This window comes from Rhinichthys klamathensis, unplaced genomic scaffold (genome assembly GCF_029890125.1).
Source record: "Rhinichthys klamathensis goyatoka isolate OS25496 unplaced genomic scaffold, OSU_Roscu_1.1 h1tg000053l_1, whole genome shotgun sequence".
Lineage (NCBI taxonomy): Eukaryota > Metazoa > Chordata > Actinopteri > Cypriniformes > Leuciscidae > Rhinichthys > Rhinichthys klamathensis.
Window position 1 is genome coordinate 1,428,702 of NW_026606598.1, and position 57,722 is coordinate 1,486,423.

Consider the following 57,722-nt stretch of genomic DNA (forward strand, 5'->3'; position numbering starts at 1 on the left):
TGGAATGTACTTTTTAACTGGTCACGAATTAAATTCAATTGTAGTACCTTCTCAGTCACAGTACGTGATTTCGGATGCAGCGTATTCGTTTATCATGAGTGGTGCCTCGTCAAGTGCCTGTTCAAAAGATTAGTTTGTGCTCATGACATCAATTACACAACACAACTGTTTAACTATAAGGAAATGAGCAAACCTTTTGTATTTAGGTGTTAACGTTTTTTTTTTGTGACATCTGATAAAAGAGTCAAGAGAATGAAGAAATGGAAAAGGATTCAATTGTTAATGCAAAGCACATAACCTTTACTTTGAAAGAAGGTAATATACATCCTGGAATTACAGATAATAAAGATACATTATGAGCAAAATAAATTCACAATGGATATCCTCTCTTCTTTCACTGATCCAAAGAGTGGGGCAAACTAGAAAATGTCTACAGCATCAATGAGGGAAAAGGTGGAAGCAAACTTAAAAAGCATGTATGTCCAGGCATTCACTGAATACACTGTAAAAAAAGAAAAGGAAAAACAGCAAGCAGTAGTCCACATTGCTAAGAACCTCAAAAAACAACTGAAAGAAAAGAAAGGAGCTTGATTTTCATGGTGTTCCTCTCACTACATAGTTCAACTGCAACGCATATATCATAAATAGATGGAGGGGAGAAACAAGCAAGATGCCACAATTCCAGCATAGCTGAAACAATAAATGACCACTCCTCCAAATTCCAAACTTGGAGCATGACCAAAAGTAATCCTTTACAAACCTTTAAGATAGTCAGTCTGCAGGCGCCTCTGCAATCACTTCTCATGCCAAACACCTCTAACCAAAGCGTGTTAAAACAGTTTGGGCCCTTAAAATGTCCGTGTGGATTAAGTTGTGGTTTTTTTTTTGTTCATTCATGACGTGACGCGTGAGAACGAAAGGTTAAAGCAAAGAATGGTATGTCTCTTATCTAAGCCTTAGAACCTCTTCAGCTAGGTAAGTCTCGATTAGTCCTTTAAACTCTGTCAAATCACTAAAAATGATATCAGTAACATCTAGCTTAACTGCTATAGTTTTTCTCTCAGGTCTAAACAAGCAGACGTCCCCTAATCCACACGATAATGGTGCCGATCATTTCAGGCTGGAGAGCACTACATTTACATTATTTGATTTTTCTTAAAAAGGAAGGGCACTACAGTAGTTGACTCAAACTCAAAAGTATTAATGTGATGCAAATTTGAAATTTTATAAACCTACAATGAGTTGAAATTAGTTTTCTTCAAACTGAGTACATGTTCTTTGTTGTAGAGCCACTTTTGCTAGAGGTGTCGTCATGTGACTGGTATCCGATGAGGGTTTTGCTTGGGATACTCAAACGCTCTTTGTATTGTTGCCTAAAGGGGAAGAACAACAGATATCAAAATGAATAAATGAGTCACAGAGAAATCTGTTAGATATCAGCATATTTACATCACACATCAGCTAAACACATTCCGGTGGAATTAACATGAACTTCCAGTCAAAAATTGAGGGTTATTTATTTTATTCAGCAAGGACGCATTTCATTGATCGAACATGACAATAAAGACATTTAAACGTTACAACATACAATTCTATTCTAAACTTTTATTTCTATTATCTTGTATCATGAAAAAAATATATCATGGTTTCCACAAAAATATTAAGCAGCACACCCGTTTTCAACATTGAAGAAATGTTTGTTGAAACGCAAAAAAATCTGCATATTTCGAATGATTTCTGATGGATCACGTGACACTGAAGACTGGAGTAATGATGCTGAAAATTCAGCTTCACCATCACAAGAATAAAAAACATTTGAACAAATATTAAAATAAAAAAAGTTCTTTTAAATTATAATATTTAACAATACTACTGTTTCACTGTATTTTTGATCAAATTAATGCATCTTTGGAAAATGTGTTCAAAGGGCTGTGGAATGTGACTAAACGGTTGCATTTTGTATAAAACGTCACAACCTTTTTTCTAGCCTATATATCAGCTCGGCTCAAAAGACAGCGCAGGCAAATGCGTGTACGTGCTGACGTCTGGATCACGCGAGTGACGCAGGCACTTAACTGTGCAGTGAGATCCAGCGAGATCCACTCGAGTTTATATCTGATGCTAAACGAGAGTTCAACAACAAAGCAGGAGAAACATTGTGCCACAACGATCTAGTTAAAATACTTTTAAATGCACATCAGTCCCCAACATTTAGCATGGATTTGTAATGGAATTATGAGTATTAAATGTATAAAAGGAGTAATGGAATATACTTACCCTACAGTATTTTTGTTAAGCTACAGCAGTTGTGCATTTGTATTTATACTACCGTAAAACTTCAAATAATAGCCGAGTCCCAAATAGGCGCCTGTCTCTTTTACACGCCTGGTGTGCCGGCAGGTTTGGGTAAATAAAGGCCGGTCTCAAATAGAGGTCGGGTCTATTTTTTAGTTTCGGGTTGTATTTAATCTTCTAAAACGCGTCAGATCGTCCGCTTTTTGGCGGTCGCCAAAGCCTTTTTTGATCGGTGAGTGATGTAGAATAGAATGACTGCTGCGCTTGACAGGGCCAAAGCTCGTTTACGGAAAGCCTGGCCACTCCCTATTAAGTCCTATACATAGTTCCCACAGGCCAATTAATGTCACGTGACCTCCCCGGAGGCGCCATCTTTGAGGGCATTAGCTGCTGTGTTTACAAAGTTTTACAAGCAAATTTTGAATATTTCTTTCTTTTTATAATGTTACGAAAATCATGAAGAGACAAAGTGACAGAGATTATAAAAAGTTTCTATTAACACAAGACAGAGAGAGGTACAATACGAAAATTTCAGTCATAAATGGTGTGGATCCGTATGCACTAACGAAGGAAGCACTGATTATGCAGCTTTGCCTCAAACAGTATTATCACCATGTAACGTTACCATTATCTGGTATTTTTTACACATGTGAGCAATTCCGAGCCTGGAAATCACTGGAGGCGTACAATCAGTTTGTCGAGGGTTAGGTTGGTGACGTTTGCTCAAGTGCAATCAATGGAAAAGTAACGTTAGTCATCATTGCGAATGTATGTAGCATGATGCTAGACTATCTGTCTATTAAAAAGCCATAGCCTGCACAACTTAATTCCTGTTCCCCTTAAAACAGTCATCGGTGCTTTCTGTAATATGCATCAGGGTTCCAGACTGCGACCAAATTGGTCGCATATGCGACCATTTTTTGAGAATGTGCGAGTTAAAATGTTATGTGGTCGCATTTGTGCGAGTGGACGCTTGAGCAACAGAACGCCGTTGTATCAGCTGCTGCAGTCCGTAACTTATGTTCAAAATGAACGAGTAGGCTACATCATGAATCCATTTTCCAAACCGTGTTTTTGACTTATTCTGAATCACTATGGTACGCCTATAATAAGTGTTTATATTCGGACTATTTTATCCCGGGGTCGTCTCGGCTGCGGAGTAGCCCAGTGCCTGCGTGACTCGCCATAGACATTAACGGAGAGAAGTTCCGTCTACAATATTCTTCCGCAAGACACGTGCAGTTTATTTATTGACGAACGTAGACGTCACGCGCATTGCACACTGATGGAGAAACGCGCCAATTACGAATTCACGAATTAAGGCATATACAAATGATAAAAATGGTCTCACGAAACACAGAGCCCCTTCCTCCTACGTCTTTTCAGCGGTTATATTTTCCTCTGTCGAGCGATTACTCTCATGATCGCTCGACAGAGGAAAAGGAAATTATTATAAAATGCAGAAAGGAGTGTGAGATTTCTGCTTTTTGTTACAACTATAAACTTTGATAACGAAAATCTGTATCAGCGTATTATAAGACTCTAATCTTTTAAAATGTAATGCATACATTTGAATGTTTAATGATTTTTAAAAGAAAGATGATAATAGACAGATAGATAGAATATGATTCAAATGTAAATAGATAGATTGTATATAATTCAAATGTAAAATGCTTAAAATTACAGATTAAAATTACTGTCCAAAATCCATGAAAATCCTGAAATTTGGCAATGATAATTAATATATTACAGGTATTTCTGCTGCAACCCAGAAAGCCTTTGCTAGCCTTGGTCCATTAAAACCACTATTCATCAGCATGCATTGATTAATCCCATGCCATGTAGCAAAAAAAAAGAAAAAAAAGGTGCGACCAAATCATATGCTGGTGCGACCAACTGAGAAAGTTGGTAGCACCAGTGCAACCAGTGGAAAAGTTAGTCTGGAGCCCTGTGCATGTACTTATTTGTACAGTGTAGAATAGGGTTGGAACGGTACATGTATTGTACGGTTCGGTATAAAAATAAATAAAACTCGCGTGCAAATTAATTGATGTAATGCGGAACTACTTTATACGCGGGTTCTTTAGGGACATAATCTGAGATTGCAATGCTGGAATGTGTGTGTGTGTGTGAGTGAGTGAGAGAGAGAGAGGCGCGGGCGCGACGAACAGTGGAAACAATGTGGTTTTTAATACCTCGTCATTATTTTCATACAGGACATCATTCAAACTGCAAAGTGTTAACTTGTTTATCCTCGCCAGCCATAACCTCCATCGTTGTTCTGACAAAAGCTTAGTCTTCTCACATTCATGAAGTCTAAAGACGGGTATACTGTGAAATCCAAATTTAACTGAACCTCCGGCTCGATTTGAACATCCAGCAGGAGATGACCATTTTCACTTTTTATCACGAAATTAACTCGTTTCAGCTTCTTCTTCTAATATTCTGCCCACAGAAATGGCGCCGGGTAGGGAAATGCCCGTATGTTGTGACGTCATGTGGGACCTATGTATTGTACCGAATTTTTGTTGTAGTTCCACCAGAGATCCAATGGTGGCGATCGTCCATATGCAAAATGAATGGGAGTCTATGGAGCTAGACGGCTAAATTTGTCTCTTTCACCCGATCGCCGTTGAAAAATCTCAGATTTGAATGTAGGTTTTGCAAGTTCAACATGGGTTATAGGTCGAAAGTTGAATGAACGAGTACTTATGTCCTTTCGATTTCTTACAGGTTGAGTTGTTGTTGCCCATAACACGCTAGCATTCTGCTAATGGACGCTGATTGGTCAGTGAAGGACTGATTACGACCAGAGACACCGCTTGATGGCATCGTTGCATCCGAAGCGGGACCAGAATGTTAAGGCGGACTTAACTCTTCTAGCACCTGTGTCACATTTACCTGTGTCAGCTGTGTTGTCGATGCCTCGAGAGAAAGGCAAGTGCAGAGCGCAAAAGCACCAAAGTGACTGAAGGATTGCCGTAAAGCAGTATCTCTGGTCGTACGATGTGTAAGACGTCATTGACATTTTAAAAGACTTTTTAAAGCAAATTAGTGACTCTAAAAAATCTAACACCCAGTAATCTGTAATTTCTTTGCATCTCCTTTCGAAAACAACATTCAAATTACTAGACAAAAAATTATATCCTGAGAAAAGTGGATTTTGAGGGGTATATCTCCATAGACCTCCATTCATTCTGCACTTGTCCTGTGAGCGCCCTCATATGGAACCAGAGTGGAACTGCAACCAGTTCAGAACCCGGAAGTTTACTGAGAGTGGGAGTTCTCCCCATATTAGACATTCTCTGACAGGGTGCATAACGAGCAGAGAGAGCGCCCCGGCCGCGCGCGCGCACTCACGTCTTCAAACAACACGAGCGCTGTCTTGCTCTCTCGGTCGGAAGACCGCAGTTTCACGTGGAGCATTTGGAGATTTTTAGAGATTAGAGACTCTAGTCTAGGCCTACACTCAATACTAAATTATAAAGGCCTGTCTCATATAGACGCCTGTCTCAAATACAAGCCGGTGCAGTTCGACGATTTGGGAAAATGAAAGCCTATTATTTGAAGTTTTACGGTAAATGTATTTAGGCTACATGTTTTTCAAACAAAAACCGTAGAAATAAGTTTTTTTTTACCATGTTAGTGAGGTGCTATTCTTTTTTTATCTGTGGTTATCATGATCTACAAATGTATGATGCTATCGAAAAGCAATGGTTAATTTGAATAAGAGACTTAAAGGAGTAGTTCACTTTTAAAAAAACTTTTGCTGATAATTTACTCACCCCCATGTCATCCAAGTTGTCCATGTCTTTCTTTCTTCAGTCGAAAAGAAATTAAGGTTTTTGATGAAAACATTCCAGCATTTTTCTCCATATAATGCACTTTACTGGGCACCAAACGGTCCAAGGTCCAAAAGACAGTTTCAGTGCAACCTGCAAACTGTTCAAAGGGCTTTAAACGATTCCAGACGATGAATCCAGACGTCTTATCAAGCGAAACGATCGCTCATTTAAAAAATAAATAACAACGTTTAAGTTTTATAAGCTCACATGCCCGCCTTGCTCTGTTCTGTGTGACTCTCCTGTTCGAACTCGTTCATCAAAATGAAAAAATCTTTTTTCGAGTCATTTGATTCATTTAACGACCGAAATGAACGAATTGACTCGGAAAAAGATTTGTTCATTTTGATGAACGAGTTCGAACAGGAGAGTCACACAGAACAGAGAAAGGCGAGCATGTGAGCTTATAAAACTTAAACGTTGTTTTTTTTTTTTTTATGAGCGATCGTTTCGCTTGATAAGACCCTTATTCATCGTCTGGTGTCATTTAAAACCGTTTGAACAGTTTGCACTGAAACTGTCTTTTGGACCTTGAACCGTTTGGCTACCATTGAAGTCCATTATATGGAGAAAAATCCTGGAATGTTTTCATCAAAAACCTTAATTTCTTTTCGACTGAAGAAAGAAAGACATGGACATCTTGGATGACATGGGGGTGAGTAAATTATCAGCAAAAGTTTTTTTAAAAGTGAACTAATCCTTTAACTTAGTCAGAATATTTAAAATTCTCCCTAAAAAAAATTAGGTTGTTAAAAGTTTACACAGATTTTACTGTTTTTGTTAACGAAAATAAATGTACATCCGCATCCCAACTCAAGCTACTGCTACCGTCAAACGTGCATTTCCAAGAGACTAAACATGTAGTAATATTAATAGTTGTTAATTAGCAACGCACCCTATCGTCATGATAGCGTCCCTGTTTTGGCAGTTGCCCGTCCAGATGGCTATTTTATCCCCCTTTGGCCTGACATTGACCACAGCTCCACACACATCTTCACTGGCTTCATCAAAGGACTCTCCGATTAAACATAACAGCTGCAAAACACATGCACAGTATGAAGTTATGCAAAGCACACTGACCCATCCACAAAACCATGAAAAAAAGAAAAACTCTTACTGTCTCCATCCAGTAGCGGTCAAGGTCATTGTGTCGTTGCTGTTTGCTGAGGGTCATTAACCACCTTCCTCCGAGTTTATTCCTGTCATCCTCCCACATGGGTTTAATACCATCCTGAGACATACACAATCTGGACATCAGTGTTTTCTCATTTTTGCCAAGCGCTAACATTCATCCCAGATAATTAAATCTGCAGTCACATGGTCAGAGTGATGCCCACAGAAACTCAGAAATGCACCTGCTTTGCAATGAAATGTTTAGTTAATAATCAGCCACACATTTCAGTTCGGCCATATACACACTTCCTCATCTTACCTTAAATAAGCAGTAGTCACAGCCAAAACCAAGCTTACTGGGCTGCTGTATGTGATTGTATAATCTGAGGAGTGAACAGAAGTCAAATCCATCATGATTTGCCACTAACATTTCCGTTAAGAAAAAAGGGCAGTGGTGTCACAATACACGATAAAGGAAAAATACTTACGCCCAGAAATCTTCCACTGTGTCAAACTTGGAGATGAGACGCAGATTTTCTGTCCAACTTTTGCTCTTGTCATTTTTGAAATACCAGAGAGCCCATCTGCAGGGAGGCAAATAAAGACAGTGAGCACGAGAGTCTCCGTGTGTCACTCATTTAATATTCATGTAGAAGCTCTCAAAGAGCTGCTTCAGCCAAGAGACCACTCTAACTGTCCCGTTAACCAATGGAAAACCATGGCTACTAGGCAAAAATTAATTCAATTAAAATTTAATTGAATTAAAAATATTACAGGTTATAGTATCATTATTAAATATAAATTGATCATGTTACTCTGAACAGATGGCCAGATGTCCTTCTGCTGCTGAAGCTCAAGAAGATCTTTAGATCATCTCAAATCATGCTGGAGAACATGATCATCAGATATCACACAAACAGCTAGAGTGTTGCTTTCATTAAAGCCAATTCTTAGACATTCTTAAATTCATGTTACTTTTCAATCAAATTGTTCAACTAATAACTACTGATAATATTTCATTCGTAATAGAAAAAAAGTATTTAAAATTTTTTTTTTTTTAAAATTGATGCGTTTGTGAAAACATTTTCACAGTGGACTCAAAGACTTTTGAACCCCATTGTATACACTACCGTTCAAAGGTTTAGGTCATTATATTTTTTTAAATACATGAAGAATTTTACTCAGCAGGGACACATTAAATTGATCAAAAGTGACCATACATTTTTTTTATGTTACAAAAAATTTATATTTCAAATAAATGCGGTTCTTGTGATCCTTCTACCGTAATTCCTCAAATAAAGGCCGGGGCCTTTATTTACCTGAACTGCAGATGGTAGCCGGCTTTTATTTGAAGCAGGCTTTTATTAGAGGCAGGCCTTTATTTCTAATTCGCGATCCCCGCCCGCCCGCCAGCCAAGTTTCCATGGTGACGCGTCATGCTTGGCACGTGTTCACCACAGCCAAAATAGCGCTGTATGACAGATGTAGCGCTTTTATTTCTAAATATTAACAAACTTGCTTACCATGTCATCAACTATCTTCTATTCTGACTCTCAAATCCGTGTAAGTGAGTTTGTTTTGTCGTTTAAAACCCTTTATAAATGATCTTGATCTGTAACGTGAGATGGGCACCGCAGTTCGGAGATTCCTGTCTGTTGTATTTGTTAAGTTACAGCGCGTGAATTCTTCAGTTTCTCCCGAAATACATGAAAGTAAGTAGCCGGTGAACTGGGAGAAGAATAGAGTAAACTTTATAGTTACTTACACACTGTGTATCTGATATGAATAAAACACGTCGCCAAATATATTTGAATGGATTGTTATTGCTGCTTCCATAGACACCATTGTGTATTTTACAAACTATACATTTATTGTTTTGCTATAAATCATATCTATTTAAATGTCTGAAACCTAAAATAAACATGTGGTTAAAAACACTGAATAGTTGTGATATATGACAAGCGCTGAGCGCGTCCGTCTTTGAGTGTACACTCATTTAAAGTGTACCTATTCACACTATTTTTTCCCCGGCCTTAATTTGAGACCGGCCTTTATTTGTCCGCGTTGACCACGCCCCCGGCCACTATCAGAGGCCCGGCGTTTATTTGAATACCGGTCTTTATTTGAGGAATTACGGTATTTATCAAAGAATCCTGAAAAATGAATCACGCTTTCCACAAAAATACTAAGCAGCACAACTTTTCAACATAATGATAATAAGTAATGTTTCTTGAGCACCAAATCGTTATATTAGAATGATTTCTGAAGCATCATGTGACACTGAAGACTGGAGAAATTGTGCTGAAAACTCAGTTTTGCTTTCACAAGTATAAATGACATTTTATAAGATTAAAATAGAAAATACTTTAAATCATAATATTTCACAATTTTACTGCAGCCATGGTGAGTTTTAAAAAATAGTCTATGAAAACAAAAGTGAATTTTCACCTTTGACATTGTTTCATTCTAACCAGCTGCATAAAAGCAAAAGGACAGAGCTCTACTAAACACAAAGAGCTATATTAATTAACAGTCACAATAAAGGCTGCTATCATTCTAGAAAGAGCTAAGTATGAGACAGATGCACCCTGTCACTGATGCTACAGAGTTATCTTTTGCAGCCCTGACCTGCGGTGAACTTTAGGCTATCTATAACAGACTAGGGAAAAAAAAGAGCAGAATGAATTCTAAAAATGACTGTCATTGAACAAAGATTTAAACATTACATCTTGCAATTGCAACACAAACTGAAATGTGAACGTTGTACTTGAGTGAGAGCTAAACATCCCAGGAATAAGCCACGGGCAGTGAAAGGGTAGAAAGGGCTGGAATGAGACAGCTCAACATGTAAGCTCAGCACTTCCTGCAGCATGCTGGCGGACTGCCACCTCATCGCTCATATGACTTTTGAGCTCAGAGTGACACCAAACACTACTGCCACAGACAATGTCAAGCAAGACAAGTTTTGAAACTTGTCACATTTTCAAAATATGTCAATGTTAGGCAACTAGTACTTTATGCTCTTATGCTCAAAACAGTAATACCGTGAAATATTGTTACAATTTAAAATAACTGTTTTCTATTGTATTATATTTTAAATGTAATTTATTCTTGTGAAGACAAAGCTGAGTTTTCAGCATCACTCAAGTCTTCAGTCACATGATCTTTCAGAAATCATTCTAATATACTGAATTTGGTGCTCACTGCTCAAGAAACATTTCTATTTATTATCAATGTTGAAAACAGTTGTGCCGTTTAATATTTGCATGGAAACTCTGATCATTTTTTTCAGGATTCTTTGATACATAGAAAGTTCAAAAGAACAACATTTATAATATTACAAAAGATTTATATTTTAAACAGCCACTTTTCATAAATTTAACGCATACAAATGTACGGTCACACTTTAGATTAGAGTCTAATTCTCACTATAAACTTTTGCCTCAAACTCCTAACTACTGCTTATTAATAGTTAGTAAGGTAGTTAAGTTTAGGTATTGGGTGGAGTAAGGGATGTAGAATATGGTCATGCAGAATAAGGCATTAATATGTGCTTTATAAGTACTAATAAACAGCCACTATCCTAGTGATATGCATGCTAATAAGCAGCTATAATAGTGAGAATTGGGCCCTGCACTAAAGTGTTACCAAATATAAATGTCTTTGCAAAAAAAATATATATTTTACTGCCAAAAAAATGTAAACGGTAGTTTGTGGCTAGTTTTAGATTATCAACATTGGCTAAAAAATGCACACTAGTTTCAGAGATTTTGAATAAATGTTGAATAAATGTTGTCTAAAAAAGAATTCAGTTCATTTCAGCAATTATGTGCTCATTTCACTTTAATCCCAATTGCACTAGGAGAGATTTATGTTATCAGCTTGGTGTGGCATATGCTACACAGGTGATGTATATAGAATGTCAGATATAAACACACAAAGAAATGTATGACATTTACCTGTTTTGCAAAGGGTGTTTGATGTACTGTTCAGGACTTGTCACAGGACTTGTCACAGGAGCCGTAGGACTTTCAGCACGGACTTCTTCATTTTCAGTTCCTCGCTACATAAATGCAAAATGACTTAATGAAAATGGGTTAATGAATTTCCCTGACCTTTTTTCATTCACAGGAATTTTTATTCTACAAGAATTCAGTGATTTCTATCTGATTAAATGTTTTAGAGCAGAGAAAATTCCATGACTATTCCCATTTTAAAATTCCTAGATATCCCCAGGTTTTTCCATGACGGTGGGGAAACTGATTACAGAAAGGTTCAGGGTCATTCCACGCATACATAGAGAAATACTGACAATCCCCTCATTGCACAAGTCATGATCCTCAACCTGAAACTGACCTACAGCACATTCTGTGCACCTGTCAGCCTGTCTTCACTGCTAAAGAGGCTCATGGACAATCTGAGATCTTTCTTTGGCTAAATTAGCAAAAAATACTGAATGAAAACAGATGTTTCAATTGCAGTCTATTGGCTCAATACTTCAAAACCCCAAGATAACATTACCTGGGGCCGGTTGCATATACTGCTAAGACTAGTCTTACAAGTTAGTCATCAACAATTTCTCTTTTAACTTTTAAGTCAGTTACCTAAAAACATAGATTGGTCTAATTCGATACCAAAAAATAAGATTGATAGGTCATGCTAGATCTTAAGAAATTGTCTTAACATGATAAGTTACATATGTTTGTGCAACTGACCCATGTGATCAAACTTACCAGATATTCGGGCTTGTTACCAAGACAACTAACGTTAGCTAGATTACAGCATGTACTTAATGTAGTGTAGTGCAGATCACACACTATTGAGTCAGTAAGTGTAAATTTCCAGTTCAATTTGGAGTCATACACCCTCTACTGTCCGCTAAGGTACACGCTTCTCTAAACACATGCTAACTTATTTCAGCGATCAATGACTTTGGTGCTATTTACGTAATCAGACTACACGTAAATTCTTTAGTGCACATTGAAACGTCACATTTTGTTGATATAGTGAATTATAAAACGTATTAAGCAGCCACGACTGAACACGCTAGCCGAACACAGTTAGCCACGAACACACGTGTCCAGATGTCTGGAGATATGATCTCTTCACGTGGAGACGAGAGAAAACCCGACACCATCCGCCCTCAAAGCGTTATGGTATCATTACGCCGCTCTGAAATGACCCGGTAACGGGTGTGACTGAGGACTGGTGAATTGTCGTTGCCCGGACCCTCCCTGTCTCTAAAGTCACCAGCAGCATTGCCGCCCCGAAACCATACTGAACCCCAAAACGACACCTCCAGCTTTTAACACTACTGCTCACTGTTTAAACATGCCCCGCAGACAACACAATAGACGCCGGTTTACCATTGTTGGTCGCGGAGAAGCCCTAAATGAAAAAAGCCCGCTCCCTCTTACCGGCTCCGAAGTCGCCATCTTGTCTGTAAAAATTCTTCTGACCGTTGGACGCTGCTGCGTCACGCACGCGCTCGAGAATCTACGGAAACTGGTAGGGCTCACGCGCGCTGAACGCACTGCATGCGGGAGACTGAAAGCTATTTTTATTTTTATTTATTTATTTTTTCTTCATTTTAACATGTTTTTTTTTATTATGCATTCAAACAAAACAAAAAATAGAAATCATAAAATATAAAAATTTAGTGTGAAAATGATTTTTTATACACATTTTATTAAGACATTGGTTTAAGGTTACATTGAAACAATGATTTTGATAACATACAAGTAAAGATTAGGCCTACTTCAAAAGTAAAATATTAACATATTAAATTACATATTCTAAAAAGAAAGAAAAGGAAAGAAAGATGACGCACCTCTGAAATCATTTAAACTTGTAAAAACATACCCTCCCAAAAAGTAGGCTATAGTATGAAGGTAATATGATACCATAAAAGAATCGCATGCGCAGGGTAAGATTTTTGAAAGTGTAGCTACATAAGTTTGCAAGCGTATATTAAATTCGCATGCGCAAGATAAGGTTGGTAAAGGTAAATCGCCTTTCAAGTGTAAGAAAAAAAAAGATTCTGCAGAATTTGACTGTTATTCGTGAGTGTAATTCATGTATTGTGAAACTGGAGCTTCATGCTAACGCAAAATAAATAGGATCTGTATTCCTCAGACTTTCATTTTTCCGGGCTTACACTTTTGGCACGTTTTTTGCGCACAAATACGTCCAAAAGCACTGCAAGCCTGTGAACAGCAATTTGCAAGCGAAAACAACAGTCAGGAACTGCAAATCAGATTGATCGCATAAAACCAACCTTTTCGTTAAAAAAATAAACTGTTGCAAATGTTTGAATGACTTGTTGTGTGCATGGGGCAAAAAAGTTCCCAAAATAACCCGATTTGTAGCCTAGAGTTGCTTCTTTCTTTTAGCTGTGCAGCTTACAGTTGTGGCACGATTCTCTCACTCTTTGATGTTTGCAAGCGCGAAGATGAGGGCGGGTCTACCTTCATCATGTAGCCAATCAAATGAGCTTCTCGCTGACTCTCGTTTTACTCTTATCTGATTGGTTCAATAAACACGCAAGTCGCCAGAACACATCTTTATCTTCGTTTGGCTCAGAAACGTTCTCGTTGCCGAAATGGTACTTTTAAATTTTAATGCACACATACATGTTAAATAAATAAATAAATAATGATTGCTTAATAAGCTGTGCACCATTACATCTTGTTTTAGTGTTTCTTTAGTATTGCAACATGAACTTCAGATAATAGCCTACTGTTAGTTTATTAGCTATATACTTCTAGCTGAATTTTCAGTTGATGAAAGTATACACTCCTTTTTTTCCCAGTGCATACTCAGTGTAAAAATAAAATAGTAAACTATGTATGATTTTCATTTCACTTATACAAGTTCAAGAAAACTGTTAGTTCACTGAGAGTAAAAAATGTATTGCAAGTTTAATGCCTATAAGTTTACTTGTAGTAGTTGCTATAGGCCTACTAACAAAACATTAAACTAAACGCTAAGAAGTATAAGCACTCAAAGTATACTGTTACACTTAAAAGTATACTTTTATTATCTAAAAAGTAGGTCAGTTTATACCTCCAATAAGTATTGAAATACACATAGCCTACAAGTATTGATATGAGTATACTTAGGACATAAAGTATAGTTGGAAAATATACACTTAACTTTGCTTAAGTTTACTTAATAAACTGTACTTAGTCAGTAAAGCAATTTCACCCCAAAAACGGACTTGTTATAAACCTAAACATAAAAGTTTATAAGATATATGCTGGAGTCATACATCAAAGAAGGCAATATGTATGATAAAAGTATTTAATATGGCTACTCTATCAAAAAACGATATACTTCCTAGTTCAACCTTAAGTATATTTTGATCAAAAGATTAAGTATAGGCCACAAATACTTAATCTGAATAGTTAGGCTACATAATATAACAACAATATTATATACTAGAATGTAACTTTTACCATATTTTCCTGAGGTAGAAATAGCGGGATTATGTTTTTTTAATTCAGCTTTTTTGTATACGCATTGTCAGTATAAGCCAAGCATACTTAAGTATACTTTTATTAAGTATATCACTGATTTGTACAAAAAAATTAGACTGAACGTATATGCTTTTAGTTTAAAAGAAGTATACTAACAGCCCAATTGAAAGCTACTTTTTGTAAGGGTATTCATCCAATATTCACTAAATTGGGTGAGTATTGGAAGTTTGATTCTTGAGTTTGTTTTGCAGATACATGTCAATGGAATTTTTGGACATTAACCTGCATAACATAAAAACTTCCCAAAACTTCATCTGAGGATGCACACCAAAGTCAATCAAATTCTGCCCATAGAGGGCACTAAAACAGTGTGTTGTTGATGTTATTCTTGCACTGGTGGAGCACAAGCATACTTGTGACATACTGCAAGAGCTGTGCAAGTACAACTGAATACGTGAAACAATTAGGTCAAACAATTTTCCTGTCAGGAAAAAGTAACTTTTTTTAAAAACTCATCTGAGCTATGGCAATTTCATTTAAATTTCCAGTGTATCATAACTCTTCATTATAAAATATTAGGGAATTTTTATTTGTCAGATTAAAGCCCATGCAAGACAAATAATTTTTGGCTCTAATCTGACAAATAAAAATTCCCTAATATTTTAAATAGATTTTCTATTTAAAAAATCTGATATTCAAGATATTTTATATTTGGTACAAGTGAAAATGCACAATATATATAAAATTATTTTATAGAAAAGCAAAATAAATGCTCATATGCTTGATGAACTATTGCTAATTTCTCTTTATTTCTCATACACTGGAAAAAAATAGTTGCTGCCTTAAATTTTTAAGTACAATCAACTTGGATGTTTAAGTCATTTCAACTTAAATTACATTAAACTGACTTAAAATATGTGCTGAATCTTGTAAAACTTATTTTGATGAGTTAAAGCAATGTAAAAACATATGTTGTCGTAACTTATATATATATTTTTCATAGTGTACTTTATGTCTTGTAGGATAGATTTTAATGTGTTTGGGTTGTGCAAAACTGCTTTTTAAAAAATAGTTTTTAGTACTTCTTATAGACTTATGCATTAATTATAAGGATTTAAAAATCTTTTAAAAATGTACAAATGGAAAAGCCTCACGCTTCACATGTACTGTACAACTACTGTGCATTTTATTTTCTAAAAGAAAAATCTCAAAAGCTGGTGTTTTCTTTCCTTGACAAACCATTTCAAGTCACATGAACAAGTCTTCAAGTCATAATTTGTTCGTTTGTTTTGAAGGTATAAGAGGTTTAAAATGTCCACATTGTACAACAGTCCATATGAAGGCTTACATTCATACTTGAAGTTGAAGTGTGTAATTTTTTCGATGCTAAAATAAGTTTAATGTGCAACAAATAAGTAAATAAGCAAATGGTAGGCTGAATTGTCCAAAAATGAAACATCCGAATCTTTGTGCTTTATGAACACATTACTCTGCTGTTTGAGCACCTCAACCAGTCAAACACAACAACTTTGGATCAACCAAACTATCTGGGAGATTGTTTGGAAACCTGTTTGAAAACAGTGATTATTTATGCATTTCAGTTTGGTGACACTAATGGTGCAGAAATTACACACTTCAGCAACATACACAGAAGAGAATTGTCAAACTGATAATATACATTTTAAGGGAAACCACTTTTCCATTTCACAAAATATAAACAAATATTTTGGAGAATTTAATTGGAAGACAATGCGAGAGTACTAGAAGCGTATGTCCAAAGATACACAAAGACCTGAGAAAAGGGAAAAAATACAACAAAGGAGAACAAAAACATGCAAAAGACATCTAATGTGAATATATTAACTTGAAAAGGAATGTAACAAAATGAACTGACTAAAGTTTTACTATAGACTGTTGCTATGAGGGCCATGTTCAATCATCTGAACTCAAGAAAGATCCCATGAGTCAAACCTAAAAAATGTCAGATAAATCTAACGTGGAAAAATGCAGGTTTTGAACAGCACCATGAAAACCAACCCATCATTGATGTAAATCAAAAGCTTGGGAAACAAAAGCTTAGAAATATGCATAAAATCAGTGAGCTTTGAATCGAATTGCATTGGTAATTCCCTTAGGCCATTTGATGTTCATAGTACTGACATTTCAAAGTCAGTCAATTACCATCAGGGGACTGTGAGGTCATAGTATTATTTGTGCCACATAAAGTCAAGAAGAAAAACAAACACTCAATAACATAGCATGATCTAATGATGTTCAAGCAGAGTAAAACATTCAGCATCCCCAAAAATGAAAGATCTAACTAGTGCAGCACCTACATGTGATTTGTCAATGCCAGGGGACTCTGGTAATATAAATAAGCACCACTGAACGAGCACTAAAAGCCTTTCCCTGAGCTACAAACCCAGGCTTTTTTTCTTACACATGAGGGTTTTACACAAAAACAACAGTTTAATTGTTCAGCAAAAATATATTTAATTGAAGAGACAGTAGCGTGAACGTACAAATGCCACTCTGTGACTTCAAGTTCCCCAAAACATTGGGATATTGTTGAGCTTTTATATCTTTGTTGCAGCTAGAGTACTAGTTAAAACAGGTTTTCAGAGATAATGTGTACAATTTCTCACAACCTATATGAAAAGATGTTGTTCCAATTGCTGAAGTGAGAACAGCATTTTGGGTGTACAATGGTTTTGAACACTGACATACACTCTTTAGCACCTTGAAAAAGAAATTAAAATGCATTTTTTTTAGCCGTATGTTCACTTTAAAACTTGTGTAAGAGTAATGTAAACCTTTTGATTGAGCCAGTATCTTGACTAGGCCTCTGGATACATATGCAATTACGAAGTCATTCCTTTTAAAGTTGATCTTCTCATTCAAAGCAGCTAAATAAAACTGAACAAACTTTTATGTGTACAAAAATGCACAGACACTGATCCACCCCACCCTCCGCACCAACAAAGTGATTGATTTAAAAATAAAAATGCACCATGTAGCAATAAAAATATATGAAATGACATCTCAGGAGGTGTCATGGGATCACTTTAAAAGCACCAGTGAAAACATACAGTAAATTTGTTTGAATATAATTTAACACGCTTGAATTGTATAAAATGATTAAGTTGTTTTCAAGTCATGTTTCAACCTCTTTGGGAGTTACAAAAAAAGAAAAGACAAAAAATTGGGACCAAATAATATAAACTTTCACACAAGTGCCAGAAATGAACCAGTTGGACACGTGGCCAAAATGCAGCATAAAACCTTCCATGATTATTGCTTAAATATGCAAAGTTTTATAATCATGACTGAGTCGACACCAAACACATGCTGACTGTAGATACTAGAATGATGGATAAACCAAATGTGCATATTGGAAACTTCAAATGTCAAGTTGGTCTGAAGATACAAAGTGCTTTTTTAAAGGATGCCACATACTATGTCTCACAATGCCGAAACAATGTACATGTACCTTCAAAACCAACACGAATACCCCAAAAAATCTAACGGAAAGTTCCTGTAATAACCCATGTGGGTTTCACATTGGTCATTTAACCTTACTGTTACAATGGCACCATAAAATAGCAACTAGCAAGTGTCGGCCAAAAGAGCACCCAAGGCTGAGACATGAAAATAGAATTCACATTTCACTATGTCAATTCGGAGTGTTTACTACACACGTCATTCAAAGGATGACAAACTCCTATTGCAGTAAACAGGCTTGGACCAGAAATTAAATTACAAAATAGTTTTTGAAAATGATCAGAATAAATAATCACATTTACTATGCACTAATTTCATCTATATGTATAAAACCAGTTTTATAACATCTGTTCTGAGCACCATCTCTTTACAATAAAAAAAATCAACACAGACATACACACCAAAACTCACAGTTAAAAACCCACAAACGGTAGTCGTAAAAGCTGAGATGAAGAGCACAAATTAAAAAAAGGGCATACGTAAAAACGGGTGTGAAAAGATGAGAACTAGCTGAGGTAAGGCATTAGCTAGACAAGCGGAAAATGTCACGTCCAGCGGTTGTAAGGCCCGGTGACGTGCGTGAGGGAGTAGGGTGATGACATGACGACGCCGTCACGAGTAACTGTTAGCGATTGACGGGTAGGGACCTGAAGCTTGTGTCTCTCTTCCGCGCAAGTCTCGTTTTCGCTCTCCGTATCCGAATCCATCGCCTTCGAACTATCGTTGAGTCCCAGACGCTCGGCCTCCTCTTTCTCCCTGGCTTTCTCGGCCATTTTAGCCTCCCACTGTTGCAGGCCGTGGCCCGGGGCGTTCAGGCTCTTGTGCTGGTAGAAGACCAGGGAGATGCGGGTGGGATGAGTGCGGTCGGGACGCAGGATGGGAGTGGTAGCGTGCAGCTCCCGTCGAGCGCATTCGATCAGGATGGAGCCGTGGGAAGGAGCCACCGCGACCCCGCCGATATTCCTGTCGAGGAAATTGTGTTCGCTGTCCGACCACACCTCCTCTGCTTTAACCACCTCTGGGGTCAGGGGTTGTGCCGAAACGGGCGTGCAGGTCAAGCGGCTGTGGAGACCCTCAGCCATCGGCGGGGAGAGCGGGGTGGGAGCTGCCCCGCCCTGGAAGCACCGCATTTCCTCAGGCTCGGATTTGAACGAGGGTGAGCATTTCGGATTCATTCTTACAGGGTCGTTCGGATACGAGTTTCTGCACTGTTCGGTCATCTGCCCGATGGCCTCGTGTCCGTGACTAAGAGGAGGAGGACCATTGCTGTGGTCCGTTCTTCCAGAGGGATCATGCTGAGGGAACTTTGGGTGCGTGGACATGCCGTGGGTGTACGGGACTGTAGAGTGGAAGTCCGGGAATTGGCTTCCTATGTCTGGAACCCCAGACAATCGCATGGTGGAACATAAATTACGAGTATTCTTTTCTGAGCATGCTGAATGCTCAACAGAGGTGTGTTTGAATGCTGTGGACAGAAAAAAATAACAATAATAAGAATTTAACATAGAAACAAGAAGTAATAATAAGAGCTCCTCTACTTTAGAATCCTAAAACCACCAAAAGTTTTATCGAATAAATTAGCAGATTATCAGCCTCTTCTTTATGATCAACTCTCAGGAGAAATGTATACTATTTTACAAAAAAAAAAAAAAAAAAACCTATCAAAAGAAGCAAGTATTTAATTAACAATATGGATTCTGCAGTTAAATTAATCTCTATGTATATTCATATAAATCACATTAAAGTTTCCATTGTATGCAATCTCAGTGGTCATCCGGCTAGTTTTAACTGCTTTTAGGAATAAAAAGAAACCCATTTCATTTTTAGTTATATTTGTTTAGAAATTGAATAAAGATTACATTTACTAGTGTTGTTAAATAATTAATTTAATAATTAAATACAAATTCATTTTATTAAAGAATTATTAGTGTTTTTAAAGATTAACTTTAAGTGAGTGTTAGACAGTGTTATTTTAGTATCACTCAGATACTATTATAGTTGTTTATTAATATTTTGAATTCGGTTTTATTTTTTCCATTTTCAGTTTAGTAATTTTATTGTTGTTTTTATCTATATATTATTTTTATTCATTTTCATTCAAGTTTTAGTTATATGGTAGTGATCATTCCTAAAACAATACTACACAACTAACTGATTTTTCAAGGAACAGACTGATTCACACTTTGCTCTAAAAAAAAAGGTAAATGGACTGCATTTATATAGCGCTTTCACAGACCCAATGGCCACCAAAGCACTTTACATTTTGCCTCACATTCACCCACTCATTCATACACCGACGGCGGTGTCAGCCATACAAGGCGCCATCCAGCTCGTCGGGAGCAGCTGGGGTTAGGTGTCTTGCTCATGGACACCTCGACACTTGGCCAGGTGGAACCGGGGATTGAACCACCAACCTTCCGATTTGTAGACAACCTACATGACAACCTCTAGTGCAGTGGTTCCCCACCCTGGCCCTGGTCTGGAGCACCCCATCACTGCACATTTTTGATGTCTCTCTTATTTTACACACCCATTTAACTTCTTAGAGCCATTACTAATGTGTTTGATTAGGGAGACATCTAAAATATGCAGTGCTAGAAGGCATAGGTGGAGGGTGAACCAATTCCAGGGTAAAGCTAAAAAGTTGTAACCTGGCCCTAGCCAGATGAATTTCGCTCCGCCTAGCTTCACTCACATCCATCTGGAACCTCTTCCATTGAGAGTGATTTCTCCAACCAACTTTATGGTTTAGCCAATCAGGACGCAGGGCGGGAGTTTTATAGATGTGACGTAGTGGAGAAGCGACCGTGAGACTGTTTTGATTCAGACAACAATGGCGGCTCGCATCGAGGAAACAAGCGTTAACATTGATGCTGCTATTTCATCCGTGTTGTCCAATCTACCTAATATTGTTTCATTAAAAGAACATCAGAGAACGGCTCTTAAGGCTTTTGTTGGTGGAAACGATGTTATATAGATCAGTGCCTTCTCCCGACCGGATTCTTCAGCGTCACGGGTTGGCTTCGGTGTGAGTGGTTGAAATAGCACGTCGATAAAGATGACAGACAAGTGGCTTATCCAATCATATGCAAGGATTTTTGATAAGGCCCAGCCTTCTGAAACGCAATTTCAATGGATCGGTTCCAGATGGATGAGTGAAGCTAGGCGAAGCGAAATTCATCTGGCTAGGGCCAGGTCAAAAAAGTTGCGCTTCCCCTTTAAAAACATACATTTCCTTATAATAGCTTCAATTTATGTGCTGTTGTATAACCTACACACCCCAGCATAAATGCTCCTGGTAAATTATTTGTTATTAAAGCATCTACAAACCACTGTTAATTTTAACATAAAAGCTTGCATACTGTATGCGGGATTTGGCAAAATTTTATTTTATTTTAACGCAAAAACCTGCAAAAAGCGTTCCCTTTATAATCACTAAAAAGCTGTCATCTTCATCGCGACCTCACAAAGTTCTGTTATAGTAATAAATGAAGCTGTCTGCACAATGAATCTCTTTACATAATGTCTACACTTTGTTTGTGATTATGAGAAGATTTGCTAGCGTGCAGAACTCAGAATCCACTCACTACTCAAAAGGCTGGAGTTTTGTTCAGTGCTAACTTAAACACCTCTGATTGGTCATTGCGTTCAAGAAATCAACAGATGTTTGTGATTGGCTACATTGCTCAACGCTGCAAAAACACGTCGTAAATAGAAACCTTTGACGTTCTCCAGTGCTGCGTTCCAGTCCACTTTTAGAAACGCACTTGCGAACTTCCCTAAGCACTTGCCCTCGGGGGAATCCCTTCCGCCATTTTGAAGTGCGTTCCACTTCGTGAAGTGGACGAGGGAAGATTATATGGACAGACCCTCACTCCCTCTGTCTACTTCACATGTACACTTCAGGCAGCTCCATATACCACAATGCAACACGATTGTGACGTCACCGCAGATCTCGTCTAATCACCACCATAAACAACTCTATGATATATTAATTATGATTTTTTAAATTTAAAACAACCCAAACACATCTATATACATTTGGATGCGGCATTAAACAAATTCTTAAAGGGAATTAAAAAAAAATAATAAATCAACTCCATAGCTGATTCCAAGTGATCAAGGGCTAAGGTCAGGACGTTCCAATTCAGCCCATTGCAGTTTCCGCCAGTAGTGGGCACTCATGCAACATAAGCAATGACGTACATCCGAGTGAACGAGACGGAGGGAAGTTAGCGAGTGAAGGGCATGACAATTTTGGACTGGAACGCAGCACAGAGCGCAAACATAGATACGCACTTGATCGTTTGCCAAACCTGTTTCACCAATAGGCTATAAATTACGGAAAAAAACTGATCCTAGACCATCACTTATGGGCAGCTTTATTCCTCTAAAAGCAATCAGAAGCAGCAGCAGGAAGTGGTTTGAGTGAGAAAATTCCACGCTAGTCTCAAGCCCATGGCCAGGGCCAGGGAAAGGCAAAGCCTTGCTTAGATTACACAGGCATTACACTACGGCTGGGGGAACTCCAGGACCAGGGGGAACCACTGCTCTAGAGGACATTGTGGGCGCTTCTCAAACATAAGGCTACATCCTAATGAGGCTGCGTCCTTCCTAGACCAGTTCTTCTGAGACTTCTAGGGTAGACTCCTCCTCAGCATTGAACGCTAGAATGAGATGCTCTAATAAGGCCTCATGGCTACGTCACACATGTTCCCACGCCCCACGGTCAAGCCATGAAAATACTAAGCTGAATGAAGGATGCAAAACGAAAGCTGTCTTCCAAGGATCCTTCAAATTGAGTAGGCCTTCGGTGGTGCTTGATGTCGTGGCAGCCTAAATATGCAGCTTTACTTGGACGCAGCTTTCCATTTGAGAAGCACCCATAGAAACAGATCCTGGAGCCTCCCAGCACTGCACATTTTGAATGTTTCCTTTATTGGACACACCCAGCTCATGTCATGGAGTACTCAACAAATCAGCTGATGATTTATTTCACCTGGGTTCATTTAAGGATCCAAAACATGCATGCAGTGCTGGAGAGGCTTCAAGAATGGATTAAAACCCCCTGTATGCATTAAGAACATGGCAAGGTGGCAGTAATGCGCGAAATCGATGCGAATCGCCCAACAAAAAAAAAGGAAGAAGAAGAACATGATGGCAAGGCTCCAAAGAAAGAAGACTGAACTGGAAATACCTTTAAGAGGCTCGTTCTTAACTTTCACAGGGGTGACCTGCTTACTATCCAGGCCACTCAGTTTCTCAGCATGGGCTCTTTTAGCCTCCAGCCTCCTCTTGCGCGCTGACTTGACGGGCTCAGCCAACAGCCGCACTTCTCTTGGGAAAGCAGAGAGGACCTGCAGTGCCCCGGTCTTCATCTTGGCCCACTGGCCCTCAACATGGCCAAACTCATCCGTATCAGAGATCTTATAGAGCGGCAGGACATGCAGCTGCTCGTCCTCTGGAATGTTCCTAACTGCACGGTTATCCTCCTTGGTTAAAGTGCATACCTGCAGTTCACAGGAAGCAAATGCATATGAGAGTTTTTACCATACATTTAAATCTGAATGGTGTCTTAAAAAGAAAATGGAAAAAGAAAGTATTAAATTGACATTGTGACAGTAGAGGTGAGCCTCACCACAGTGCTTCCATTGGTCATGTTATGTGTGTCTCTGTGGGCATGAGCACAGAAGTCCACACAAGCAGTCACACCAGAGAATGGTCGACCTTCCCTCCTCCCCAGCCGACAGTTGTTCCCCTGCTGATCCTGCTCCACCTGATGGATTACAGATCATTCTAATTCTTTTCTTACAAATGTACACAGAGCTCAGTTTGCTTTTTCTAGGATGCTATCCATCTTATTTTAAACATAAGAGCAGGTGCAGCCATTTGTAACTTTCTGGTGTCATTCGCTTCCAGTTATTTTTGCTGTACAAAAAACGTTTTGCTGTACTGCGTAACCGTCCGTTACAATGCTTTATATTGCAAACTTATGATCGTTTTCATATTATTTGAATTTATTATTGTAATCGTAAACACTGATTTGTGGCACAAATAGTTTTACAGCACTTTGTTATTCTTCTAGTTATTTACTGATAGTGGCTAATGAATCAGAAGTCTCACACATTCACGTAAAATAGCTTAATTCTGCATTGCAAAATAAGGAAATCGCAACATTATCAAAAGTGACATAATCAACTTACATAATTAACATGTTTTGCTGTTGAGCCCTGCTTACAAGCAGCTTTAACTTTGTTGTGACAGAGTTCATACCTGGTTGAGAAAGGCCTGAGGAGCAAGTCTCTTGTAGACAGGTGCCAAATCTGATGCCAGATTGTGCAAGTTTTTCTCCAACTTCTCCTCCTAACCACGAAATCAAACAATGTTTTAAAGGCTGATTTAAATTACCATAAAGCTGAATAATACACAACTGTTCAAAATGTCTCTTACGTTCACCAAGGCTGCATTTATTTGATCCGAAAATAAAGTAAAAACAGTAATATTGTGACAATTTACAATCACTGTTTACTATTTTAATATATCTTAAAATGTAATTTATTCCTGTGATGCCAATGCTGAATTTTCAGCCTCATACTAGTCTTCAGTGTCAAATGATCCTTCTGTCAGGGTTATTTGGTCATGTTTATTCTTAGTTTTCATCACATTGACTCTTGTTTGTATTTCTCACCTTCCTGCCTCAGTTAGTTTGTTAGTATGGATGTTAATTAGTTTCTTTACTCAGTTCAGGTGTGTCATTGTGTACAGGTGTTTGTGTCGTTATCCTCACTCTATTTTAGTTTAGTTCGTGTTCATTGTCTGGTTTAATTTATGTTGGCGTCAGATGTACGTCTGCATGTGAGTTCTGTTGCTACCACTGTTGGACTTTGCCCTGTGTATTATTAAAGATTGTAACTCTTCATTTTCTTCGTCGATCGTTTGTCTCACCACACAACTCGGTTACAGAAGACCCGACCCACAGTGAAAGTAAGCGGATTACAGCTTGTTTATTTCATCTTCTTCAGTCTGTGTTTTGTTACGGTTTTGTTTGTTTTTTCTCATGGAATTCCCTGCCATCAAGCTGCTCTGCCTTGATCAGGGAGTTCGCTCACTCGAGGAACATCTGGAAGAATTCCTGGATCTGGAACCTCAGACAACCTTCCCGGATGACTGCCTCTGCATGTTTCTATGTGTGGGACTTAACAACGCCACTCAAGCGCAGTTGTCCAGGGAATCTCCTCGAGGGAGCTTCACCGATCATGTGGAGTGGGTGCTGGCTTCCTGTGGATCGACCTTCACTGCTGAGGATGTCTCCAGCCCCACTCCAGACCCAGTGCCCAGCCAGAACCCTACGGTTGGAATTAAGCAGTTTGAGCCCACCGCAGACTTCAAGCCCTTCGCCGCAAGCCCACGCCATGGAGGACGTGTGTGCCCAACATCGCCGCAGAGCCTGAGATGCGCGAGTCTGACCTGGTGTGCGTGCTGGCTGCGTCATCCATTGCCGAGGGAGCTTTTGGGAATCGAAAGGGCAAGGAGGAGAGCCCTGCCACAGAGCGTAACACTGGCAGCACCACTTTCAGCAATTCTATCCAATGATTCTTCGTCTTCAGTCCTTTCAGTACCAACCAGCCTCCCTCTCCCTCTCCCTCCACCTCTTCCTACCACAATTTTTAGCTACGCCCTCAGCCATTCCTGCTACCCACTGTGTATCATTAAAGATTGTACTCTTCTTCGTCTATGGTTTTTCTCACCACATAACCTGGTTACAGCTTCAGATACGCTGATTTGCTGCTTAAGAAACATTTCTTATTATCATCAATGTTGAAAACCGTTGTGCTGATTAATAACTGTGTAGAAATGATGAAACATTTTTTACATGATACTTTTTTTTTCTTTTCTTTTTTTATAAATGGAAAGTTCAAAAGAGAATTTATTTGAAATGAACACTTTTAACATTATAAAGGTCTTGTACTTTTTTGGTCAATTTAATGCATCCTTGGTGAATACAAGTAAAAAAAAATCTAAGTGTTTTACAGGTTATTTCACTAAGAATGGATTTTACATTACATACAATTTCATGCAGAAAATGCTCTATGCATTTGTTGTTTGTTTGATTTTCAATCTTGCAAGATGTTTCTAAAACCTTGGTTGCAAAAGTACAGCGTGTCACTTCACCACGGAAAATCAGGCACCTGTTTAATATTCAATGGCATAGCACTATTATAATGCACATTTCGCATCTGGTAAAACTTTATTGTGAGTTTTTGTATAAAAAACACAAAAGTCATGCAACTGTTCTATGGATTTGCCCCTTGTTTTAAGTGCGAGTCTGAGTGATTTACTATTAACTTAAGCTTTTTTACTTGGTGCCACTAGATTGCAACTGCTTTAGGTAAACTGCTTTAGGTAAAGAGTTGCACATCTCATTTAAAGTTACTATGGCTTGTTGGCAGGATTTTGAAAACAAGCATAATGATCCAGAACAAAGCCTTTCTTTGCACATATCCAGTGTGCTAGTGTTGAAAATCAATGAACTGAGAACATATCCCCAATGCGCTTTATCTAATGCTCACCTCTTCAGGATAGTCCCCCTGCAGTCTGAACTTCCGGGGCGTTTTGCTGCGTGCAAACTTGCAGCCATTGAAGTACATACTCCAGGAGCAACCAAACGAGAAAGACGCACCGCAGGTCTCTGGGTCCAGACCCTGACACGCACAGGTACGACTAACAGGAGAGATAAAGAACATGAGGTAAGTTATAGTGCAATAATATACTATATTATAGAAATTGCTGGTGATGCTATTATTCAACAGAAAATGACACATTATTTCAAGATATTAAATTAGGATTATTACAAAGTCTTGATTTTGTTTTTGGGGTCTACTTGGGGTTTTCATGCTTGAATGTTCAAAAAAAAGATTATTTTTCACATTTTACATTGTTGCATCACCTCTCTTCCCAGTCTGTCAGTAACACTCTGTTTAGTTTCTGTCTATGAAGCCCCTCCTTCCAAAAAGTGCAATGTGCTCTGATTGGTCGACTGAACCAGTATGTTGTGATTGGTCAACCACTTTGAGTGTTTTGGAAATGTCACGCCCCTTACCATAATCACAACTAACTCAACCAGGCCTCAACCGTTTTTTTTTTTTTTTTTGCGTATGCCTTGGGTGGGAATTATTTAAATGTGGGATACTGTGAAGTGTACGTTCCCAGAAGAAAACTCAAGATTACAATTGAGGCGTTTCAGGGAGTTCAGAAACAGTGCTTAGTGATATAGAATAACTTCTTATGGAGTGGGCTTTGTAACTTGGATTCTCAAACAGCATGAAAAACATAATAAAGAATGTTGAAAATGTAAAAAAGCTAAATTCCTTAGCTTTTATGACATACACCTATACTAGCCAGTTCTTTTTAGCAGGGAATGTGCAGTTACAAAATGATGATGTAAAGGCTTCAAGAAAAATACTCATGCTCCACAAACACTTCATCGAGAGCCACCTCCAAATGTTCTTTTGTATTTGTGTGAGGGAGTGTGTACGTGAATCATTCCCACACACTCTGTCCGTATGTTACTTGTGACTCACTCCTCATTGAGGGCACAGCGGCGGCTAGTGGGCGAGCCATATTTGCAGAGAGTCTGTGTGAGCTCCTGGTACAGGCTGTCAGCCACACTGCGTTGGATCCCCTCCCAGGCCAGGATGAGAATGACTACCACTGCATTCTGACAGCAGTGACCAGCACGCTGCCGCACAAGACACAACAACTTCTCTTCCTCACTTCCTCTGCGTATGATCTGCAGAATTTAACACATGTACAGACAGTATATGAAGGAACAGACATTTCCAACAAGTTTTTCTTCGTATTTCATATAGGTCACTCACCCACTTAGCGATTGGGCAACCCTGTGAGCTCCTCCCCTCTTTACCGGTATACACCACAACCTCCACGCGGACTGCATTGCCTTTCTCGCCATATCTGTGATGAGAACAGTGCATTGAGTTCTGTGTATGTTAAGCACTATAACACAGGGGTTTTCAAACTTTTTATTGCAACCCCCAAATATGATGAAATGCAAAAAGGAAGAGCAATCAGAATTCAGTACGCAGATAGTAAGATGGGTTATATTATTTATAATATTTAGGGTTAGGGGTCTGAAACAAACTCTAACAAGAAAGTTGGAGAAATATCAATATAGTGTCATACTTTTGGATGCACGGGTGATGGGAAATAGTATTGCCACAACATCAGACTGCAATAATTATAGCAGTTTAGTAGTAACCTCTCAACCTCTGTGGTGAGAAAGAATCACTCTATGGGCCCCTTGAACCCAGTTATAGGCTTCCTGTTTCAACTTTTAGAGAGCATGAAAGTGTGTTTCCACTAAAACGCATCTGTGGTTGCAGTCTAGCTACATGTATACTTGTATATCTGTCAATGTCAAACAGATTACTCAACAGGTTTACACAGTCAGTATGATTTGGTTGCCCTGTACTAGAGTTATAGTTTTTAATGATGCAAACACATTACCTAATAATCAGTACTTAACTTTACTAATAGATCAACAAGAAAAGTCTGGTTATAACATATATATATAACTATGTTTTATAAAACGTAACTTATCTGTAAAAACTACACTAATACTTAATAATAATTCATATTAAATAATAATAATAATTATGACTTTTCAAATATTAAAAAAATAATTTAAAAATAAATATTAAGCAATAAATGTTTCTCCACATATTACAAATTACACACATTTCTCAAAACTTCAAAATACAGTTTGTCAAAATAGACTATGTAGAAAAAAAATCATAAGAAAGATGGGATATTTGACACATTTGACACACCCAAGATAAAAGGTAAACATGTTAAAATTATAGGCTACATTTAAAAAAAAAAAAAATAAACGTATGTAAATATAAAATAATGCATTTAAATTAATGAAAAGTTTTATATTTTTTGTGTTGGAGCCAGTGAAAACATTATTGCATGTAAACATAGCAGTTGAGATCCACTTTACCTGTCCTCCATCATTTCTCTCACTGCTGCTACATCCGGGCCAGATCCAAGGTGAGTGTAGTATGGACCCTCCTCTTTCTCAATTATATGTTCTGTAGAGGAAAATTGTGGTCGTAGATGAATTGAAAGGACTTCTAGCAAACTTGTATTTCAAGTTATGATATACACAGTCACAGACTTACCCACACAGTCACAGGAGGGCAGCTCTGTGGATTGTTTAGAGGGGGTGTTGAGGAGATTCTTGGTTGGTGTGTCCAAAAACCTCATTGGAGACTCCAAAAAGTTGTTGAGCGTGTGCTTGGTGGGAGTCTGTTCTCCAGCGTACGCCTCGTCACCATTCTCCAAATGTACACTGGGTGCGGACAACACCGTAACACCTCCAGACTTCTCCACTTTGTAAAATCCATTTTGATTCGTGTGCAAGTGCTGATGATCATTTAAGCCGTTTGCTTTACGGTACATGATCCCTGGGCTTTGCGACAAGTCTTGACAGGGTTCACTGGCCATGGTTTGCTGAGGTTGTTGTTTAGCACCATGATTTAGCACATCGTAGTTTTTCGATACCTGAGAAATAATTTGTTGTTCACATTCATGCCTCGGCCACTGGCTAGCACCAAGATGGTCGTTTGTATGACTGTGGAAGAGTCCGTTTGGTGGCAGTAAAGAATGACTTTGAGCTCCATGCTCGTATTTAAAGTTAAAGCCATTCTGCTTACCAGAACCTACAAGGTCCAAATGCTCTTTTTTCAGAGAATTGTTGTAGTATAAGAGTTGCCTGTTCTCGTGATGAGCCTCCGTAATGTATTTTTTCAGGTCAATCTGAGCTTGTGGAAGAAACGGACTTCTCTTGTGCTGTAACCTCATCTTTTGTTGGGAAATGGCTTTCTGAATCGCAGCCTTGAGTGGGGTTTTCCTGTTGGGTGTCCTCTTGGCCAGTGGAATCCTACAATGATTGCCCTCAATCTCTGCAGCTTTCTTCTTCGACATCCTGGGTTTTGCTGGTGTCATTTTAGGTTTCTTTTGCTTTTTCAAGTGCTGCCCCAAATAATTATGATTGTATTTCATCGTCTGAGTAGGCATACCTTTCGGGGGACTGTTTTCCGAGACTTGCATCTGCCTCGATTCAATCATGAACGCAAGCTGCACCAATTGAGCCGCAACTTCCTCTTCGTCCCTCTTTCTCGAGATGGGAGTCGCTTCTCCATGCTTATACTTCTTAAAAGTGCCTTCTAACCTGTCAGCTTTACAAAGTGCTTGGCCGTTTCTTCGGTTTTCCGCGGTATATGATAGCTTTTCACATTCTGAGCTGGCCACCAGAAGATCCTTCAAGGAAAGTTTTCTGGGGGTAGAGGCACAGCGCTGACTTTGACTTTGGGTGAAGTTGTCCGGCAAGTTCAGAGGGCTGCGGATGACAGAAGTCTGGTGCAATGATGAACTGATTACCGAGACCTTGTTAGAGAAAACATCTGAAACTGGTTTAGCCTCTCGAAGAGGTACGTGGTTGCTTGAAGCAGAGTATGTAGATGTTTCTCGCTGAGCGTGCTGACTCAAGTTTTCTGTTTCAAAGGGCACTGTTTGTGGGGTAGCTGCCAGTTGGGTCAAGGCCTCAATAGCTATAGCCTGATCAACGCTTATATTCCTATGCTGGACCAGAGACTGGACACTGGGTAAAGATAGTGCAATGTTATCATTCTGAGGAGGTTCTTCAGGACTTAGTCCTTGATTTAACTGACACTGATATGGTTCTTCTTTCAGCTCAGTTTTTAAACACATGGCTGAGGCCTGAGGTCCGAAAAGCCTCTTCTCTAGACTTTTCCTATCTGTACTGGAGAAGCAGACCACAGCTGCTAGTGTAGATAAAGCATCCTCGTAGCACTCGCTAGAGTCTAAGTGCTTTGAGTGCTGGTCATCAATCTCAACCCATTGCTCCTCCAGTTTGATCTTCTTCAGAGGAACAGTCTGTTCTTGAACTGCCTCTGGTTCGTGACTTTTGTTATATGTAGATCTATGGAATATGGCATGTGGCTCGGTAGGATCCACATGTCTCTCAGTGTTTGGTTTCATGTGTTCAGCACCATTATGAGAGGTTAGAGAGATGGTGTGAGGGAGAAGTACATCAGTGGTCCTGGGATCCTTTCGAGGAGGTTCTTGTAACAAGCCATGCCCGAGAGGCGTGGCAACATCAGGTGGAACATTGTGTGTTAAGGATATGTAATGCGCCTCTTCCTCTGGTGTCGGACAGGTCTCTTCCATCTGCTCTGAGCTTGTGCCATTTACTGAGTTTGCCTCTGACTCAACCTGCAGTGGAAAAATATAGAGATGCTTCAGCATGTTTTGGCTGTGGTGTGAAGCAATACATACAGCAATTGGTCATTGCAACTTATGACAGCTGGTGCCACAGTGGATCATCGCTCAGAACTTGGGGTGATTAAGCAATACATAAAAAAATTCAAAAACAAAAGTTATTCATTATATTACAATAAAAGAAACGCAAAATGTCCACTGAAACACTGAAAGTTCACAAAAGTCATTACTGTCTTAAACTTAATACATTCTTGAGGTAATCGAAAGCCAGATTTACTCACTAGTCTATAGTTTACATTAGCAAATAAACATTCTATAACTAATCAACACTGTCCCATCATTGCTAATATACATTTCTCCAATATTCACACTATGCTGATCAATTATTTCACCATAATAACATTTTCTGAGGAATGTATATACGGATCAGGGGGCATGATTAACTTCATTATTATTTGTATGATTTTATTATTATTTTTTTAAGTTACAGTATGTAATTTTTAAATAAAAAAAATAAATAATAATTATTAACGAAAGTGTGCAAAAAAACATTTTCCAAACCATGGCTTTACTTTACCCAAATATGCTGATAAAACAATAATAATGATTTATATTTTAGACCTGATAAGTCATATTCGTACACACAGAAAAGTAGCATGAAAGCCAAAGAAACCACAAATTTACATAATTTGTTCATCTCTGCCAGTATGCCTTATATGAATGTGTTTGTTGACAGCGGTTTGTGTTCATAAGGGTGTTTTGATTTATCACGACATCCAATGTAAAACCAAATCTATGGAATGGATGTACATTTACACATTTGACACGTTTTTATCTAAGCAACTTATGTTGCATTCAAGATAGGCCTATACATTTTACCAGTTCATGGATTCCATGGGAATCTAACCCACGATCTTCATCTAGCTATTGACAGCACTAATTTAAATATACCACAATGTAAACATTATTGGAAGCACTCATTATAACACTCATTACAAAAGCACCAGCACGTGAGAGTCTTCACAGCACGCCTGCCTTACTGTAACGCAAGTACCTCTCATAAAACAATTTTACTACCCGCGTAAAGCAGTGTGCATAAGATGATTAAATACTTGCAGGAGTCAGTCAGTCAGTCACTTTGTGTGAAACTGTGGTTTTCATGTTTTTGTATTTAGGCAAGTTAAATTTGTCTCTCAGTGCAGTGTGTAAATAATTTCAGCAGCAACAACAATGTAGTATTCAGGAAAACTCCTTCATATATCATTAACACTTATGCCAGGAGAGGGCTGATGCAATAGAGGGGTCGAAACAACAGTGAGGCAATAACTTGGCAGCCGCTGCAACTGTTATTACTAGGGGGAATAGGAAGAGAATGGTAATCGGCTCCTCTGATGTTCCCACCTAGTACTGAAACAAAAGCGATCGGCATCAGATGCTGAGTAAACTACTTTTTCAATAACAAAGTAGTTTGGATGGGGACTTAATAGGAGGCCTATCTGAATGTTTAGATCTTTTGCTTCCTGCAATGCAGAAGCCCACATTTTTGTTTTTATCAGCAACCTGCTCATGCCTGCTGATCATCTGAGGTTTAATTCAATAGAACATGAGCAACACTTTAAAAGCACAATGAAAATGAAACTGTACAGACATAAAGGCTGCAAATTAGATGTCGTTTGTTTGTGCAAATTCTGGGTAAACTTGCAAAGTAAACGACAGGAAAGACAGCACTGATAGACCCGAGCTCTTGAGCTTGCAGTTAAAACCAGACTTTTGTAGATAGATAATAGATAGATACTGTAACAGCATCAAAAGAGTTTAGCCCATTATTCCATCTTATTTAACATTAAAATCAGTAGGCCAGCTAATTACAGGTCAAATGAAATACTGTGATATCTTTTTTCCTTGGTGACTGGACAATGTAATATAAAAAGTGAAAATGTGCCATAGGGAGCTATCTGTATCTGTAATAACCTTGGCGAAATGTAATATTGCTTGATTAAAGCAGTAAGCCACTTGAGGCTGTGCGTCACAGTGATGTGTAAAGAGGATAAACATGGTAAAATCACTGTAATTCACTGCTTTAGGTGGCTTATTGCAATAGCAATAAAATAAAAGACACCAATGTTCAATGAACAGTTAAAATTATATTAAAAATGTACTCTTATTCAAAAAGACAACATGCAGTGAAATCTGTTTCATAAATGCATGTTATTGATCTTGTTCGTTCAAAATAAAGTGTCAAGTGTCAATAAAGACCATGCAGTCCGAGTAAATTTATCAGCAATTTACAATGAAAAGCACTTTAGACACACGGCTCATCCATCCAATCAGAATTTAAAATGAACTATTTGTTTAATAATGATTATAATAAATAAAGTAAATTTTTAAGGTTACCTGACACAACTTTTTTACGGTGTGCTGTAAACGTGTATTAAATCGTTTATTAAATTAAGTTTTATTAATAAATTTAGCAATTAAGTTAAGTAAAATGTTGGTAAAATTTATATCAGCTACTGATAAGAGTGCAGTGCTCTCAACACATTTCTATTTTTTCAATCTATTTAAATCCACAGAAAATTCAGCAGAAAATGTGGGGAAAAAAACACAGATTGCGTCTAGGCTTGATTATAAGCAGACCTACAACAAGCAACAGCTCAAATTACAGTATCATGGTAACAGTGTACAAAGCTTTTATGTTTATAAATAAAGCAAGAAAGTATTTTAAGAAAGCAAACCAATCTCTAAAACAACTGTACATTACAACATCCTGAAACAGTGCAAAATGTGCTTTTTTATTAAAAACATCATTAGACATTTAGAGGGACGGTTTGCTCATTCTCAGCACGTCAAACGTTAGTCTCTCACAGCAGTGCCTCCGCGGCTTTGTTCTTGATTTGTTGTGTCTGAAGCCTTGAAAACTCAAAAAAGTCACACTTGACTTTGTCCCCTTTTCATTATAGTAACAGCTCCCCCAGACACACACACACCCCTAGCAACGGCACACGTACTGCCAAAATCCTAAGAAGCCTCCCTTAGGAAGCGTTACCAGGGAAAGTTAGAGCAGAAGGGGAGTTTCCAACCCAAACAGAGCGAGAGGAGGAGAGACCTAACCTGACATCCCGCATCTCACCCAAGAGCTTCAACACCACAAGCTCATTAAAAAACACAAAACTAGAGAAAAGCACGGAGGGTAGAAATATCACACGCCGCAAAATAACATCTTTTATCACGTCTTTATCATTAAGCAGGTACCCGGAAAAGTTAACCATCATCCCGAAAGCCCAAACGTGCATCTTTACGCCAAGTTGCTCAGTTACGAACCCCCTCTGAACACATCAAAGGCCAGTAGTTTTGCTCAAACCGCTTTGAGTGCACTCTTTCACAGCGCCGAGCTCTCGCTGTTACGCGATTTCTAAAAACGTATGCTTCCTTCCTGGAGCGCGTGTGTAGTTTCTCTGAAGTTATGAGGTTTCTTCATTCATACGCTGCTGCTTTCCTGTTTCAGAACTTCACTACGGAGAAAAAAAAAACTCACGGCGCAGGTGAACGCACACTCATGGCTGCGCCTTAAGCCAAGATAAACTCTTAAGACACTGATTTCAGATGCTGCATCAAAAGAACTGGAGGGCATAAAATGTCCTGTGCCTAAAAACTTAAGGAAAGGAAAGCAAAACATAGAGGTCTATTACCTAAGAAACCTCGTTTTTTTTTCCCATGTTTGGAAATATCCTTGCACCCTACCTGAAATAAGAACCAAAGCATTAGCTGAGCCACATTACTGATGCAGCAATAACAACAAGAGCATAAACACACACACATACGAGCGCACAAAGCGCCCAGCGCACACACTCTCCTCGGAGCATCTGTTTGAGACAATAGCCATTAAAAGCCAGTCTGGGGTTGTACCTTCTCATTCCTCAGAGGCAGACCCTCAATTTTGGGCAGCATAATCCTAAAAGGTAGCCATCTTGCCTCCCTCAGCTTCAGAAGAATAAGTGGCCGTAGTGGCAGATGCAGCGTGAGCAGCACAGGTTTGCATGATCAGTGCCGAGGACAGAAACCCGACGCATGCCTCTCGCAGACGCAGACAGCAGCCCGTCAGCCAATCGCGTAGGGACTCTAGCGGCTTGTAAATGTATCAGCCATGCCTAGACCCTCCTAAACAAAGGATCCCCTATGTGGTTTCTTACTCTACAAGTAAGCACGAGGGAGAGCATTAAGCTGTGGTTCGGTCACTCACGACACCGGACTGGAGTTCAAAGCCAGTGGAGGAGGGAGGAAAAGGGGTCTTTGCAAGCAAACGCACTATTTTTAGAAGCACACAAAAGTTCCCAAAGAACATTACAGGAGGCATTTTGATCTTATTATATTACTGGTGCATTATGTGAAATAACTAAATATGATTTATTTCTAAATATTATATAATTTTGAAATGGATTAATAATCATTAAAAATAATAATGAATATAAATAATACATAATCTAATTAAAACAGTTAGAATTACATTTTTATATTTATTTTAATTGTAAGTTTTCTTTCTAACAATCTTATATGTAGAAAGACATCATAAATACAATAATTATATTTAATATATTATATTATTTATTATAATAAGTATAGGAAAAAGGGTATTTGTAAGCAAACTCACTAGTTTTAGAAGTACATTAGAAGGCATTTTGATTTCAATCTATATATATACATACACTCACCTAAAGGATTATTAGGAACACCCGTTCAATTTCTCATTAATGCAATTATCTAATCAACCAATCACATGGCAGTTGCTTCAATGCATTTAGGGGTGTGGTCCTGGTCAAGACAATCTCCTGAACTCCAAACTGAATGTCAGAATGGGAAAGAAAGGTGATTTAAGCAATTTTGAGCGTGGCATGGTTGTTGGTGCCAGACGGGCCGGTCTGAGTATTTCACAATCTGCTCAGTTACTGGGATTTTCACGCACAACCATTTCTAGGGTTTACAAAGAATGGTGTGAAAAGGGAAAATCATCCAGTATGCGGCAGTCCTGTGGGCGAAAATGCCTTGTTGATGCTAGAGGTCAGAGGAGAATGGGCCGACTGATTCAAGCTGATAGAAGACCAACTTTGACTGAAATAACCACTCGTTACAACCGAGGTATGCAGCAAAGCATTTGTGAAGCCACAACACGCACAACCTTGAGGCGGATGGGCTACAACAGCAGAAGACCCCACCGGTTACCACTCATCTCCACTACAAATAGGAAAAAGAGGCTACAATTTGCAAGAGCTCACCAAAATCTGCCGATTGACATCAAGCGGCCACGCGGACGCCCTGCAACACGATGGCGCGACTCGCTACGACAAGATCTGGGACACAATTGGATGGGGCTCGCCCAGGACCGACAGACCTGGGCAGATCGTTGTGGTCTGCGCTGACCACCTTTGGCCGGCGAAGACAGATCGATTCTGGATTCTGGAGAGTCAGAATTTGGCGTAAACAGAATGAGAACATGGATCCATCATGCCTTGTTACCACTGTGCAGGCTGGTGGTGGTGGTGTAATGGTGTGGGGGATGTTTTCTTGGCACACTTTAGGCCCCTTAGTGCCAATTGGGCATCGTTTAAATGCCACGGCCTACTTGAGCATTGTTTCTGACCATGTCCATCCCTTTATGGCCACCATGTACCCATCCTCTGATGGCTACTTCCAGCAGGATAATGCACCATGTCACAAAGCTCGAATCATTTCAAATTGGTTTCTTGAACATGACAATGAGTACACTGTACTAATATGGCCCCCACAGTCACCAGATCTCAACCCAATAGAGCATCTTTGGGATGTGGTGTAACGGGAGCTTCGTGCCCTGGATGTGCATCCCACAAATCTCCATCAACTGCAAGATGCTATCCTATCAATATGGGCCAACATTTCTAAAGAATGCTTTCAGCACCTTGTTGAATCAATGCCACATAGAATTAAGGCAGTTCTGAAGGCGAAAGGGGGTCAAACACAGTATTAGTATGGTGTTCCTAATAATCCTTTAGGTGAGTGTATAATACATAATTATGAATATAAATTTATATAATTTAAATAATAATAGTAAATATGATAAATAATAATCTAAAAATAGTTCTGTATATGTACTGTATATTTTTTATATTAATTTATTTATAATTAGTCTAAAGTTATTCCAATGACAATATCAGAGCTTCAAACATCATATTTGTGTCTTAAATAAAATGTTAAAAATCATACATAACCTGTTACATTAACCTGTTACATTTATGGGGCATTTAACTCTATTCTAGCAATTAAAATAAATCTAAAATAAAAAAAATATTCTAAAAAAAGATGTATAAAATAGCTTAGCCCAACATGGATAACATGTTAAAAATAACACGAGGAACAAAGCTAAAATACATATGACTAAGCGTGGTGCCACACAGCTGTTTTTGTAAATGACGTCACGGCTGCGCTCGTCACGCTCTCCTTTTTCTGTGAGGATGTCAGACGCTTTAGGGCAAGCAGTCGCGCTCTCTCTCTCTCCATGGAGACGCTTTTAGAGTGGATGTGACAGCGCAGCCGCAGACCCTCCACCGCTGCACTGCAGCTGTCACACCATGTACTGTTCAGCCCAGTCTGCAGGCACACACAAACATATGGCTGAGGAGGTCAGATCAGGACAAGGGAACGAAAGAGCTACTTTTAGCATGTTGTTAGCTTTTAGCTATTGAATACAAGCACCAGGGAGCTGGCTAATACAAATACAACTGTATTATTTTATATATCTTAGATATATGAACTATTTATGCATGTGTGTAGTGTACATACATTAGGTTTTATAATTACTTCTATATGTGTGTGTGTGTGTGTGTGTGTGCGCCTGAATTAAGCATTGTAGACAGTCCATTGTTTTACTGAAAAAGACAGTATCCGGTGTCTGTCTTGTTGAGTCAATATAAATGACTGTTTGTAGTAATTGAAGGTGGAAAGACAGGTTATATTTTGAAATAATGGCAGTTGAATGTTAAACTGGTCTGTTTGGATTACCGGTACTTAGTTTCTATGAATGTGACCCATTCCTTTTTTACAATTAATAGCAACAAATCTACATTGATCACTACACTTTTTCATGGTTTTTACATGAGCAAAAACTTTTATTTTATTTCATTTGCTAGTAATCAGTACATTTTCTAATTTTTGAGAGTGAATCTAGTCCATGTGTGTCTAAACTAAGACATTTCAACTTATCCTCACTCTAGATGAAACTTTACTCCAAAGCGTAACCTGGATAATAGACTGACCGTCTCTGTGAGCATGTGTCTAAAGCAGCCATCCATAATAAGTCTGCCTGCTGTGCCCTGTGATAGCTGAGTATTGTTGCAGCGCTTTGTCTAATAACAAGTGAGGTGGCTGATGGAAATCGGTTTGAGTCGTGCAGTGAGTCAGCTGCCTTGAGACAGTTTTCTTCACGCTTGCATCAACGGACAATGGAGTTGTGGTATTCTCATTGACAATGGACATAAAGGCTGAATCTGGTTAATATTCTGATGACTGCTGAAAGCTAGATAATAGTACAAGTGACAGTGCATTTTACATGTAAAATCAGTAGTCTTCTTGTGACTAATACAAATATTAATCCTAGCATGTTTCATCATGTCCTACCCGTTGACAAATCATTTGCCTTACAAAAATAATCTGAGTTTGTTATATTTTCTTAAAGGGATAGTTCACCCAAAAATGTAAATTTCATTTACTTGCTTTCCTGTCATTCCAAACCTGTACAGTGACCACAGCTGTCTCTATCCACTTTCATTGGATGGAAAAGAGCAACTTGGACATTCTGCTAAATTTCTCCTTTTATGTTAGATGAAAGAAAGTCATACAGGTTTGGAACAACATGAGCGCAAGTAAATTATGACAGAACTTGCATTTTTGGCTTAACAACACATCCCGGAACTCCCCCTTCTTGGTCTTCCCTCACGTGTACATGATTGCCAATTGCAGAAACTTGTCCATATGGTGAGCTTTTAAAAGCTGCCCTGCCCTCATTAGTCACAAACAGCCCATCTATAAAGTGCTGGCAAACAACCCCTACGCCACTGCAATGTTTTTCATCTTTTGGAGAAAAAACTGGATAAGCCTCGAACCTGCTGGAATAATCAGTTAGTTCAATTGCAGTCAATTTAATGAAAAATTTAAATTTAAAGAAAGAAATATTTCTGAAATAAAATGATTTGTTTCTGAGTTAAAACATTTTCAAATACTGACTGGTAATGATTCAAATAGTGATTTGGTAATGACACCTGTTTTAAGGTCATGTAAAATCCTGAAATCATAATCAAATAAAACTTTTTTGGAAAATCTCTATTTGTTTTCTAAAATGATGGCATGATGGTAATGACAGCAGCACTGAGAACAACAACAACAACACACACACATACTGTACCGTATATATATATATATATATATATATATATATATATCTACATACATTTTAAAATTTAAAATACAATTTAATAGTAGGTCTGGGTAAGGGACATGCCCAGTAAACAGAATAAAAAGCTTAAAATGAACCTTTCCTCTAAAATTAAAATTACTTGTATTTTTTTTTTTATTTAAAAGCATTTTTTTTTTTTTTATTCAAGCTCTTAATATAGGGAGCAGAAAGTTTCCCCCAATCAAAGAATCACCAATATATGGTGATTTATAATGGTGGAAATATTCTCTCTTTCAGGAAAGCATGACTCCATGCTTGGATATATCCCTAAAGTCATACACATTAAATTAACCCTAGACGACAGGAAAAGTCAGGCTGTGCACGAGGCGAGAATCCTAATCCCCTCTAAAAGGCACCAAGAAGCAATAAAACAATGTATTTATTGAGCGAATACAATCCTTCATTCAATGATCCCTGGAGCAGGCTAATATGCACTGTTTATTATCCAGTGTGAGAAAGCCTTGGAAAGTGTGTTCTCTTAATAAATTCACACTATGGTCAAGAAAAAGCTCAATTCTAGCCATCAAAGTAGTAAACTTGCTGCTAATGCTGCCCGCATACATCCTATACAATCAGTTTTTTTAATGTAATGCAAAGTGTAATACATTTCTGCATACGAGACAACAGACGTAAAACATCTCAGTAGCAGTTTGCCCTATCTCATTCAGAGCGGATAGTTTTGTCAAGATTTCCTCAGTCAGGAGGGAAGTGTGTCTGAACACAGGAAGATGAACTGGTGGTTTGCTCTGCACTCAGATAACAAGGGAAAAAACAGAGGGAGAGCCGACAAAGTCCAGCAAGGACAATTTAACAGATGGACTTTGCTCCCTTAAATACAAATATAACACAAGGATAGTTGCCTGATCACCATCATTGTGCTTGTGTCATGACTTTATTTTAAGCTATGATGATTCATATCACTAACTAAAACCTGTCCAGCTCTTAGGGAAGGATTAGCCTGAGTGAATAGTCTAAGAACACCTGGGACTTCTCAAAAGAAACTGCATGATTCAATCCATTCGCTCGCTCAGAGGGCTGGCATTGAAATTTAAATCACTATTCAACTGTAAAGTTGTGAGGACTCTGGAGAAATTTTCCAGTACTACAATACTCCTCCATGGCAACTAATATGGTAGTGTAAAACAGTTTAAGACTTCCCATTTTCAGTATTGACAGACATTAATCTTAGGTTTGCTTGGATGTGATGAGATATTTTGAGAGGAGACAGATTGCTTTATCGTTTGGACAAGTTTACTAAAATCTGTTTATATATAGAAGGTGCACATAAGCCTAACACAAACACAAAACACCATCATGGTAACACGACACTAAAATAATGCAATAAACATTAATTTAACAACATAAGATGAAACAACAAACCCTAATGTAGCCTACATAACTGATAAGAAAAACTAATAAGAAACATATTTATTACAATGATAAAAGAGAAAGGTTAACCAATTAACAGGTTTTTACCATATCATTTTTACAGACTTTTACCATTAAAATTACAAAAAAAATTTACAGTATATATCTCACAACATGACTTTATATATTTTAATAAAGTCAAACTGTGAGATAAAGAATTTTCACCTATTATCAGAAACAAAGTGCAAGATATAAAGTCACATATCCTTTAATGTGACTTCGTATTTTGCAAGCGTGACATCTTTTCTTTTCTTCCTCATTTAAGCAATTCAAAAAAGAAGACGAGGCCTGGTTGAGTTGCATTAGTAGTGTGTGTTGAAACACATTTCAGAAAAATGCTCGAAGTGGTGGACCAATCACAACACACTGGTCCAGCTGACCAATCAGAGCACACTGGGCCTTTCCAAATACCTACACTTGTTGTTTTTGCACTTGACCACTTGTCTACTTGCATGACGTATTTCCTGTATGTGGCCCAACATCAAGTAGGCGTAAGACTGCAAGTGTGTGTAGAACGTTTGATTACCCGATGGGACACACTTAGTGTGCATTCAGTGAACTATGCTTCGGCATTTTTTAGACATGGGACAGTCTTGTGCACTTACTTCCTGTCGTGTGCATGCGCTCTCAAGTGGCCAAGACCGCAAGTGTGGGTATTTGGAAAGGCCCATCAACTAAACAGAGCGTTACTGGCGGACTGGGAAAAAAGGTGCTGCAACAATATAAAATATGTGAAAAATTATGTTTTTTGAGAATTCAAGCATGAAAACCTACACTATACCTCAAAAACAAAATTAAGACTTTGAAAAAGGGTATTATATCTATGATAAAATAAAAAATATTTTATTACAATAGTGATTTTATATTTTTACTCTGAGGTGGAAGCAGGCTTCCATAAGTTATAGTATATTTAAAATCAAAAGAGATTTATAATAATTTGAGCAGCCACTTGCTGGTTTATTCAAGCACCAAATGAAACCTATCTGTAAAAATACAAATACACACATCTTCATTTATTGAACATTCTTCATTTGTTAATTAAATGCACTTTTAGAAAGAAAATCAGATGTCTGTGACCCAAATAAAATAATAAATGAAAAAAGCCTTTCACTGTGTCACTGTCACCAGCTCTGTCACCTCTACGGCACTACACTTCCCAGCATCCCTCATGTTTTCCACCTGCACACTATCGGCCATCACCTGATCACCCATCATCACAGCTGTTTGTCATTGTCTCGTCACCATCATCTGCTTCACCTGTTTTCTGTTAACCAGTGTTTATCTGTGTTTGTATTTAGTTCCTTTCTGTCTCTGTCCGCTCTACTTTGTATCAAGTGTGTGTGAACCTTCTGCCTGTCTGTACCTGTGTTAGTTGTATTTGTAAGAAAACGCTTTGCTACTGGAACTTCTGACTCCTCTGCTCCTTCTGCCTGCACCGCACCGCACCCTGACAGTCATGATGCATCACCATGTACACAAAGGTGGCTGATAGTGTCAAATGGTGTTCTGGGCTTTGATGTCTGTTCTTTGAGTGTCTGATGGCAGGATTACAAGATGTTGTAGAAGAACAGAGATCATATCACACATATGCAGAGGCATTCACTCATACTGAGATTTCATGATTTGTTTGCTCACTTTCTTACACTACAGCCGCTTACTAGCTGTACTCACGTTAGCGCCTGCCAATGATCCTACATGGGCACATCATTACAGACCCTGCCCACAGGCTCCAGGAAAATCTTTCAAACTTTTCTCTGGAGACTTAAATACATGAACATAACATTAACATCATCCTACCTTATTCTCCATAGTTTTTTATAAAAACAGCTCTAAAATATGACTGCATGAGCCACGCTTCAAAACACACATCTGTGACTGCAGTTGAATTGTATACCAAGTACACAGCCATTAAAAAAGCCATGATATTATTAATTAAATGACACATTATTAAAATGAATTTGCCATAATGCAATTACACCTTAAACATTGAAGACTTCACAACAGTTTTTATTTATTTGAAGATTTAATGAATGGTGGGAGGAGACCAATTTACTTGCTGATTTTAATAATACAGAAATAATTAGCAAGAATTATAAAAACTATAGACGTGGGACATTTTCTGTTTTCAAACTTGGTATACTGAGAAAAATGTAGTTCTTGATTTCAAAAAGGTCACCTAAACAGAGCTAAATCAAAAAGGAGAGCCAAATGGATTCAGTATAGTTATGTTGGTTATGTTAGCAGGGCTGAACTGGTATATCAATGACCCACCACTTAGTTTTCAGTTCTTGTTGTGTATCAAAAGATCCCAAATTCACTACCTGTTAACAATGTTTTCTTTGGACTGGTAAAACCCAAGCTTGCTTTGAGCATCCCAAGTTTGAGTCCCAACTCGTGGTCCTTTGCTGTTGCCGTCTCTCTTCCCATTGCTTCCTGTCTCCTCTATACTATACTATCACAGGCAAGATGCCAAACATTTTTTAAATACAAACCAGACAGACCAACGCACCAAATCCAAACATACCAGAGGGGCTTGTCAATAAAAATTTGCTTTGACAGGCAGCTGCATCTGGAATGGAGAGTGAAAGGGGGAAATAGCCAACCCAAGACTGAAGCATTGATTGTATGCATGGACCAGAATGTCAGCAAGTATGACACTTTGAATTGCATTAAAGCCTCCAAAAATGAGAAAGCCAAAGAGCCGTGAGGTACGAGGAAGTAGGGATCTCACCTATAGGGTCAATGGTCAGAAACGGCATTGAGAATAATGTCCTGAGGCATGAGTGTGAGTTTTGGTGATTTTCTTCTGATGTAGTTTATTGACAGATTAAGTGCCAGTCATACAGAGGTAAAACATACAGTGTGTTGTTTAGGTGTTCTCTTCAAACACAAAGGGCTAGATTTACTAACCCTCTTTTGGCGTTAAAAAACTACCGTCAGGATTTACTGAAGACATGCAGTGAAAAATTAGCACTGAAAAGGTGTGGACAGGGTTATTTTTGTGGCTGACCTTATTGTATATGCATTTGTAGGAGTTTTACTTTTTTAGACGCAAAATTTATGAGAGGAGAGTATTTAAATGGATCATGCAAGGGGATTTACTAAGGTTTGCGCAAGTCAATTTAATGGTATTTGCACCATTATTTAACACTCAAATTTGCGCTGCCCTTGGTATATATCATTGGTGATTATGAAAATGATCTGGCTGCGTTTGTGATCTTTAATTTGCACGTCATCAGTAGATCACACACAGAACTTTCTACTCCCATCGGCGCTATTATGGAATTGCGCTCTCATGCTAATCTGCCCTGTTTAGTAAATCTGGCCCAAAGAAGCCAGGAGATTTGCTGCTCAAGCTGTCGAGGTGATGACTATCTGAGATAGTCATCACAGTTGAAAATACATCCAGTACCTATATCTCAACATTTAAGAGGCTGTTAAAACAAACTATGTGTGGACCTCTGATAGTGTTTTAATTGCCCGTGTCTTGGATATTACTGTGATTGTCAACATTTGATCTTAAATCCTCCAAATTTCCAGAGTAATCTTTCCAGATACATCATAAACCAGATGCTCAGTGAAAACATCAGAGGCCAAATGGGCAGATGCTCTTGAATTTGGCATTAGATGTCAAGGTGATAAGCTGATATCACGGCAACCATATCAGCTCAGTTCTTTGGCTAATCAAGTAGTATCTGGCAAGAGCTCTGAAAAAGCAATGAAAGACTTGATCACCATGGAAAAACAAAACAAAAGACACACTATTATGAATAATAACAAATCTAATTGGCAAACACATACAGACTATCAACTCTCATTCTTGCACCCAATACACCAACAAGAGAACCATAGATTAAGGCAGAACTTGGTCGTTAATAAGAAACCATGATTCTTTAATATCATAAAAAAAAAAAATGTAATTTCCCATTTGCAAACCCTGTATCCTACAGGGGAACTTACTGTTAGAAAGCTAACTGATTAGCCTATGCTAATCACATATGCTACCCAAGTTCTTAGCCTACACAATAACACCTCACATTTTTTTTTTTTTTTTTTAACTAGGTTAAAAAATTTAAACGAACGTGGTCTATAAAGTTTAAACCGCAATATTTACTAGCTTTGGTCTTTAGTGATGTTTCTTGAGCAGTGTAGTAGATTCAGAACAAAAATGAGAGATCTGGTTTATACTTTTTGTTAACTTGACTCACATGGATAGTCTGGATCAATTCAGCCCGCTGAGAACGGTCCAGTCATTTTCCTTGATCTGCTGTGTTGATTTTGTGTGTGAGATCTGGCAAGGTCAACTGTGTAAATGTTCATTTGGGATTCAAATTTTTACTTGCCCAGTTAAAATTTTCACTGGGCACTGGTACCAGCACTGACCATCAAAAACCCCACATCGGACTACTTTTGTCCACATTATGGCCAATATATTCTATATTTCAGATTCTGTCACTTCACAAACCTAAAACAATGTCATTAGTAGGAAGTCATTGACTCTTAAGTTCTTATCAGAGAGCGAAAATGAATGAGATTCGGAGATTGGATTTAAGTGATACATGCATTGCATGCTTGACATGAGATGGATACTCACAGGTACTGCTTCTACAAAATGTCCAAAAAGTTTGAAGTTTGTTTCCGGTCAACGTTTCAGTGCACACAACTGCCACAGACAGCTGGAATCATGGATATTGATTACCCTACGTGCCGTTCACCCTAATGGATGTGCTATAAGGAGGATGATTGCTATCATTTATCGCTTGTAGCTCACGGCCAGAGCAACCAGTTGGCAGACTCTACTGACAGTTTTAAAAGTCATAATTTCAAGACATTTCTTTTCCTTCACAATGCAGCCAAGAAAAAGAAACCTCTTAAAATAGAACGATTAGGTCTCAAAAAACGAGGAAGACAAATTTGGTCAATTCTAAAAGTGACATGGCATGTTATGATGTGGGTTGGGGGTCAGTTATAATAATTGTTAAACCCTTGCTTCTCAATGTCTGGAGGATTTGACAAGCCAACAAAAATACAGGGAGAATTTATAGTTGCATGGATGTCAAAGTAATTTATTCTCCACATAGCCAATTGAATCTGGACATTATAATAAGCACACGGAATTAGTAAAAAACACCCGGTGTTCAATGCAAATCATCTGAGACCAAAACTAGCAATATAAAACATTTGTTGTAGGCCACAGCTTTAAATCAAATGGAGAACTTGAGGTTACCATCTTGATAAGCATACTCAATCCGAATAAACACTTCCTGGAGAAGAGAAAGTCACCATGGTTTTCTGAGAAACTAGGTAGAGTTTTTCCATTCAGGGTAATATATATATTGTTTGCCTGTAACACAAAGCAGAACCCAGGGGAGGATGGGCTGCTGTATCTACCTTTGAGACTGGAGACACAAATCCTCCAGCTACAGAAAACCCTGTGATTTAAGGCTACGCCTACATTAATAATCCAGATACATTTGAAAACGCTCTTCGTCCACACTAGCGTTTTCCAAAAGTTTCTCATCCAAACTGAAACGTCGAAAACCGCTAAATTCACCTTAATGCGCATGCATAATACTTCAGAAAAGCTCACTGAGATGATACAGACAGAACAAGACATGATAAAGTTATCACGCAATTCTTCTGGCAGGATTATTTTATTGAGCAAAATATCCCACTGATGCATCCAGGTTACACTCACAACATCAAGTTTGGTCTAAAATGCAACTGCTCTCATGTTTTGCCGCAGGACAGCAATTGCGAGTACGTTTTCTACCATCTTTGCAGGACTGTGATGTGAAGAGTGTGCAAAGGAACATATTTTAGCAACTGTGTGTAAGTGAATAGCACATAACAGGCACAATACAGGTATAAACATGAATAATCAAATGTATCCACTTTGGAGAGCGTTTTCAAAAAGATTTGTTTTCATTAATAAAAACATTGTCTCAGTTTCAAAACAGAGAAAAACGCATTAGTGTGGACAAGGCCTAGGAACCTTCCGATCAGCGTTTAGGAATACCTGAACTCCTGAAGCCACTGTATTCTGAAGCGTTACCTCAGCTTCCTGCCTGGCTTCAGGGGGCTGTCAGAACTGATTAAAACCAGACCTAACTGAACCAACAGCCCTCTTACCCTTTGTTTTCTCTATTCCTCGTCTGTGCCAAGCCAAGCAGCCCCCTTTGCCATTCACAAGGACACGGCAGTAGCTCCATCTCTGAGGCGTGCCAAAAAATCATAGTTGAAACACTTTGAACCGATAGCTCATGGGGTGTCGTTGTAGTTGGAAGTGTCACAGCTGGCTGGCAGATGTGCACACCCAGCAGAATTTGTTTTTAGTATGAACATGTCTTATAATTAGGAATGGAACAAACATGATCACAAAGGCCTGCTGATGTTAAAAAGAACAGACATGAAGTTACTGAGATTTAATCTGAATCACAAACCCTGCATAGTTCAACCCTCAGCAAAAGCTACAGTATGAAAAGTAAACAAAACACACATCACTTATAATTGTTATGACTATTCTACGGTGATGAAGGAGACATGTTGCGGCACAGGCTGTGAGATGTGGTATGTGATCGCTTCTAACCCAGGGGTCATTTTGTTCAATAACACTAATTTGAGAAAGACACAGCAAAAACAAAGAGGATTACATAAAAGCGACACCTGATGTCTCATACTGGATCCCATATTACCCAGATTTCTTCAAGTAATTATTATTGCAATAGATAAACTTCTTGTTTAGAAGTCAGAGCACATGTAAGTCTTACCCATACCCACTATCAGGATCATCTGATGCAGTTTGGCAGCACCAGTGTTTCATGTTGGTTAACTTTTGACTTGATAGTAGGTGTGGACACAGGCTGATCCTGATATTCTTGTCTGGAAAGCCTGTTTTACACCCAAACAGACCAGATTTAAACTGTCCAAGAGGTAAAGTAATAATACAATACAGAACAAACCTTAAAATTAACTGTTTTGAAATATTTTTGGAGTCCAAAAATATGACTGATATATATATATATATAAAAATGTATATAGCCTATTTGATGAAAAATGATACTTTATTGGCGACAATTCTAGTTCAATTTATTTATTTAATTAAATAAGCATTTTAGCTGAATCCTTATGTATATGCTACAAGCTTGGGATACATTTATTTAATCAAAAATATAGTAAAACCGTATAATATTGTGAAATATTGTTAAAATAACTGTTTTTCTCTTGACTATATTTGAAAATGTAATTTATTCCTGTGATGGCAAAGCTGAATTTTCAGCATAATTACTCCAGTTTTCAGTCACATGATCCTTCAGAAATCATTTAAATATGATGATTTGGTGCTCAAGAAAGTTCTAAAGAACTTTTTATTTGTACCATTATAAATGCCTTTACTGTCACTTTTGATCAATTTAATACATCCCTGCTGAATTAAAGTATTATTAAGAAAAATGTATTAATTTTTTAAAATAAATTACTGACCCCACTACTTTTGAATGGTAATGTATATGTAACTAGAATACTCATTGTTCATCTTACATCAATAAGAGGGTGAATTATATCACTGAAGTGAATATTTCATAAGCGTCAACATTTCCTCTTGCACTTATTACCACTTTACCTATCATGTGACACCCATGGGCAGATGGATACACAAACAACAACTGCTTATGTAGTTAATTACATAATTACAGATGGCCTTTCCCATCAACCATTTAAAGATAAAGACCCACAATCCCAAGCGAAATAGATATTCAGTCCACAAACCACCCGCTTGCATCCAGACACTAATGACAAGCTAACTAAAGTCTGACTACATAACTATGGCAGATGTGACCCTGGCTGAACGCTGGCCTAAATTTTAGGGAAATGACTGATATGTTTACAGACCTCAATCTGGTGTAATCCCGTCATCATCCCTATCCCTGACAGACAACTACTAACAGACAGACATTAGAGAACAGACCCAAACACTCACAACTGACAGCAACAATTATATAATTGTGTGAGAGTGAAAACTATTGTGTGACTTTTTAACAAGTTCAAACATTTCAGACGGAACAAAACTAGCAACTATATGCACAAATGCTAAAATGTTGTGATTAGTTACACGTCATTTCGCATTTGGCAGACACTGTTATCAAAATTGACTTATACTGCATTTAAACCACATTTCATCATTTCATGCATTCCCTGGGAACCGAACCCATGAACTTAGCATTGTTAGCTCCATGCTCTAACTTGCAGGAACGCTGACTAAAATTACAAAAACATGGGAAGTTATATATATTCTCACAGTTCCTTATTGGCAAATTTGACAAAGGGTCTAAAAATACAACTTTATAAAGTTCGATAATTAGCGCTAAATCATAAACAGCAATCCAATTCAACAGCAACTAGAAAGTGAATTTAATTGGGAAAACTTTTATGTTGGCTTGACAAAGCCTTGTCTGGAAGTTTTATAAGCTTCTTAACATGACTTAGCATGTGTCTAGCATTATTTTACATTTTGTTAACATGTTGGTTGCATGTTTTGCTAGCATGACAAGCATGTCTTACCAAAACAATTTAACACATTGCTAGTATGTTTTAACATGTTGCTAATATGTTTTAGCATGTTGCAAGTAAGTTTTATTAATTTATAACTTTTTTAAGTTTATTAGCATGATTTGGCATGTTGCTAGCAGGTTTTAACCAAAGACTATAAAAAAAAGACGATGCACCTTCACTCTTCTCTACTTGAGAAAAGTGATGCCGCCAATGCCCCAAGATGGCACTAACATCTTGCACTAATTATATTGTTCGGAGCCCGAGTCTGTGCAGAAGTGAGCGTAAAGTGGAGCCGGGGTAGCCTGCGCCCATACTCCTGCAGAATCAATCACAAGCACACGCCCCTGAACTTTTTTTAAGTAGCCAGACTGCTCCACTTTTGAGTCTGCTGATTGTAGTACAACTGAAGGCTTGTTAAAATAAGGTAATACAACTACTATCCATATAGTCATATCCTTTACTACATCAGTACATTACAGTCCTATACTACATCCAGCCACCTGGGGGCGATCAAAATGCTATTGCTTTGGCTTCACTTTTCAGGACGTGAGCAGCACCCCCGGTTTTAGCACGTTGTTATGAATTAACATGTTGCTAGCATGAATTAATATATTGCTAACATGCTTTAGCAAATTGCAAACAAGTTTTAACACATTGCTGGCATGATTTAGCATGTTTCTAGCATGTTTTGTTAACATGAATTAGAATGTTGCCAGCATAACTAAATGAACAGCTAGACTAAAAAAAGACAGGAATTCAGTCTTAATCAGCACAATGACATAGTGAAAACAATTATCATTGCCTAAATCAAAAATGCATAAGACATACATCCAAACTGTCAAACTACTGAATTGTCTGTGGGACTTGTCAAACACGCCAATAAGGGTAGGACATGCAGTAACATGGAGACTTAGCATATGTAGAGTGCCATTCATTTTCTCACACACAAATATGCACACACATAGACACTTAGGCAACGTGTAATGTTCACAGAGAATCATGTGATGGGTTTTGCCTAAAACAGTGCTCATCTATTTATTTCATATTTTCTCGAGTCACTGCAGTCAGAAGACAGTGATGATGATAAGTGTATGATCAGTAAGTCAAATTGAGATAACAAAATGTCCAAATCTGTTTCAAAGTCTTTATTTAAACCTCTCCAGCCTAGTAATGTCATTAAAGTCCCCATGAAATCAAAATGTAAGTTTTTTGGCTTTTAGTATGAATCAGGGGCGTAGCCAGTATTGGGCCAGGGCGGCACTGGCCCGCCCACATTACTCACTGGCCCGCCCAGGCAAGTTTGATAAAAATACATTTTTAGTTTATTTTTATTCAAATTTATTTAAGAAAATATATTAATATATACCTGATTTATTGTTGACTGCTGTGTGTGTTTAATTCGTTTTCCGAATAAAATGGAACTGTCGAAGCAAGTTGTAGAAAGCCTCTCTCCGGAACGTTATTGGTTGCTATGGTTGCTGGGGGTTCCGACAGGAAAACTCTCAGCGGCGTCGGCGCCACAATAATGGCTAAACAACTTTCTTTAATGTGCTATTTGAAAAAAGCAAGAGTTGAGGAAGAAGACACGCCACTGCCTTCATCTACCGAGTCCACCCAGCCCAGTTCTTCCGACTCATTACCCCAGGAGAAGGCTAGTCAGGTGCTGGTGGCGGCTGCTTCTTGCTCCCTCTCTCCCGATCAGCCTAACGTGGGTTTACCCGCCGATCTAACTGCGATATTATTATTTTAGCTTACTTTATTTTCGGGTGAACTGTCTTTGCACTGCTGACTAGCCTGAATAAAATAGACAGGTTATTGTCTACACTGGTTTGTCCAGCCTTTATTAAGCTCTGTTGGTTGAACATGATGATTTGCCGAATATTAAGGTGTAACTGTTTTTGCAGTTTCAGTTTGTCTATTAATTTTTCTACTCTCTAAGGTTAATTATTACTGAAGTCATTTTTTTCTATGAAAAACTATAGGCCCACTCACATTTTCACTGGCCCACCCAAAATACAATTTCTGCCTACGCCACTGGTATGAATATGTTAGCCTTAATGACAAAATTTGCATTTAGAGGATATAAGAGGTCAAAAACTTAGTTTCTCACCCCCACCAATATGGATCAACGATTTTGATGTCATGTTTGCAGTCATGTCTAATATAGTTTTTTACTGTCCCATCCTCCAATAACAGCCTTTTTGCAAAGACTCAATCAATATTTCATTCTGAGCCCTGAAAATGCAAGGGAGTCATTCTGTTAGAGAATGCGGCTGTCAATCTTTTTCTTAACCAAAACCACGTTTGAACAGAACCATATTTAGCACTCCAAACAAGACTGACACCTGTAATCCTGCTGCTATGTGAAGGTAGTGACAGGATCACCAGACAATCCCCACTGAAATTTCTTGAAGTGACTAACTTTTATCACAACTTTTTCTCCTTGTTACTACCTCTGTGACTGGGTGGAAGTTTTGCATCACCCCATAGACATTATTGATGTGTAAACTGATGTATTCATCTGTGTGACATCACAAAATGTTCAAAATTAATTCAAAATAAATGTTGTTGTTTTTTACTTGGACTAATATTAAGGAAAAGCTGGGGGTTTTTAACGATATGACCATTTTAATTGATTGACATTTGAAAGTAATTCTAAACAAGTAAATGTTGTACAGAGCATCCTTTGCCTTGACTTGAATTAAAAAATGTTAGGGCAGGGGTCTCCAGTCCTGCTCCAGGAGGGCCACTCCTTTAGATCCAACCTTAATTAAATACAACTGAACCAGTTAATCAATGGCTGAATCCGAAATCGCTCCCTATATCCTCAAATAGGGCATTATTTGAGGGGACAGCCATTTGTAGTGGTGTCTGAAACCATAGTGGACGTTACTGAGTGGACTCTTTCTATTCCAAATTGCACCACAATAACAAGTGTACAGCAGATGTACACTCAACGGCTGTCCGAATTCGCTCACTCGTTTTCATTCACTCCTTCAAGTGAACTGTATTAGTGGACTAACGTAGGGAATAGTGATTGAGAGTTTAGGGATAGGGGGCGATTTCGGATTCAGCCAAGGTCTTACTAGGCATACTAGAAACTTCCAAGCAGGTGTGTTGAGGCAAGTTAGAGCTAAACTCTGCAGGACAGTGGCCCTCCAGGACCGAGTTTGGACACCCCTGGGCAAGAGAGACACATCAAAAAGTTGAAGAGTCAGGTGCCTTACCTCTCTCGAACAGATCATGAGGGGCTTTTTCCTCAGCTCAATACACTTCCTGAGCTTACAGATCTGATGGCCCGTTTTTCTGTTCAGGCAATTCCTGCATTCCCCACAGTTCATCTTGCGCAGACAAGGCACGCAAACGCAGCAGCGACTTCTCTTCTTCCTCTCCCTCCTCTCTTGAACTCGAAGTAAACGCCGCTGAATATCCTCAACTTGGAGCGGAGGGTTTCCTGACGCCCTGTGCTCAAGAACCGACTCTGACTCGCTGTCAAACGAGGACTGGGTGCTTTCTGTGCTACTGGAGAGCAATGCCGTCACCTGAGGCCTATGGCCCATTTCACGAAGAGTGCTGTTGTAAATGGTTGTGCTCAGCGAGAGGAGAGAAAGCGCTCCCTCTTTCTTCATCGACATTTCAGTATCGTCAATTTCATCTTTGGTGTCTACATCTGCAGTGCTTTGCAACTCACTTTTTTCCTTCTGGAGAGAATTTGCAATGTTTTCAAGTGCTTGTGATTCATTGGAGGATTGACACACTTGGGAGGCCACAGTCTCACCTGCTTCTGTAGAGTTTTCTGGAGTGGTTTCAAAAGAACTGTCAGGAAAGTCCATGTGTGGAACAATGTGTTGAACCTCCTCAACCTGACCTAAAACGTGCTTATCTGACTGTGAAGGGGAGGGAGTCGTTGGGCCTGAGGTATTATTGTTGTAGGCAAAGTCCACGTTATTGACGGGGTCGTGCCTCAGAGGGTCATGCTGCTCAACAAACGCTGTGTTTGGCTGCTCATTAGAAGCAAGGCAGCTTTCGTTTTGTACGGTTTCTGTGTTTGCTTTTACCTTCTCCTCCTCTGCCTTGTCAGTGTCGTGAACAACAGTCTCTATGTGCTCCTCCGCAGTTTCCTCTGAGCTTATATTAATGCTCTGTCCCTCTCCAGTGGGAATAACAGCACCCTTTTGTTGTCCATCACCAGTAGGATCATGAACTTCTGACCTTTTAGCATCGGTATCCTGTTCCCTGATCTCCTGATCTCCCTTTCTTCTTGTAACCACCCTCCTGTAGGACTCAACTTCCTGTAGGACGCTCGAGACACTATTCCTTGGTGTCTTTCCTTTTCCATTAAGTTTTGACAACAAGCCATTTTGTTTCACAGAACCACGAGTGTGCCTGGGTCCTTTACCACTATGAACATTCTTGACTGTCCTCTTGCTGGGCTTGCTGTCAACAGTCCTCTGGGCCCCCTTTAGTGCTTGTTTTTTTTCTATGGCCTTCTTGATCTCACCACTGGCTTTGAGCGAGTTGACTGTTTGCCTCCTAGTCGTGGAAGCTTTCACCCTTCTAACATTTCGCTTTTTGGATGCACAAGATGACTTCTTGGGTGCTTTGGGAATATGAGGCATAGCTGAAGTAAGTGAGGGTGAGGGAGGAGGAGTTCAGGAAAGCCGGCATGGAAAAGAGTATGAAGATGACTCTGGACAACAGTACTTTTCAGATCTTTTAGGTAATGTTCCCAGTTTCAAGTAAGATCACACTGACATTTTTCCACTGTTGGCATATGGATGTATGGCTACCTGTGGAAAGGACAATTCGTTTATTGAATTACGTAGCCTCTGATTACATAAAATCATGCATGAAAATCTTGCAATCTTGACATTCAAATTGGGGATTGTGGCTTTTAGTGCATATTATTTATGGGCTTTGAAGCCATCTGGTGTGCTCCTCCATACACATTTAAAATGTACAGTCTTTCTCTTCTGGAAAACTGAAAAAAAAATATTGATGGGTGTGTTGCAATAAGCTACCTAGTTCAGTAATTACGGCACTGATGATCAGAGAACATTTATCTTTAACAAAGTTGTTCCTTTAACCGACATTGCATCACATTTTTGAAGTGTGAAATATAAATTGCACGAGCCAACTCAGTTATTCGGCATAAACGTGTGACAGCAGTAAACATAATCTAGCAAACCTTTATAATATTTTACGGCTGAAATGTGATGACATTTTACAACGAGAGTACGTTAGCATGTCGCTGGAAATAGAGTCATCAGTCTCAATATGTAGTTAGCCAGGATCCTTACCAATGCCCAAACTGATTCACCACCTAGAGAGCTGATTGAGATGCACCTGATGACACATTCTGCACTACGCAGATTTTTGTCCAATCAAATGCTCTCTAGAATGAGAATGCTCTTCCCCCTCATAGCACCTGCACAGACTAGCAAGTAAGAAATCATGAATTATGGCTGCGTGATGTAAAATAAAGAAAGACCTCTGCCTATTTAAAAAAGGATGATTCCATCAATATGTTTCAAATAAATACACAAACACAGTACAGAACAATGTGCTGGTCAAGCCATTAAAATTGGGTCATTCACTTCAAGCTAATCAAGTGTAACATGAAAGATACAGTAAATAGGTCATCTATAGATATCATGATGCCTGAAGTATGATATATTTTGATGACTGTGTATGCAGGTGCAAAGTATATGCTATATTACTCTGTCCTATATTAGGGAATATCCTCACTAGACTCCAAACACTAAATTCAGGGTGTAAATAAAGTAGGCTATATATGAATACATTTCAGTATGGGGGAAAAAAAAGCAAAATAGAGGATAGTATGAAATATAATGTTGGTATACTAAAGGATATATGCAACCTTTAAGTACAAATGTATTTAGCTCACAAATACCTCATCGATTGAATTGCTAATAAGACTAATTCTGATGCTTAGCGAAACGTCCCATAGTATTACATGGTTATTAAACAGTACCATAGTGTTAACAACAGCTTTTGGACATTGGAATGTTTCTTTTGACATATTCCATTACAGTAGCTGTTACCTTAAATATCATGGTAATCGTTTAGTACCATAATATGGTAATCATTGAGTACCACGGTACTTTTTGTAAGGGATAATCTAATTTACATATTCATTGTTTTCAACTGTTTGTTTTCATGTATCAACTCGGAATCTCCCTCAAGGGAATCAAGTTTCACTACCTGCCGTGAGTTAAATGGAAGCATAAATTAGGCAAGTGTGAGGTGTTTATATCCACAAAGTGGATCTAAAGACACAAGTTTACACACTGGCTGTGTTTAAAACCTAGTTAACTCCCTACCTACACAGCATTTTTGTGCGTCAGTCACAGACGAGTCACGCGCCTACGATTCCCAAAAATGCTGTCTAAGTAGGGAACTAACTAGGTTTTGAGATAGTGCTAGCCGTTGTGGCTGACTAATCGCTTTTAACGTCCTCACACGCTTATCTCTAACAACAGTTTGTTTCGTTTTCTATAAACTGCCCTACAAACTTTAAATCTGATACGAATCAAATAATAAAACAAGAGGGCTTTAATCCGTAGGCTGCTGCATTGTTATTAACACTTTGAAGGGAGTTGAAATACTTTACATACCGGAGAGACAGATGCACTGTCTGAAGGGCTAATAATATTCCCCGCCTGTACGACACGACCGATCCTTCCGCATTTCTCTTCGATGGATCTTCCCTAGGCACGAGTGAATAGTCTTCACAATATAACTGTGAACTGTGACACTGACATGCTGCCACAGAGACTAAAGCACCTGATAAAAGGCAAATCCTTCTTATGCCAATCCATTCACGGCAGCCCTCTGCCAGACTCGACCTGCACTCTCCAGTCAACTTCAGGATATTTAATGGACGTCGGCGTGAGGTGGCGGGAAAACCCGGACTGGATTTCTGTTCTCAACATAGACAATCTGTTCAGGAATCAAATCTATACATAGACATACAGTATATATGTATATCTATAATATTTATCTATAATAAAAAAATAAAAAAAACTCTCTGCTCTTTGCGCTTTAAGCTAACTGCTAAATGCGTGTACCACATTTCAAGATGACGTCAGTTTGGTTTCACTATGACATCGTCACTTCTTGACTCAACGATCAAACGGTCTGTGAATGACTCATGACATTACCTTTTCTGTACCTTTACAGTCTATGGTACTTACAGTGAGGCCCTACATTATCATAATTGTATTATTATTGTTCTTGTTGTTGTTTAATTATATTATTATTACAGAATTTCCATATACAGAAAACAAGTCAATAATGATCATCGTCATGATTAATATATTTTTTTATAATATTATTATAAAGGCACAACATTGTCCAGTGCATTTATATATAGACAACTTCAATAATATTTATGTACATCCATAATAATAATGATAGTAGTCGTAGTTAGTTTATTTTTTTATAAGTAGTTTATTTTATAAGTAAGTTTATTATATTATTCTATTACGCCATGTTCATATACAGACACTAGGCTTGTTTGAGATGAGCAAAATCTGCGCAGAACCGATCACCGGTGATCAGCGCGAGATGCATGCCGGTTAGAAATGTGTCCGAGTGCGGTCCGCCTTGCTCTGATGTCATGCTGACGTATGTCAAAAAACTCTCGCGACCGCAAGGCGCACGTGTCGGATTCTGCAGTTGCGCGCAGTT

General features: G+C 38.5%; 2 protein-coding genes across 5 annotated transcripts; both read right to left on the reverse strand.

Moving 5' to 3' along the window:
• Nucleotides 1-271: 271 nt before the first annotated feature.
• On the reverse strand, nucleotides 272-12,760 carry eif4e1c (eukaryotic translation initiation factor 4E family member 1c). Of its 2 annotated transcripts, none has more exons than XM_056248104.1 (7): nucleotides 12,668-12,760; nucleotides 11,210-11,313; nucleotides 7,739-7,834; nucleotides 7,570-7,633; nucleotides 7,255-7,368; nucleotides 7,033-7,172; nucleotides 272-1,373 (listed from the first exon to the last, which is right to left on the reverse strand). In XM_056248104.1, the coding sequence occupies exons 1-7, from the start codon at nucleotides 12,683-12,685 to the stop codon at nucleotides 1,259-1,261; spliced, it is 651 nt and encodes a 216-aa protein (XP_056104079.1). In that variant the 5' UTR covers nucleotides 12,686-12,760; the 3' UTR covers nucleotides 272-1,258. The 2 variants fall into 2 exon arrangements, with proteins under 2 accessions (XP_056104079.1, XP_056104078.1); XM_056248103.1 differs by having other exon boundaries at nucleotides 12,617-12,700.
• A 4,436-nt stretch (nucleotides 12,761-17,196) lies between these two features.
• Nucleotides 17,197-56,987, reverse strand: tet1 (tet methylcytosine dioxygenase 1). 3 transcript variants are annotated; one of them, XM_056248077.1, is made up of 11 exons: nucleotides 56,648-56,987; nucleotides 53,237-54,795; nucleotides 29,431-31,546; nucleotides 29,250-29,340; nucleotides 28,108-28,201; nucleotides 27,811-28,019; nucleotides 26,800-26,950; nucleotides 24,503-24,592; nucleotides 23,868-24,005; nucleotides 23,427-23,739; nucleotides 17,197-19,694 (listed from the first exon to the last, which is right to left on the reverse strand). In XM_056248077.1, the coding sequence occupies exons 2-11, from the start codon at nucleotides 54,626-54,628 to the stop codon at nucleotides 18,775-18,777; spliced, it is 5,514 nt and encodes a 1,837-aa protein (XP_056104052.1). In that variant the 5' UTR covers nucleotides 54,629-54,795; nucleotides 56,648-56,987; the 3' UTR covers nucleotides 17,197-18,774. The 3 variants fall into 3 exon arrangements, with proteins under 3 accessions (XP_056104052.1, XP_056104051.1, XP_056104053.1); XM_056248076.1 differs by having other exon boundaries at nucleotides 53,237-54,799; XM_056248078.1 differs by lacking the exons at nucleotides 53,237-54,795; nucleotides 56,648-56,987 and adding an exon at nucleotides 35,459-35,781.
• Between the last annotated feature and the right edge of the window lie 735 nt (nucleotides 56,988-57,722).

Bases quoted from the DNA above. Each gene is read 5' to 3' on its own strand.
- eif4e1c (XM_056248103.1), bottom strand. From the start codon at position 12,685: ATGGCGACTTCGGAGCCGGTAAGAGGGAGCGGGCTTTTTTCATTTAGG. The intron at 11,314-12,616 runs GTAAACCGGCGT...GCATTTATGTAG, and splicing joins CTTCTCCGCGACCAACAATG to CGAGGAACTGAAAATGAAGA. The intron at 7,369-7,569 runs GTAAGATGAGGA...TGTATGTCTCAG, and splicing joins GTGACTACTGCTTATTTAAG to GATGGTATTAAACCCATGTG.
- tet1 (XM_056248077.1), bottom strand. From the start codon at position 54,628: ATGCCTCATATTCCCAAAGCACCCAAGAAGTCATCTTGTGCATCCAAA. The intron at 28,020-28,107 runs GTGAGTGACCTA...TAAATTCTGCAG, and splicing joins GTTGCCCAATCGCTAAGTGG to ATCATACGCAGAGGAAGTGA. The intron at 24,593-26,799 runs GTGAGCATTAGA...TTTCGTGGTTAG, and splicing joins AGGGGGACTATCCTGAAGAG to GAGGAGAAGTTGGAGAAAAA.